The sequence below is a fragment of the Bufo gargarizans genome, chromosome 2, assembly GCF_014858855.1.
Source record: "Bufo gargarizans isolate SCDJY-AF-19 chromosome 2, ASM1485885v1, whole genome shotgun sequence".
Taxonomy (NCBI): Eukaryota; Metazoa; Chordata; class Amphibia; order Anura; family Bufonidae; genus Bufo; species Bufo gargarizans.
In genome coordinates this window covers 468,767,635-468,839,723 of record NC_058081.1, presented here as the reverse complement: position 1 = coordinate 468,839,723, position 72,089 = coordinate 468,767,635, and the positions used below count along the sequence as shown (strand labels likewise).

The 72,089-nt window shown below is 45.5% G+C and overlaps 1 protein-coding gene across 1 annotated transcript; it reads left to right on the top strand.

Annotated features, from left to right (window-relative positions):
* Positions 1-16,752: 16,752 nt before the first annotated feature.
* Positions 16,753-46,389, top strand: CWF19L1 (CWF19 like cell cycle control factor 1). Its single transcript, XM_044281055.1, has 14 exons — positions 16,753-16,857; positions 18,179-18,263; positions 19,569-19,653; positions 20,485-20,586; positions 31,597-31,811; positions 33,421-33,539; positions 34,108-34,192; positions 35,568-35,711; positions 36,106-36,211; positions 36,891-36,970; positions 40,262-40,471; positions 42,212-42,331; positions 42,554-42,651; positions 43,481-46,389. Exons 1-14 carry the CDS (start codon positions 16,835-16,837, stop codon positions 43,623-43,625), a joined length of 1,617 nt encoding a protein of 538 aa, XP_044136990.1. The 5' UTR covers positions 16,753-16,834; the 3' UTR covers positions 43,626-46,389.
* Positions 46,390-72,089: the final 25,700 nt, after the last annotated feature.

The window sequence follows — 72,089 nt, the reverse complement described above, 5'->3', positions numbered from 1 at the left end:
GGACAGAAAACTTGCTTGTGTGAAAAAGGCCCAACACTGACAGGCCGTCTATCGTGCTGCCTGTGGCACAGTCTAAGGGTCCATTCACACGTCTGTTGTTTCTTTCCTGATCTGTTCCGTTTTTTGCGGAACAGATCTGGACCAGTTCTGTACCCATTCATTTTCAATGGGTCCTGAAAAAAATCGGACAGCACAATGTCCAATTTTTTTTTTCAGGACCCATTGAAAATGAATGGGTACAGAACTGGTCCAGATCTGTTCCGCAAAAAACGGAACAGATCAGGAAAGAAACAACGGACATGTGAATGGACCCTAAGTCTACTTTCACACTGGCGTTTTGGTTTCCGTTTTTGAGATCTGTTCAGGGCTCTCACAAGCGGTCCCAAACGGATCAGTTTGCATTCTAATGCATTCTGAATGGAAAAGGATCCGCTCGGAATACATCAGTTTGGATCAGTTCTATCTCCATTCCGCTTTGGAGATGGACACCAAAACACTGCTTGCTGCTTTTTGGTGTCAGTATGATGAAACTGAGCCAAACGGATCTGTCCTGGCACACATAGTAAGTCAATGGGGACGGATCTGTTTTCACTGACACAATAGAAAACGGATCCGTCCTTCATTGACTTTCAATGGTGTTCAACAACAACGAAACATTTGTAAAGCGCTTTTCTCCCATAGGATTCAAAGCGCATAAGCTTGTCTCAGATCGGTACATAGTGACATGTACAGGGGGGAAAAGTTATGTGATCGTAAATGCCAGGCTAAACAGGTGGCTTTTCAGTTTTGATTTAAATTTGTCCAGGGTTGGAGCTGTTTTGATTGCATTTGGCAGGGCATTCCACAAGGTAGGGGCAGCATGACAGAAAGCTCTGGCTCCAAAGGTTTTTAGTTGAATTCTGGGGGTGGTCAGCTTATTGGATTCTTTTGATCTGAGGTTGTGTGAGGTGTGACGCAGATGCAACAGAACCTTCAGGTATCCAGGGCCTAGGTCGTGTAGGGATTTGAATGCTAGCATGCCAATTTTGAAAAGGATTCTCCATTTTATGGGTAACCAGTGTAGTGAGCGGAGGATTGGTGTTATGTGACAGTGGCGGGGTTGGCTTGTTAACAGTCTTGCGGCAGCATTCTGTACTAGCTGCAGGCGGTGTAGGTCTTTATTAGGAAGGCCTACATAGAGGGCATTGCAATAGTCCAGCCGTGATGTGATGAAGGCGTGAACTAGGGTTGGAAGATCTTCTGAAGGAATGAGGTTCTTAATTTTTGCAATATTCCTTAGGCGAAAAAAGGAGTGTTTCCTTTTTTGTTCCTGACTGAGGTTTAACTCCTTATCCATCAGTAAACCCAAGCTGCGCACAGTGTTGGAGCTAGTAAGGTCTGAGTTCACTACCCTCAGTGGTGTTGACTGTGTCTGGAGCAGTTTTGCTGTTGGGCGCTGGCCTCCGATGACAAGAACCTCTGTTTTGTCAGCATTTAGTTTAAGCCAGTTTACATTCATCCACTCCTGAAACTCGGCTAAGCGTGTTTTTTTTGGGGAGGATTGGGTCTGTCATATCGGGTTTGAATGACATACTGTATATAGCTGGGTGTCATCAGCATATCAGTGGTATGTTAGACCGTGTTTTTGGATGATTTTCTCGAGTGGCAGCATGCATATGGTAAACAACAAAGGGGATAGGATTGAGCCCTGGGGCACACCATATTTTAATGGTACAGGGTTGGACTGGAAAGGCCCCAAGGCTACCCTTTGAGTTCTGCCAGCCAGGAAGGAGAACCATTGGAGGACTAAACCATCAATGCCACAGTATTCTTGCAGTCTGTTGAGCAAGATTTCATGATCAATTGTAATAAAAGCCGCTGAGAGATCAAGCAGTACCAGGATGGAACACTCACCTCTGTCTCTGGCCATGAGCAGGTCATTGCAAATCCGGACAAGAGCTGTTTCACAGCTGTGGTGCTTCTTGAAGTCAGATTGTAGGGGGTCAAAGATATTGTTCATTGAGAGCTTGGCTTCAATTTGGAGATATGCAGCCTTCTCAATGACTTTTTCCAAAAAGGGAAGGTTAGAGACCGGTCTGTAGTTGCTCAGAATATCCGGATCTAGGGATGGTTTCTTTAGTGGCCTGATAATTGCTTCTTTCAGACAGGTAGGAAAGTTCCCCGCTTGCAAGGAGCAGTTGACTATCTTATGGAATGCTGGCATGAACAGATCAGGGCATTTGAACATGAACTGTGTGGGGCCAGGGTCCAGGTCGCAGGTAGTTTAGCGAAGGTTCAGAAGGATGTTTGAGATGGCTTCTTCGGTAATTACCTTAAAGTCAGACCATGGCAGTAGGTTGTTGTGGAATCCATTATGAGGCTGTGCATAGGTTTTCCGTGTTGTAGATTTGATAGCAGATCGAATAGATGAGACTTTGTGAAGAAGAGGGCAAATTTCTCATGAGTCCTTAGAGGATGTGATGTTGGAATTCCGGCACGATGGATTGCATAGACTGTCAACTGTGCGGAATAGCTGGGTTGGTTTGTTGGCTGCTTTTGCAATTTCCTGTGATAGAAAAGAGGACTTTTTCTTGTTGATCATTGCCTGATAATTCTTTTGGTGACGAATTAGGTAGTGTTTATACTTTGAGCACTGGTGTTTGCGCCATTGTCGTTCTAGTCTGCGTCCCTCTTTCTTTAGCTCCTTTAAGAAGTTGTCGAACCATTGCACATGATGTAATGGTGTGGCGCGTTTGATGCGTAGGGGAGCAATAGAGTCAAAGGCAGATGATACAAGGCAGTTATATTTATGGACCATGGAGTCGAGGTCTAAGCTGTGTTCTGTTAGTCCATTCAGGTTTAGGTTGTGCTGGAAATGTTGGGGTGATAGACCTTTCAGAGAACGGTATTTTGTGAGATCTTTTGCTTGGCGTTTTAAAGCTGGTCCTGAAAGGGAAAAGTGGATAGTGTGATGGTCTGACCAAACTACAGGATTTATTTCCATCTTGGATATTGATAGTCCTGAATGAAATATGAGGTCCAAGGCGTGGCCTCTCTTTTGTGTAGGGAGTCGGTGAATGGCTTGAGAGAAGCCCAGTTCATTCATGGTGAGAAGTAGATCTCTTCCGAGCTGGGAGGAGTGGGTGTCCACCCATGCATTGAAGTCTCCCAGGATTATCCATTTAGGGTGTTCCAATGCTAGACAGGATAGAAGATCAGCCTTTTCCTTGAGAAAGTCTGAGCCACTGCCAGGAGGGCGGTAGATGAGCAGTATGTTTATGCTTTTCTCGGCTAAAAGTTGCGCTGCCAGGCATTCAAAAAAAATGGGTGGGGCCTACAGCAAAGGGTTTGATTTTTAAACTGGATTTAAAGCATAGTACAACCCCTCCTCCTTTGCGGTCTTCTCTCACAGTGTAGCACCGAGTAGCTGGCTGGCACAGCAGCTTCCAGAGTGGGCCCAGGGTTTTGAGACAGCCATGTCTCAGTTAGAAAGGCCAGATCTGAAGTCTCTATTAAGGCATGTATAACTGCTGTTTTGTTATTTATTGACCTGGCATTTCAGAGTACTGCTTTAGGCTCCATTCACACGTCCGTAATGTGTTTTGTGGATCCACAAAACACGGACAAGGCAATGTGTTTCGCATTTTGCGGACCACACATCGCCGGCACTAATAAAATATGCCTATTCTTGTCCACAATTGCGGACAAGAATAGGACATGTTCTATTTTTTTCGGGAATGGAAATGCGGACCCGGAAGTGCGGGTCCGCATTTCCGGAGCCGGGCAACACATCGTGCGGCCCCAAAGAAATTAATGGGTCCACAATTCCATTCCGCAAAATGCAGAACAAAATTGCGGACGTGTTAATGGACCCTTAGGGCTGTTTCACACAAGCGGATGCCATGCGTGACATCCGCTCCGTGAATGACAGCCAAGACCCGATGCGGACAGCAGAGGCACAGAGCATTAACATGATTGATAATGCTCCGGGCCTCTCTGTGATCTCTTTACTACGAAATCACAGTGACAACTTTATCTCACTGTGATTTCGTAGTAAAGAGATCACAGAGAGATCCGGAGCATTATCAATCATGTTAATGCTCTGTGCCTCTGCTGTCCGCATCGGGTCTTGGCTGTCATTCACGGAGCGGATGTCACGCATGGCATCCACTCGTGTGAAACAGCCCTTAGGGCTGTTTCACACGAGCAAGTCCATTGCGGGAATCGCGCTCCGTGTGTGAGTGTGATCCTCCGCTCCGGACTTGCAGGAGCGCACGGCATTATCATGATTTATAATGCTATGTGTCTCTACATGGCCTTTTTTCCACAGAATCATAGTGACATAAAGCTGTCAGTATGATTCTGTAGAAATAAGGTCAAGGAGAGGCACATAGCATTATAAATCATGATAATGCCGTGCGCTCCTGCAAGTCCGGAGCGGAGGATCACACTCACACACGGAGCGCGATTCCCGCAATGGACTCACTCGTGTGAAACAGCCCTTAATGTGGCCTTCCTGAGATTTGGAGTCTGTGTTAACAGCCCCCAGTTGGGGCCTGCGTTCAGAAGAGTAAAATTGTTTCTGATTTTTTGGGTGGTGATTTGGGATTGCTTTGTATTCAACTTACGAGATCTTCCTCCCTTCCCCCTTTTACCTCTTTTCTTCTTTCTTAGAGCCCCAAGGGATTTTAGTAGCAGGAACACAGAGGGTTCAACTTGTAAAAGTTCCTTGGAGACATAGTTCCTTATGCTGATAAGGCTCCATTCACACATCCGCAATTCCGTTCCGCCTTTTGCAGAATCACGAAAAAAATAGAACCTGTCCTATTCTTGTCCGCAATAGGGGCCAAGAATAGGCATATCCCATTAGTGCCGGCGATGTGCGGATGTGTGAATGGACCCTAAGGGTCTCTTTTATGTACCTGAGTGTTGTTGACATTAAGGCAGCTGACTGCATGCGTCCTGCTGAGACCAAAGGGACCCTTGTAAGCGGAGCTTTCCTAAGTCAGGAGGATTCAGCATATCTTATTAACAGTTCATTGTTTCCAAATGTAAAAATCATTATAGACTACATGTAGAAAGAAATTGATAGATAATCCAATGGCTACTTACAGGATAGAGAAGTGGCTGGGTGTTGAAGGGTTTCCCAGTCTGAAATCAGCATCCAGCAGGCTGGAGATGGTGCAGTAATGGGAGACTTCAGAGAAAAATCAATCCAGTTTAAATCTTAGCCATCCAAGATGATCCGCACATTCTGATCAGTCCCAGTCATTGCCAGAAAGGTGGTGAATAGGATTGCAGCCAGCCAGTCGCAGGGGCAACACGTGAGGTGCACGGTGGACCGATGAGGGGCCAAATAGTAACACACAGTCCATCAGTTTACTCACGGTTAGCAGAAAGCCTCCCTGGGCTGACAGCACAGTGTTGAGGTGGACAGCACGAAATCCTCCGGGGCACGCTCTGTGGTAGGAAGCAGGGCTGGGACAAGGTCCACCACAAACAGAGGCTGAGCTGCCCAAGTGCCGTAAATGCAGTACCGTTAATGGTGGTACAACCATAGGTAGTAATAATGAGGTAGACAGTGGTAAGATGCAACTCACAACTTTTACTTTGGATGTCTTTTGGTTGCAGCAGTACAAATATGCAGTCTCTAGATGGTACAGAGCAGGGGCGTAACTAGAGGTGACTGGGCCCCACAGCAAATTTTTGTATGGGCCCCCCCCCCGTGTAAACCCCGCTCCTTTGGCTAGTCACGATCTAGACCAGACTAGGCTGCCATGCCATCCTTTTCCTATTATATATATTATATACATACACACACACCCTATCTGTCATGTAGTGTCATTCTATCATACTGTTGTGGGGGCCGTGTCAAAGTCTTAGGCCCCTTTCACACGGGCGAGTTTTCCGCACGGGTGCAATGCATGATGTGAACACATTGCATCCGAACTGAATCCGGACCCATTCACTTCAATGGGGCTGTGTACATGATCAGTGATTTCCACGCATGACTTGTGCGTTGCATAAAAATCGCAGCACGCTCTATATTCTGCGTTTTTCACGTAGCGCAGGCACCACAGAAGTGAATGGGGCTGCTTGAAAATTGCATTGCATCCGCAAGCATTGCGGATGCAATGCGATTTTCACGGATGGTTGCTAGGAGATGATAGGGACCCGAACTTTATTATTTTCCCTTATAACATGGTTATAAGGGAAAATAATAGCATTCTTAATACAGAATGCTAAGTAACATGTGGCTTGAGGGGTTAAAAAATAATAAAATAATTAATTATTCACCTCATCCACTTGATCGCGCAGCCCGGCTCGTCTTCTTTCAGGACCTGGCAGGAAAAGTACCTTTGGTGACGTCACCGCGCTCAGAACGTGGTGAGCATGGTGACGTCGGAGCAGGTCCTGCTGAATGAAGATAGAAATCTTTTATCTTCATTCACGCTCACCACCAGGTTGATAGGAGATATTGTTTGTAAACTTTTAGTTTTTTATCATGTGCATGAAAAAGCATCAAAACGCATTGCACCTGCGCAGAAAAAACTGAACGCAATCTTAGACAAAACTGACTGAACTTTCTTGAAAAATGGTGCGCGTTTCACTGAATGCACCCTGAACGCATCTGGAGCCAACCCGTATCGTTTGTGTGAAAGGGGCCAGCCATTCCCGTATTGATGACCGCATATGCGGATCAGCAATAAATGGGCACCCTTCCGTGTGCATTCCGCATCACGGATGCGGACCTATTCACTTTAATGGGTCCGCAAATCCAGAGATGCAGAAGGGTGCGAAACGGAATCACGGAACGGAACACTATATAAGCACTACGCAGGGCTTCCGTGGGGTTCCATTCCGCACTTCCGTTCCACCAAAAGATAGAACATGTCCTTTTTGCAGAATTTTGCTTTCCTGGGTAATATACCCGGAGAGGTGAACATGACATCGCACTACACTGTATGTACAGTATGACCCCTGCTGTAGCATAGGCACCCATTCTATGTATTGCTGCAGGGCTGACATCGACTGTAGTCTGTCCCCATGGTCTGAGCCCCTGGTAACCAGTCGAGTAGCTAGAAATGACTGGGCCCCACAGCAAATTTTTAAACAGGCAGGCAGGCGTCATACAGTGGCATTTGATTCTTTAACATACATGTGTTTTTACTGGACTATGACGTACACAATACAAAAATGCAGTACTGCACGTTCTTGTATCCTGCACAGTCCGGTAAAAAAAAAAATTATATATTTTTTTTTTTTTACAATGAAACTCTATGGTGAACGGATGTCACTGTCATGGCATCAGTATGAGGCATCCGAATATGTTTTTTTTGTATACGTTAAACGGATGGGAAAAACGTGATGTGAACCCAGCCTTAAAGGGGTTGTCTGGGTTCAGAGCTGAACCCGGACATCCCTCCATTTTCACCCCGGCAGCGCCCCTGACATGAGCATCGCAGCAGTTCATGCTCTGATGCTCTCCTTTGCCCTGCGCTAAATTGTGCAGGGCAAAGGCATTTTTTGGAGATCTGGTGACGTACCGGGGCTCTCCATGGGGCTGCCAGGAACCCCGGTGACGTCACTGGCACTGATGGGCTGGACTTAGCTCTGCCCTAGCCAGTAAAACGGCTAGGGCAGAGCGAAAGCCCGCCCCTCAGAGCCGGTGACGTCACCGAACACACTGCCGGGCGGAAACAAAAGAGCCCGTGCCCTGCGCGATTTAGCACAGAGCAAAGGAGTGCATCGGAGCATAAGATGCTCCAATGCTAGCCTCAGGGGGGCTGTCTGGGTGAAAATAAGGATATGTCCGGGTTCAGCTCTGAACCCGGACAACCCCTTTAAATGTTGGACAAAAATGTGATGCGAACTAGTGGTGCATTGTACAGTTGTGGAAAAAAACCATACTCGCCTGTTCCACGCCGCTCCGTGATCTTCCAGTCCCCATTCTGGCCTCATACTGGTGTCCCCAAGCTGCACATGGGCGCCCAGAGGAGTGTGGCATCAGATGGATAGGGGGCCTAGAGGGCAGGGCATCAGATAAGTAGGGGGCCCACAGGACAGAACTGGGGGGGTGTGGGGGGCTTCTGAAAGGACAGCAGATGAATGCAGCTGGGGAGGCTACATGAGATGCAGGACAGCTAGGGTTGGCAGGCATAAGCCTGGAATGTATGGGCTCCTGATAGTGACAGGCACAGCATCTTCTTTCTGCAGCACTTTCTGTCTCCCCTCTGCCTCCTGTTACTGCCGACTACAGAGCAGAAGCTGGGCTGTACTAATAGTTAGGAGAGGGAGGGGAGACAGGATCTCCCTGTAGCACACTGTACTATTAAGCAGCTAGGCTCCTCTATTAATGGTCCGTGCTGATGGGCGGGGCTTAGCTCCCTGCTCTGCTCCGAGGATATTCCAAGCAGCAGTGAAGTGAGTGTAGAGGGGGTGTGGCCAGTCTGTTTACTACTGCTCCGGGCCCCTTGTCAGCCCGGGCCCCGAAGCAGCTGCTTCCCCTGCTTCCCTGGTAGGTACGCCACTGGTACAGAGTTAATTCTGCAAATCCACTGTTTTAGGTTGTTTAGGTTTCGTGGCTTTGGAGCAGTAGGTTAGGTGTACCTAGTTCCTTTAGATGTGTTAGATTCTATTCCTTGACTTTCCCTACAAGCTGAATATTTTGAGACAGGAAAACTCAACTGTCTCTTAGAAGTATGGTGTGGCTGCCTGAAGCGTCAAACCTCCACCATGCAAAGGTGTCTGTGGCCCTCAATAATGGCTCCTATCACCGATGAATTCCTAGGAAAACTTGTTTCTTTTCCAGGGAGGCAAACTCTTCTCCTACTGGTCAGGGATGCAAGTCTATAGTCTAGCTACAGAAGGAAATCTCTCTTCTGCGCCTATAATCTGAGTATCACCTCCTAGCGAAGTTGGCTCCACTCACTAATCTGTGTTGTGAAGTCTTCACTCTACCTTCTCTTCCACTAATCTGATCTGACTACCTCAGATCTGCTCTCTTCTCTGACTACATTTTCCTAGCTAACCTCATCATCATCTAGGCCTGACCTAAATATATATATATATATATATATATATATATAAAACCTGAACTCTACCCCCATCTAGCAGTGGGATGTATAAATTACACCCAATAGGCCTGTTAACAGGGATTTTGCAGATACATAAATGCAAAATTATACATTACAACCTAGTGCTTTTAATAATATAAAAAGTGCTTTTCACACACACGTGGTGGGACGCTGCAGGATCCCTTAGAATTTTGGGTTCTTTCTATGCACAGATGTATTTAAAGATGCCAAACTCTGAGACAAGGTGTGGAGCTTAAGAGAGAAGCAGCCAGCTTGGGCGCTCTCCTTTAACAGAATAAGACGGATCCATCTTGGCTATGTTAAAGATAATACAAACAGATCCGTTCTGAACGGTTGCAGATGGTTGTATTATCTCAACGGACCCGTCTGTGCAGATCCATGATTGATCCGCACCAAACACGAGTGTGAAAGTAGCCTAAAAGACATAGTCTTGTTAGGCCCTTAGCTGCCATGGCTATGCACTAGCTTGGGTTTGGGGAGAGTCAGTTGGTACTGAGGGCACCCCCTCCCTCTTTCTGCCTAGATGCCACAGATGCTATTGACTGCAGCATCAAGGGGGTTAAATTATAGGTCCTAACCATCCCAGATCTGGCCAGACAGTCCTGTTTTTTTACTGCAGTCACTTTCGTCTAAAAAAGCTACTCCAGTTTTCCTACTCCATCCTCCTACTGCAGTGAGATTGCGAAAAAAAATTACGACTTTTAAGTGATAAAATCTGTTAAATCTGGAGTGAAACTCATTAACATAGCTAACCACTCCCACATTTCCATCCATATTTCAAATCTGGAATAAGTGTAAATATGTAAAAAGTCGCTAAATTTTTATGCACGTAAGGCCTATTGCACATGACCATATGGCTTTTTCAGTATTTTGCGGTCTGCAAAATACGGATCCGCAAAGAATAAGATTGACGTTTGTGTGCATTCCTTTTTTTTGCGGAACGGAACAGCTGGCCCCTGATAGAACAGTACTATCCTTGTCCGTTATGCGGACAATAATAAGACATGTTCTATCTTTGAACGGAAAAACTGAAATACGGAAACGGAAGGCATACGGAGTACCTTCCGTTTTTTTTTGTGGCTCCATTGAAATGAATGGTTAAAAAAACGGAACAGAAACAGAAAAAAAAAGTTTGTGTGCAAGAGCCCTAAGTCCAAAAAGTTTAAAAAAAGAGCCGATTTTGTGACTTTTTAAAGCCAGAATTCTGGAGTGAAGGCATGATAAGGAAGGGCTATAGGGTTTCCCAAACTGTTGAAAGCTCATTATTCCGAAATTCTGAAATGAGAGGAAATATTCAGGATGTCCTGTGATGTCACACATTCTCAGTAATCAGTGGTAAGAAGACCCCAGCAATCCCGTCATTGTTTGAGATTACAGTAAATTCCAGGATTCAGGACACTTAGCAAGAAATGTAAAGTTCTGTAATATTTTATTGCACAGGTATTTTTACTCTATCCTCGCCACTTCGGCCCCTGGCAAATGTACTCCTAAAAAAGGTGTAAAAGAGTAAAAACTACTACTCCAGCCAGGTAGTCTTTACTTCAGGTGTTCGGACTGCCGGAGGTGCGCCTAATTTATGTCGCGGTGTACGCCTTCTTATAAATTAGGTGAATTCCCCCAGCTCCAGCAGTGCAGGGGGGAAACAAAGACCGATGTAAAGAGCCAGTCTTTGTATAGGACCCCCCTTGTCTACTATATATTACTGCTTTTCCTAGTCTTCAGTCTTCTTTCAGGTAGTGTGTAGAAATGAGGGCACATACAATGTTAGTGCCCCATCAGAGAGAATAAACCCCATAATCTTCCTAATGTAACCTGGGAGGGAATTGACAATATGAAATTACATAGATATATGTGATCTGATCTCTGGATATAGAGTCCCCTACAGTGCCTGGTCCTGCAGCAGCTGCCGCCATGTGTTTAGGAGATAATATACTTTATTATAATGGATTCCTCTATACTTCCTGGTCCTGCAGCAGCTGCCGCCATGTGTTTAGGAGATAATATACTTTATTATAATGGATTCCTCTATACTTCCTGGTCCTGCGGCAGCTGCCGCCATGTGTTTAGGAGATCATATACTTTATTATAATGGATTCCCCTATACTTCCTGGTCCTGCAGCTGCCGCCATGTGTTTAGGAGATCATATACTTTATTATAATGGATTCCCCTATAGTACCTGGTCCTGCAGCAACTGCCACCATGTGTTTAGGAGATTATATACTTTATTATAATGGATCCCACTATACTTCCAGGTCCTGCAGCAGCTGCCGCCATGTGTTTAAAAGATCATATACTTTATTATAATGTATTCCTCTATACTTCCTGGTCCTGCAGCAGCTGCCGCCATGTGTTTAGGAGATCATATACTTTATTATAATGGAGCCCCCTATAGTTTCTGGTCCTGCAGCAGCTGCCGCCATGTGTTTAGGAGATCACATACTTTATTATAATGGATTCCTCTATACTTCCTGGTCCTGCAGCTGCCGCCGTGTGTTTAGGAGATCATATACTTTATTATAGTGGAGTCCTCTATAGTCCCTGGTCCTGCAGCAGCTGCCGCCATGTGTTTAGGAGATGATGCACTTTATTTTAATGGAGCCCCCTATAGTTCCAGGTCCTGCAGAAGCTGCCACCATGTGTTTAGGAGATCATATACTTTATTATAATGGAGCCCCCTATAATTTCTGGTCCTGCAGTATCTGCCGCCATGTGTTTAGGAGATCATATACTTTATTATAATGGAGCCCCCTATAGCTTCTAGTCCTGCAGCAGCTGCTCCCATGTGTTTAGGAGAAGAGGTACATTATTATATGCTGGATCATCAGCTATGTGTAGTTTTAGAATATTGAGCAGCAATAATCACTCTCTTTATAGTCACTATATGAAGAATCCAGACAAAAACAAACACCACAAAATAGTATTTTTCAATTTTTTATTTATTTATTGGAATAGCAATAAGCAACATTGTAATAAAATATTACTGGCCCTTTAATAAAATAAACAGGGATCACAGTGACTCTCAGGTGCAGGACCGGGGGAGACCACAGAACTTGCTGCAGTCATTCAGACCAGTCCAACACTGTCCTGAGATGAGAGCCACCGGATCCAAAGATCCAGAGGAAGGCGAACAAACCCCCCGGAGATTTCTACCTCAGGGGGGAAAAAAATTCCTTCCTGACCCCAGATGTGGCGATCGGATTTCTCCCTGGATTAGATCTGTCCTGCTGCATATTGCTGTATATATGTATGTAATATAAAGCTCCGGAGAGCTGACCCTGGAAGGAAAGAGACAACCTGCTCCTAAGAGCTTACAATCTAAGATACAATGAATTCCCTGCTGCTAAGAGCTTACAATCTAAGATGCAATGAATGCCTTGCTCCTAAGAGCTTACAATCTAATATACAATGCATGTCCTGCTCCTCGGATCTTACAGTCTAATAGAACAATATAAACCCTGCTCCTCAGAGCTGACAATCTATTATACAATACATGCCCTGATCCTAAGAGCTTACAGTCTATCGTTCAGTACTAAACCTGCCCCATAAAAGCTTACAATTTAACACAAAATGCAGGTCCCGCTCCTCTGGACTTGTCCTCTTCAAGCTGTCAAGCTAAAGTGATTGTGGTTTAGAACTTTGGACATTCTGCACCAATTGTGAAGTCATGTGCTTTGTGATGTCATCATACCTGGCACTGCTGGTATTTGTATTAGGTTTACTAGAGTTGATGACATCATAGGATGGTGGGGGCCTGTGATTACTTTACTTGTATTGCAATTAGCAATGCTTTATGACTGTTTGTGTCTACACTTGCAGCCAGCCAGTAGCGCAGGGGCAACACGTGAGGTACACAGTGGACCGATGAAGGGGTCATGTAATAAAACACAGTTCATCAGTTTACTCACCGGGCTGGCGGCTTCTCTGTATGTGCTGTACTGCCACCAGCCCGCACGACCTTCACTCACCACAGCGCAGCAGGAGGCTCCCCTTCTCTGTGCTGCCGACATCCAACTGATTGGTTTGGGAGCACGTCCTGCTCCCCACCTCCACCAATCAGCTCCCTACATGTCTATATTAAAATGACTATAAACCCCCTCATCCATAGGATTCTACCCATGTACTGCAGTATATGGGTGGATTGCTATGGATGTGGGGGGTTATAGTCATATTTAAAATAAACACTGTTCTCTAATTGGCATGTGTCTATATTAAATATGACTATAATCCCCCTCATCCATAGGAATGCACCCATGTACTTTAGTATATGGGTGGATTCCTATGGATGGGGGGAAGGGGGTTATACGGTCAGTTACCATAAGCTACGGTAATATAGGTACAGTCCCTGGACAGTGTTCATAATTAATGTGACTATAACTCCCATCATCCTTAAGAATACACCAATGTACGGTACCTACAGTACAACAGTGTATTCTTTAGGATGATGGGGGTTATAATCACATAACAGCGTCATCCACAGATTCCCCATAACAGTGTGTCATCCACACATCCCCCCCATAACAGTGTCATCCACACATCCCCTATAACAGTGCATCATCCACAAGTCCTCCATAAGTGTCATCCACAGGTTCCCACATAACAGTGTGTCATCCAAAGATCCCCCATAACAGTGCGTCATCCACAGACCACCATTAATTAAAAAAAAATTAAAAAGCACACCTTTTGGTTCCACATTTTTTTTTCTTATTTTCCTCATCAAAAACCTGGGTGCGTCTTGTCATCAGGTGCGCCTTATAAAGCGAAACATCCTGGAAAGAAATTAGGAAGATTTATAGGCTCCCAATGTATCTATCACCGCAGATGCCATTATGGACCTTGCCTTAATTTCCTCAGGGAAGGGAAAATAAAATGTATAGAGTGGAAAGGGAAAAATATATACAAACTGCGTGATCTTTTAGACAACACACGTCAACACCTTATCGCTTGGGAGGAATTCTGCTCTAGATATCAATTAGCTCCTGCTCACTATCTTCCTTTCCTACAGATCAAATCTTACCGCGCTGCGCAAGCGGCTACGATGGGGGAGAAGGAGAGGTTGACATGGTTTGAAGCTTTATTAGGTACAGAGAACTCCATGGCCTCTCTCTCGGATCTATATTATATAATTCATAGTATATGTACAATAGGTCTGGTTAAAGGAGTCTTTACAAGATGGGAAAGAGAGCTTGACGACAGAGATCTGGCCAAAAAGATGAGGGAGGGATTGGATTTTATAAGGAGGGCTATACCCAACGAACAGTGGAGAGAAACTCAATTGAAGATAATGCATAGGGCGACATATGCATTCGACCTTTCATACAAGGATGCCCCAGCTCATTATTTGAGAAAATGCCCTAAATGTGGTCTGGCTAAAGCGGGACTGTTACACGGATTGTGGAGCTGTCCAAAATTGTCGCTTTTATGGAATCAGGCCATAGATTATTGTCACGGATGGTGTTGCAGAAAATACAAATAAAGATCCGACTGACTTGATCCCAAACTAAGGAACATAAGGGTGAGCCCTATAAAAGCCCTAGAGCTCTCCCTGACTGCTCAGCCAATGCAAAGATCTTTATGATAGACAATTGCATGCCCTCGTACCTAGACTGTGTGACACCCGAAAACCCTATAATAGTGAGGGGACACGACCACCGGGGAGAAGGGGTATCTGTGAAAGGGGTACATTTGTTGTTCATGTCGGTCAAGAAATAAATCTTAAGGCATTGGTTAAATAGTGAGATTCCCAATTTGGAGGAAGTCTTGGAAACCATGAAACAAGTGGTGTATATAGAGAGACTGGAAATAGAAAAGAATAAAGAAAAGACAATAGGCAAATTTGTTAAAAAAAAATTGAGATTTATTGAATCAGCATTGACAAAAGACGAGATACGAGAATTAATGTCTCCGATTTCACAAACCAAGTGGTACCTAGAAGCCCAAATTGGAGGTAAATTAGGTAAACTGGCAGTATAGCAGGTAATAACTCTTCGTATGAGATAAGGCGAGGAGGGAATAGAATCTTTCAGCATGGAACTAAGGGCTCTTTCACACTTGCGTTCTTTTCTTCCGGCATAGAGTTCCGTCGTCGGGGCTCTATGCCGGAAGACTCCTGATCAGTTTTATCCTAATGCATTCTGAATGGAGTGAAATCCGTTCAGGAAGCATCAGGATGTCTTCAGTTCCGGAACGGAACGTTTTTTGGCCGGAGAAAATACTGCAGCATGCTGCGCTTTTTGCTCCGGCCAAAAATCCTGAAGACTTGCCGCAAGGGCGGATCCGGAATTAATGCCCATTGAAAGGCATTGATCCGGATCCGGCCTTAAGCTAAACGTCGTTTCGGCGCATTGCCGGATCCAACGTTTAGCTTTTTCTGAATGGTTACCATGGCTGCCAAGACGCTAAAGTCCTGGCAGCCATGGTAAAGTGTAGCGGGGAGCGGGGGAGCAGCATACTTACCGTCCGTGCGGCTCCCGGGGCGCTCCAGAGTGACGTCAGGACGCCCCAAGCGCATGGATCACGTGATCGCATGGCACGTCATCCATGCGCATGGGGCGCTCTGACGTCACTCTGGAGCACCCCGGGAGCCGCACGGACTGTAAGTATACCGCTCCCCCGCTCCTACTATGGCAACCAGGACTTTAATAGCGTCCTGGGTGCCATAGTAACACTGAAAGCATTTTGAAGACGGATCCGTCTTCAAATGCTTTCAGTACACTTGCGTTTATCCGGATCCGGCGTGTAATTCCGGCAAGTGGAGTACACGCCGGATCCGGAGAACGCAAGTGTGAAAGAGGCCTTAGGGAATAAGTTCTGAGTTGGTTTTAGTCAAAGGGTAGGCGAAAATTGATTTATTATTTTAAAAAAAATATTACATTTTGTACCGTATTCCCTAATTTGAAATAAAAATGTATTAAAAAAAATAAAATAAAGCAAAAAATATGGTATTTTTACAGACTGACCATACATTTCTGGACAGGAGGCAACTAGGGATGAGCGAATTGACTTCGGATGGAACATCCAAAGTCGATTTGCATAAAATTTTGTTCCAATACTGTAAGGAGCAGGAGCAGAAGTTATTGCTTCACAAAGTCTTGCGAGACTTCGGGTAATAACTTCATGAATTTATTTGTACTGTAAAAAAACATTTCCCGAACTCTGGTTCGGCTCCAAGGTACAGTATTGGACAGAAGCTTTATGCGAATCGACTTCGGATCTTGTTTCATCCGAAGTCGATTCGCTCATCCCTATTGGCAACCGATTTTGGCATTGCTGAAGTTGCCTTATTGTGTGGCATTATGGGGGCTACATCATTTTGAACTGGCTAAGGCTGCTTGTCTTTTATGCATTTCAAAAGCAAAACCACGCCTCTACTGTATAAACCTCGCACCTTCCTCACACATGCGCATTACGCGACTTCCGTTTACATCTAAATTTCCCTCCCGTTACTTTTGACAAATATTTGCCAACTCCATTCTAGTCACTACCATACACACATTTACTTTACTGTAGTCACAGAATCCTTTCATTTCATGTACGCGTTATGTATTATGGGAATTGTAGTTTTACTTCCTGGCCCAGCGGTAAGATCGCGATTATAAATGAAACTACAACTCCCAAGAGTGATTGAGCGCCAAGCTTGATCACATGACGGCGTTTGTCCTATCAGGTAATACCCCGGCCGGAAGTTGTCTTGTGTGCGTTCCATGCTGTAGGATTTAGTTGGATTTTTGGACTGGTGTAGCTGTGGTGACCGGGTGACATGTCGGAGAAGGCACTGCGAGTGTGAGTATGTTGTGAGGGGAGGCGGTGGTGAGACACGTGCAGAATGGTATTCGGATTCCCGCCGACGGTCAGTATTTGAATAGAATCTTGTAGACCTGTGGCTCTGAGGGCCGGCCATCATACAGGCACGAGGAACTTTCCCCATGTGGGGGGCCTGCAGAGGAATTATATACAGATTACAGCAGGGGTTTCCCACTAACAACACGTATCCCCCCACAAGGGAAAGGACCTGTCTGATGGGGGGGGTCCCCAAGCCATGAGAACAGAGGTTCCCCTGAGGCCGGATGTATTTTGTGGGCTGCATGTTTGCAAAATAGGGATATGGGCCAGTTGCCGGCTGCATTTCTCACGGACCCAATAGCAGAAGTGCCTGTTCTTGTCCCCAAAAATCGGACAAGGGCAGGACACGTTCTGTTTGTGGGACGGGCACATGGATGCTATCTGTATCTTTTGTGTTTCCGTAGAAATGAATGGGTCAGTGTCCGACCTGCAAAAAACGTAAATCAGATGTGGAGCAAAACTACGGTCGTGTGTGTAAGTCCTAAGGGAGTGTAGCGGTGTTACACATGCGTGACCATTTCTTTATTCACTTATATGGGGTCTCACTGCTAGGACCCCTCAGCGATAATGAGAGCGGAGAACTCTGGGTCCCCTGAATGGATAGGGTGGTGTCACACATAAGTGACCGCTACGCCATTCACTTATATGGGGGTCTCGCTGCTGGGACTCCCAGTGATGAGAGCAGAAATGTCTGGGTCCCCTGAATGGATGGGGCAGTGTTACATGTGTGACCACTGCTTTGTTCACTTATATGGGGTCTGACTGTGGGACCCCCAGTGATAATGAGAGCGGAGATATCTGGGTCCCCTGAATGGATGCGCCGGTGTCACACATAAGTGACCACTACTCTATTCACTTATATGGGTGTCTCGCTGCTGAGACCCCAGTGATAATGAGAGCAGAATTGTCTGGGTCCCCTGATCGGATGGGACGGTGTTACACGTGTGACCACTGCTTCATTCACTTATATGTGGTCTGACTGTGGGACCCCCAGTGGCAATGACAACAGGGGTGTAGCCGTGCAGCTTTGCTGGTTACCATGTAGCCATTACTTGAATAGACAGACAGTTTTTAATGAGTTAATTAAATACCGCCACAACTTGCATAGCCGCATTTTTCGCGGACACACAGCGGCCGCGTGTCACGTTGCGTGGCCATACACTAATGGATTGTGAACATGTGAGTTCTATTATTCCAATGGATCACAGTGGAGGGGGCTTGTAATTGCTGCATCATGTGACATTGTGTCCTCTCTTTACAGATTAGCCTGCGGTGACGTGTATGGAAAGTTTGATGTTCTGTTCAACCGCGTTCGTCAAATTCAGAAAAAGAGCGGACAGTTTGATGTAAGGAAATTGAGCAGCTCTGTTAAGTGTTAGGCCTCACAAAGACATTGGGTCACCCCTGTGTTTTGGTATGCTGAACACAGTCCTGCAACCTCTGTTACCCTGTGTGGACCCGTAGCCTCTTTTGACATGTATGTCTTGGGGTACTTTCACACTAGCGTTTTTTTGTTTTCCGGTATTGAGTTCCGTCACAGGAGCATAATACCTGGAAAAAAAAAACATATCAGTTTTATCCTAATGTATTCTGTATGGAGAGCATTCTGTTCAGGATACATCAGTTCAGTCCCTCTTATGTTTTTGGGCCGGAGAAAATACTGCAGCATGCTGTATTTTTCTCTCCGGCCAAAAATGCTGATCACTTGCTGGAATGCCGGATCCGGCATTAAATTTCATTGAAGTGTATTAGTGCCGGATCTGGCATTAAGTGTTCTGGCAAAATGGATCCGGCTTTGCGGTCTATGCATGCACAGACCTTTTAAAAATGCAAAAAAAAATGAATACCGGACCTGTTTTTCCGAATGACACTGGAGAGACTGATCCGGATCAGTCTGACAAATGTAGTGAAATACCGGCTCAGTCTGACAAATGCCATCAGTTTGTGTCCGGATTGGCGGATCCGGCAGGCAGTTCCGGCAACGGTACTGCCTGCCGGAATCCTCTGCCGCAAGTGTGAAAGTAGCCTTAGTAATTACTTTCATTCCCCACGTAATAACAGTTCTGCAGCATCTATTTCTGTGAATCTGTCTTGTGCCATTCCTTTATTATTCCTGCCAGAAGTAATGATTGAATTATTAGTATTATTTGTAATGAAGGTGCAGATGGGTGTTACCAGTCGGGGGGGGGGGGGGGGGGTGTCCCTGCACAATCTGACATCATCCCCAGTGTCAGATTATGCATAGATGCACACCCCCATCTGATAACACCCACCTGGACCCTCAGTAATTCAGAACTTCTAGCAGGAATAATAAAGGAATGGCTTAACATAGACATAAGTATAGGTGCTCCAGAATCCTTATTATACAAGGAACTCAAGTAGTTACTAAACAGACATGTCAGGAGTGATTACAGGTCCTCTTTAACTGCAACTAAACACTGGTGCAGTGCCCTAGCCCTAATGGATATCACTATACAGGTAATTTGCCTGCTAAGGCATCTCAATGGCGTTAGGCACTTGTACTTTAGTCCCCCTCTCTGGATTCTGCCCTTTCCAGGGTGAACAATTAGTCTTGACACCCCCTCCCCCAATGCCATCTTATTTCTGAATATCGCTATATTTCATGATGGTCCTTTTTTATTCCTTTATAGTTGTTGTTATGCGTTGGAAGTTTTTTTGGGACGGGCCCTGAAAGTGAAGCCCTTTGGCAGGAGTATAAATCTGGAGCAAAGCAAGGTATGTAGTACAGTGCAAATGGAAGCAAAAAAAAACAAAAACATTTCAAGGGGTTTGAAATATTGATGACCTGTCCTCTGGATCAGAGGGATTGCAACTGATGAACACCCCTGCCCATCAGCTGTTTAAAGGGGTCGCAGCATTCGGTCAATACCGAGCATAAAACTTTGTTCTAATACTGTACAGAGCAGGAGCTTCGCTTAACTTCGTAAATTAATTTGTACTGTAAAAAAACATTTCCCGAACTCTGCAGAGTAGGGACTGTGTCTCTCCAGACTCGATTGCAGCTCTTTCATTCTGCTGATCATTGTGGGGTCCAGGGGTTGAAGCCCACCTACTGTATCACTCATTGAGGGCCTATAATCTAGATAGACATGGTATTGTGTCCTATAAAACCCATTTGAGTACCCTTGGGGCTCGTTCACACGACCGTGTGAAGCTCGTGCTGTGGACCGCAAATTGTGGTCTGCAATGCACGGGCCCTGTCCGTGGGGCAGCCGCATGGGGATCACTTGAATTAGTCCGTGATCCATCCATTCTGAAAAAAGAGAGCGCAAGTTCTATCTTTTTGTGGTGCGGAGGCACGGAGCGCAACCCCAGAAAGCACTCCGTAGTGCTCCTGTAGGGTTCTGTTCCGCATCTCCGGATTTGCGGACCCATTGAAGTGAATGGGTCCGCATCCATGATGCACATGGAACGGTGCCTGTGTATTGCGGATCTGCAATACGGCAACGGGCAGCATACATTCGTGTGAATGAGCCCTTATGTTAAATAGTTCTTTCTGCCATGTTATGTTTGTACTAATAAACACCTTTTCCTTCTTCCACTTAGCTCCTATTCAGACCTGTGTCCTTGGGGCAAATAATCAAGAGACAGTAAAATATTTTCCAGATGTTGAGGGCTGTGAATTGGCTCCTAATATAACCTACTTGGGTAAGTGATTCTCTGTACGTGAGGCTATACAGGAAGACATTCCACTGCTCTTCCCCGTTCACTCATAGATGGAGCACTTTCATGAATATCTTTCTAGAAATGCTGGCAGGGCAATAAGGCCCTATGCACATGACTGTAAGCATTTTGTGGTCCAAAAACGGTATCTGCAAAATACGGAAGCAGTCAGTGTGCTGTCTGCATATTTTTTTGTGGTCTCATTGACTTCAATGGGACCGCAGTCCGCATTTTCCTCACCACATTCTAAAACTGCGTAATTTTGTTCTTGTGCCAAGGGGGCTTAGGCCCCTTTCACACAGGCGAGTATTCCGCGCGGGTTCAATGCGTGAGTTGAATGCATTGCACCCGCACTGAATACGGACCTATTCATTTCTATGGGCCTGTGCACACGAGCAGTGACTTTCACGCATCACTTGTGCGTTGCGTGAAAATTGCAGCATGCTCTATATTCTGTATTTTTCGTGCAACGCAAGCCCCATAGAAGTGAATGGGGCCGCGTGAAAATCACAAGCAAGTGTGGATGCGGTGCGATTTTTCACGCATGGTTGCTAGGTGACGATCGGGCTGGGGACCCGATCTGTATTATTTTCCCTTATAACATGGTTATAAGGGAAAATAATAGCATTCTGAATACAGAATGTAAAGTAAAATAGTGGAGGGGTAAAAAATAAAATAAAAATTAACTCGCCGAGTCCACTTGATCACGTAATTGCGGATCTGTCTTTTTCTGTAATGTTGAGCTGCCGGCTAAGGACCTGTGGTGATGTCACATCACATGGTCCCTCACTATGGTGATGGACCATCTGATGAGCACAGTGACCTCATCAAAGGTCCTATTCCTGTGCACAGCAAAGAAGAAGACAGAAGAGATGCCGGGCTGCGTGATCAAGTGGATTAAGGTGAGTTAAATTATTATTTTATTTTTATTTTTTTAACCCCTCCAGCCCTATTGTACTATGCATTCTGTATTAAGAATGCTATTTTCCCTTATAACCATGTTATAATGGAAAATAATACAATCTACAGAACACCTAACCCAAACCCGAACTTCTGTGAAGAAGTTCGGGTACCATACATGCAGTTTTTTCTCGCGCGCGTGCAAAACGCATTACAATGTTTTGCACTCTTTCGGAAAAATCACACATTTTCCCGCGATGCACCATCTTATCCGGGCCAAAAACACGACGCCTGTGTGAAAGAGGCCTTAGTCTGACAGCAGGGCTGCTGTGTCATGCCGCCTTCTGGTGTGGTGACTCCCAGCAGTCGTGTCGTGGAGTCGCGCCAAATTAGAGTAGGTACTCACTCACAGAGAAAACCTTGGCGTGGTCAGTGGGCTTATGCATTTTTATCAAAACGTATAGAAATGGCTCATGTTAATGTATGATTATGGGGCTGTATACTATTAATTGTGCTGAGAAGCAATGGTGGATGGATGAATGCATAGCATGTGGATGTGTGATCCATGCTTTTCTCTTTTTGCTGCATATTGTATTTCTTCTTTTTTTTTATTTTATTTACCATATCTTGTATTGGAAAAGGGGGGAAAAAATCCTTTGTGGGTAACTCATAATTTCGCCAAAGTTTTTTTGGGTTTTGATATTACGGTGTTCACTAGTCACTAAAAATTACATGACAATAGATTGGTTCAGGAGCAGCAACACAAACGGCTTATGAAGAGCAGAAATGGTGAATACGCAGCAGCTGGGCAGGGGAACGCAGATCCAAAGCGGTCCAATGGCATGTAAAAAGAATGGAGGGCCACAGCAGCGTCTCGCCAAAAAACTTCTTTATTCAGGAACACTCCTCACAACAAGGCATATAAAAAGTAGTTTGCAGCAACGTTTCGGCTAGGAGTAGCCTTTGTCAAGCATGTTAACAAGTTAAAATCACAGCCTATAAGTAGCACATGACAGGCCCACCCACACCGCTAAGCAGCCAATAAGATTCAAATTTATGTATAACACACCTGTGTATGAAATCAATGGGGACCGACATGCTGAAATAGATTAGCCAGCTGTAGAAAAACGTACCTATGTGAGGCCATCATATACAGGGCTCCTCCGTCCCTCCAGCGTCCCATGGTCGGCAGTGCGCATGTCTGCATACGTCATCGCATGCGCCACCACGCGGCGGCGCGCGTATGACGTGCCCAAGTGAATTCGAATGCATAGTCCACGCCGGACAACTTACATCATCAGGCGGCGGCCGACTGACGTCACAAGGCCACTCCTACCTGGCGTTACGGATTGGAATATGCATGAGGACTCAAATGGGGCTGTACATGGAGGGCGATCGCACCACTGTAGTACATGAACAGTGTGCAAAAAACGCTCGCCAAGGATAACAACAATAAGGCATAGAAAGCGCACTGCCATTAATACTAGCGCAAGGAAGGCACAGGGAGATATGCAAAAACATATGGGCATCACATAGGTACAGCAGGCATAATAAAGAGAACAGGAATCACTAGATATTGGTGACAAATAGTATTTTCACTGTGCACAGGTTACCATTGATAAATAATATATCATACACAGGTGTGTGTAGAGAAAACTACAATGATAATCATGATGCTATAAAGCGGTGTGATTAAGGCACATAATTAAAAGAACAAAGCAAAAAATACTGTAACAGAGGAGAAATATGAAGTCAGCCATATAAAAAATATTTCTTGATTAAATCCAGATTTTAGCTGATGCCAGCCACATTAAATTCGAGATTTAAACCAAATGGCTGTTGGGATTTCAGTGTGTAGATCCATTTGAGTTCCTTCTTCCTTAATATCGCATCCCTGTCACCCCCTCTCCTCAAGTGATCTTGAGGTTTATAAGAAACTACCCGGTGATCCCAAATGGGATATTATGCGTGACATCGGGGTGATATTGGAAGAGGCACTATCAAGTTCCATTATAGATGATGGTTTGCATCAATACCTCATGGTGCCCCACCCTATCACCCCGATGTTATACATACTCCCCAAGATTCACAAGAGATTGATTGACCCACCGGGCCGACCGATTGTCTCTGGTAGGGGCTCGGTCTTCAATCCATTGTCTGTCTTTCTGGACAAGCTATTGCAGGTCCGTGCGACCTCCGCCCCATCCTATATCAAGGATACCGGGCATTTTCTTTCTAAATTACAGGATTTACAACTGCCCGCCCAATTTTTGTTAGTCAGTTTCGATGTAGTGTCTTTGTACACTTCGATTGACCATACATATGGGTTAGATGTCGTCGATGTGGCCCTGACCGACATGGGGCTCTCCCCGGGTGTGTGCCGATTTGTCCTCCGCCTCTTGGAGGTGGTCCTGAAGAGGAGTTACTTCCTATTCGGGGACACCTTCTATCAGCAGCAGCGGGGTGTGGCCATGGGGTCCAATGTGGCCCCCACCTACGCTAACATCTTTATGGCTGAGGTGGAGGACAAACTCGTGTATCACTCCCCTTTTTCTGGGAGAGTCCTATGTTGGTGGCGCTACATCGACGACATCTTTATGATCTGGATAGGCACTTTGAATGAACTTGATAATTTTCATCTTCATTTGAACGCGGGTGTCCCGGGTCTGCAATTCACTATAACTGTTTCTCCTAGTGAGTTGCAGTTCCTTGATGTGCGAGTCTATGTGATGGAGGGTCTTTTGGCTACGGACCTCTATCGGAAGCCCACTGACCGCAACACTTTACTTATGCATGATAGCTACCACCCACATAGAATGCTTGACTCCCTTCCATGGAGTCAACTCTTAAGGGTGAAGAGAATTGTCTCTGATGAAGAAACGTGTGCACAAAGGATTGACACGATGTGCACACGTTTCTTGGAACGAGGTTACCCGAAACCCCTACTTACTCGAACCAAACAGAGGGTGAGGCTGGTTGACAGGTGCACCGCACTACGGAAATCAACAAAGGCGGTCTCTGAGACTAGGGTTCCGTTTGTGTCCATCTTCGGCCGGGATAGTGGCAATATTGCCAATATCCTCAGAAAGGAATGACATATACTCCAACGGGGTTTGCCAGATATAGAAGAGTTCAAATCCCCGCCGCTGATGGCATACAGACGGAACCCTAGTCTCCGTGATAGACTGGTTAAATCCGATGTAGGTGGCCAGTCACCGACACAAAAACTTCTTGCACCGCGCAAAAACGGGACTTATCCATGTTTATCTTGCTGTAATTGTGGTAACGTTCTCAAAGGTGAATATTTCTCCCACCCTTACAGTGGGAAAAAATATAAAAAAATCAAGGGCTATTATACCTGCAGGTCACGGGATGTGATTTATGCCATCCAGTGCCCCTGCAGCCTTATTTATGTGGGAGAGACCACCATGGAGATTAGAGAACGTATTAACAAACACAAGAGTACCATACGCAAGATGAACATGGATAAGCCCGTTGCGAAACACTTCGTGGAGGCGGGGCACTCTGTTAACCAGCTTCGCTTTAGAGTTATTGACAGTGTGGGTCCCTTACGGAGAGGGGGTGACAGGGATGCGATATTAAGGAAGAAGGAACTCAAATGGATCTACACACTGAAATCCCTACAGCCATTTGGTTTAAATCTCGAATTTAATGTGGCTGGCATCAGCTAAAATCTGGATTTAATCAAGAAATATTTTTTATATGGCTGACTTCATATTTCTCCTCTGTTACAGTATTTTTTGCTTTGTTCTTTTAATTATGTGCCTTAATCACACCGCTTTATAGCATCATGATTATCATTGTAGTTTTTTCTACACACACCTGTGTATGATATATTATTTATCAATGGTAACCTGTGCACAGTGAAAATACTATTTGTCACCAATATCTAGTGATTTCTGTTCTTTTTATTATGCCTGCTGTACCTATGTGATGCCCATATGTTTTTGCATATCTCCCTGTGCCTTCCTTGCGCTAGTATTAATGGCAGTGCGCTTTCTATGCCTTATTGTTGTTATCCTTGGCGAGCGTTTTTGCACACTGTTCATGTACTACAGTGGTGCGATCGCCCTCCATGTACAGCCCCATTTGAGTCCTCATGCATATTCCAATCCGTAACGCCAGGTAGGAGTGGCCTTGTGACGTCAGTCGGCCGCCGCCTGATGATGTAAGTTGTCCGGCGTGGACTATGCATTCGAATTCACTTGGGCACGTCATACGCGCGCCGCGTGGTGGCGCATGCGATGACGTATGCAGACATGCGCACTGCCGACCATGGGACGCTGGAGGGACGGAGGAGCCCTGTATATGATGGCCTCACATAGGTACGTTTTTCTACAGCTGGCTAATCTATTTCAGCATGTCGGTCCCCATTGATTTCATACACAGGTGTGTTATACATAAATTTGAATCTTATTGGCTGCTTAGCGGTGTGGGTGGGCCTGTCATGTGCTACTTATAGGCTGTGATTTTAACTTGTTAACATGCTTGACAAAGGCTACTCCTAGCCGAAACGTTGCTGCAAACTACTTTTTATATGCCTTGTTGTGAGGAGTGTTCCTGAATAAAGAAGTTTTTTGGCGAGACGCTGCTGTGGCCCTCCATTCTTTTTAAAAATTACATGACGTCCTTATTCTGCGAGTCAGTATGATTATGGCAATATCAAATTTGTATAGCTTTTATCTTGTTTTACTACGTTAACTGCTTCCATACTGGGCCATTTACCCCCTTCCTGACCAAGCCTAATTTTGCAAATCTGACGTGCCACTTTTTGTGGTAATAACTTTGGAACACTTTTAGCGATTGGTTTTCTTGTGACACGTTGTACTTCATGTTAATGGTTAATTGGAGTCAATCTGTTTCGCCTTTTTATTTATAAACAAAAAAAAATCTAAAAGTTAACATAAACTTTCTATTTTCTAAATTTGAATCTCTTTGCTTTTAAGACAGTGATACCTCATAATATACTCATTAATTAACATTCCCCATATGTCTACTTTATGTTGGCATCATTTTAGTAATGTAATTTTATTTTTTAGACATTGGGTTTAGAATTTTAGAAGCAATTTTGAAAATTTTTAGAAAATTTCCAAAATCTTCATTATTTTATTTTTTAAGAACCAGTTGAGTTCTGAGGTCATTTTGAGAAGCTCACATAATAGAAACCACCCATAAATACCCCATTTTAGAAACTACACCCCCTCAAAACTATTCAAAACTGATAATAGAAATGTTGTTAATCCTTTAAGTATGCCACGGGAATTAAAGCCAAATAGAGGTGAAATTTTAAAAAACATTTTTATTTTTTTGCAGATTTTCCAGTTTTTAATCACATCAAGGGGTAACAAAACAAACCTAAATATTTATTACCCTGATTCTTTAGTTTACAGAAACACCACACATGTGGTCGTAAACTACTGTATTGGCTGATGGCAGGGCGCAGAAGGCAAGGAGCGCCATATGATGTTTGGAGGGCACATTTTGCTGGAATGGTCTTAGGGCGCTATGTTGTAGGGATCGACTGATTATCGGAAGTACCCATATTATCGGCTGATATTAAGGATTTTGCACATTATCGGTATCGACATCTAACCTTGCTGATATGCCGATAATGCGTATAAAGCGAATACTACTGAGCGCTTATGGAAGTGCTCACTAGTATGCATCGGGAGCAGAGAAGAAGCGCTGCAAGAGCTTCCGATACTCACCCTCCCTGATCTTCTTTGATGGGGCCCACGCTGCACTGTCCTGACCCCGTACAGCGTTGGGATGTAGTGTGCGCACTATGACCTGACGCTGCACGCTGTCAGGTGACAGTGCATCGCGGGCCAGAGAACACAGGGGAGCACAACACCGGACCCTGAGATGAAGAGGAGCCGTGGCGCAGGAGAAGTGAGGAGTTTTTTTATTTTATTCATCTGAGGCCTGATGGGGGTTAAATAAAGTCTGATAGGAGTTAATAAAGTCAGTGAGGAGGGGGGGATGGTGCGGAAATTGGCAACTAGTATTTAATAAATGTAAATTATAAATTGACTACAAACTAAGGGCTTTATTAATTTATAATTTACCGTACATTTATAATATACTAGTGCAAAATGCAAATTTCCACCACCTCAGTGACTGCCAACTAATATAATATATATTATAATATATAAAATATCGGTATAAATTATCGGCCTGAAAGTTCGCCGATTATCGGCTCCAAAAAATCAGTGTCGGTCGATCCCTACTATTTAGCATTTGAAGAGACCCTGAGGTACCCCCTCGGTGAAAACCCCCAAAAAGTGACCATTTTGTGAACTACACCACCCAAGGAATTTTTAAGGGGTGTAGCGAGCACCTTGAGCCAAAAGGCGTTTCATAGAATTTGACCCATGTCTGTGAAAATGAAAAATTAATTTTTTATTTTTTTTTGTACACAATTTGCTATCTATAACATCCCAATTGTGGTCTTAAATAGGGTTGTTTCGATACCAAAATTTTGATTCTGTTTCGATACCATAAAGAAAAAATAAAACGCCCAAAAAAGACGCGTGCATTCCGCATTTTATGGAACGTCCAGCCGATAATAGAACAGTTCGATCATATTTTTGTTGGGGAGTACAAGGTGACAAAAAAAATGGTGCACTGTGCCACCAATGATAATATAATAAACATTTAATACAGGAGGTAGGTACGGCACCTGAGGGGTTAACTGCCGCTGATCGCAGCTCCCTGCCAGCACCCGCCTCCGGGATTTGTATTAAACATTTACTTTCATTGGTGGCGCAGTGCGCCCGCCTCTCTTCTCATTGGTAGCAGCGGCACAGGGGGAGGGAGAGACTGCTTCCTTCTCCCTTGTGCTACTGAGAACACGGAGCGCGCTGAGAGCGGGGACAGAAAAGATGCGGACAGCACACAGTGTGCTGTCCGCATTTCCGTGTGGCGGCCCCGAACTTCCGGGCTGCGGCTCTGCAAAAAATAAAACATGTGCTATTCTTGTCAGCGATTGCAGACAAGAATAGGCAGTTCCATGGGGGGTGCCGGCCGGGTGTATTGCGGATCCGCAATACATTACGGACGTGTGACTGGACCCTTAGTCGAACAGTAATTCGGAAGTGCGTTCCCTCAACAGCTTCCCTCTGAGACAGATAACAGATCATCTTGCATAAACCCAGACATAAGTAGCAGCAGTACCGAATGGCATTTAACTCTTTGTCCATTGAGAAGAAGAGCAACAATATTCCCCAGGGGCAGCAGATCATCAACACACATCCACTCAACATTCAACCGATTATACTTCTCAAGCTCTTATCAAGAGCCAGCCAAGGGCTGCACACTCCGGATCTATCTGTCCATAAGCCCCATATAGCCTCAAATTTCAAGAGACAGTTTCTTTTAAGATAAAACCCCCTTTTCCAACCGAATCACTACATTCAATCTTGCAATAAACTCTGCTTCAACCGGAGGAAGAGGCTGAATCCACTTCGCTGCCAATGTTTTACGTGCCTGGTATAGTATTCTATTTATTCCTCTAATAACAGCAGGCTCATTTTGGGATCAGGAGAAAAATGTGCACTATATACAGTATTTATCAAATGTAATATTTCATGCCAGTAAGCTCTCAAGGCACTACAGCATGTGAAATAGTTCAGCCTCCGCCTCCCCCACACTTCGGACAGCAGGAATCTCTTCTGTAACCTGTTTTAACCCTTAGGATACTGGAGGTTTTTCTTAGTTTTTTTTTTGCATTTTCATTTTTCTTCCCCACTTTCCGTGAGCCATAACTTTTTTTATATTTCCAGTCACATAGCTGTATGAGGGCTTATTTTTTGCGGGACAAGTTATACTTTCCAATGCCACCATTAATTATGGCATAAAGTGTAGTGGGAAGCGGAGAAAAAAATTCCGAGTGGGCTGAAATTGGGGGAGGAGGAACGCAATCCCACCACAGTTTTACGGGTTTTGTTCCCACAGCGTTTTGTTTACGGCGTGAATAGTGTAAAAATAAATTTTAAACTTTGAGAGGAACCTGTCATCAACTTTATGCTGCCCATACTGACAGCAAAATAAAGTAGACACAGGTGAGTTCAGCGGTCTGCCATTTATAGGTTAAAAGTAAATGGTTGCCGAGGACCGACATCACAATTATTGCAGACTGGGCCTGGAAAAGAGTCACGGCAACCGGAGAAGAGTCCTGGTTATTCATGAAGTCCTGCTCTCCTGCCCACCTGCTGATGACTGACAGTCTTCTACCTAGTTTTCTCGCTTTCTCTCTAGGAGAGAACTGCCAATCAGCAGCAGATGGTTGGGGAGAGCAGAAGATTATAATAACCAGGACTCTTCTCAGGTAGATTTGACTCTTTTCAAGGCCTGGGCTGTAATGATTATAATGCTGGTTCTCGGCAACCACTTACTTTTAGCTGAGTGACACACCACCGAAATCAGCATTTCTGTCACTAATTTATGCTGCCCTCAGTGAAGTTGGCATAAAGTTGATGACAGGTTCCCTTTAAAAATATTGAGCCCTTTTTTTTTCTGTACATAGCTGAGATGCTCTAGTAGCAGCCTCTGGATTTTCTTTCTTTTCTGTCATAGCTCAGTTCTTATCTTGCTGATGAGAATGTGGCTTAAATAAGTGTTTATGACCTCTTAGTAATTTATAGATAATTATCTATTAATTATTAGATGACTGCCACAAAGGGAAAGTACCAGTCACACAGTTAGAAAAACAGTTAACCCTTTGTGACAGAACAGCTCAATATTTTTAATAAAGACCAATTGAAAATGATTTTTATCCACAAATGAGTAAAATGCAATCATAAACAAAAATTGCCTCCGAAGCTGTTCATAGCCTTTAATTTAAAATAAGCCCACAACATGTTTTGGGCTGAACATGCATAAAAGTTGTTAAAACATTAAAATGGACCCTTTCACCTCCCAACTGGTTTGATTTATGTACAAGTGTCACCTGTTATAGAAATTGTACAGCTGATTTGTGTGAATATACCCTTCTGGTCTTCTTGTTCCTCCCCTTTTTTGGGTGGAAGAAGGAAAGCCAAAATGGGTATATAATGTGTAAATTAGCTCCAATCCTTTGATAAACCTGAAATGATGAAACCGTGCTGAAGGAGATGACGCGTCCATTGCAATAGGTTATCGACTTTTATGCCTGTTCAGCCCAATACATGTTGTGTGTCACTTACCTGGCGAACAGATGGAGTCAGGGCACATTGTGGGAAGAATGGAGACAAGAAGAGGCAGTGTAATGCCTTATTCACATAGTCAGTGTTTGGTCAGTGATTTCCATCAGTGATTGTGACCCAAATTCAGGATCGGAGCCTCCACAGACATAAAGTATAAGGGAAAGATCTGCATCTGTTCTGTGTTTAGATCGACTCCTGGTTTTGGCTCAAAATCACTGATGGAAATCACTGACCAAACACTGTGTGAATAAGGCATAATGCTGTGAGCAGTTTTCTGCTGGGAAACCTTGGGTCCTCACATTCATGTGGATGTTCCTTTGACACATGCCATCTACGTAACATTTTTGTGGACAAAGTACAAACCTTCATGGCAGTGGTGTTCCCTAATAGCCTTTTTCAACATGATAATGTGCCCAACCACACTGCAAAAGTGTTCAGGAATGCTTTGCGGAACATGACAAAGTAGTGAAGGTGTACAAGGTTTGGCCTCTAAAGTTCACAAATCCCAATGTGAACATCTGTGGGATGTACTGGAAAAACAAATCCAATCCATTGAGGCCCCATCTTGCTGCTAACCTCTTACGCCAGATGCCACAGGACACCTGACACCTGTGGAGCCCATGCCCCAACAGACCAGAGCTGTTTTGGTGGGTCGCAATATTAGGCAGGTGGTGCTAATGTTATGGCTTGTCAGTGTATCTTCCACTCCATTGATTGAATTCAGTGTAAAGTCTAATAGTTCCTGTGTATGTCTTGTCAAACCTTGGTGACCGTGTGACTAAATGACTACTCGATGGCTGCCATATCTTATTGAATTCCTGGTTCCAGCTTCAAAAGAGAGTTCTTAGCATTGATTAGTTTCTTTAACTGGTTGTATGTCCATTTGCAGGTCGTAAAGGAGTATTTACTGGGGCATCTGGCCTCCAGATCGCCTATCTAAGTGGCATAGATTCCTCCAGCGAGCCTGCTCCTGCCTACTGCTTTGTTGCAAAGGAAGTCATGTCATTGAAGATGTCTCTTACCGCAAACTCAAAATTCAGAGGTGTAGATATATTGCTGACGTCTCCCTGGCCCAAAGATGTGTGGAATTATGGCAACGCTCCGGTGTGTAGCTTGACTTATTTTTTTATTTTTTTTTATTCTTCAGTTAATCTAAGCACAGTTTATATCCACATTATTGGAATAGTGGTTTAAGTTGTAAACGCTCCTGCATCTCCATCTTATTGTTGGCGGAAAGGACATCACAATGGGACAGGTATTTAGGTCTGCCGGATATCACTGTGGTTTAGGCTACATGCACACAAAGGTATGTGTTTTGCAGATCTGCTAAAAATGACATCCGTATGCCATTCGTTCAGTTTTATTTTGCGGATGCATTGTAACAAATGGGGATCGACCAATATTGATCTTTTTAGGCCGATTTTCACCCCGGCAGCCACCCTGAGGCTAGCATCGGAGCATCTCATGCTCCGATGCGCTCCCGTGCCCTGCGCTAGATCGCGCAGGGCACAGGCTCTTGTGTTTTCAATAACACACTGCCGGGCGGTAACTTCCGCCCAGCAGTGTGTTCGGTGACGTCACCGGCTCTGAAGGGCGGGCTTTAGCTCTGCCCTAGCCGTTTTACTGGCTAGGGCAGAGCCAAATCCCGCCCATCAGTGCCGGTGACGTCACCGGGCTGCCTGTCAGCCCCATAGAGAGCCCCGGTACGTCACCGGAACTCAGAAAAATGCCTTTGCCCTGCGCGATTTAGCGCAGGGCAAAGGAGAGCATCGGAGCATGACGGTGTGCTGTCTGCATTTTTTGCGGACCTATTGAAATGAATGGGTCCGCATCCTATCCCCCCCCCCCCCCCCCCCCCCCCCAAAAATGGAACGGAAACAAACAACATTGGTGTGTATGTAGCCTTATGCTGAATGAAAACCTGGTGCATTTTAGGCACTTTGGTCTACTACACCACCTAGTGGCTAGCTTACATTGTGTCAACATTTTGTTGCAATTTTAATATCCCATCTCGCCTCCTTGTCAAACTCCTAAAATACCATTTTTGTGGTGCAATTCAAACCAGATTGCTGGTGCATTTAGTTTGGTAAGTATCCCTACAATGTGACTGGTTTTAAGCTTATTCTACTTTTTGCTTTAGAGTGGTTGTCCCATCTAGATACCTACACCCTCGAAAGAATCTGCCCTGGTGATCAGCTGAGATCTCCAGGGGAATCTTTGTGTCCCCATACATTGCCATTGCAGCATTTGATGTAGAGATGATACATTGCACACATTCATATGAACTAACAACTGTGTAAGGCAGAGGGAGGGAGGTCCCCTATGTATTTCCATGTTCCCTAAATAGTGTATGGATGATTTTGTACTTTTCCCACATTAGCTATTGTACTACTGCACCCAGTGGACAAGTCTAAGAATATGACTAAGGCCTCAAGCACAGAAACTTATTTTCTTTCCATGTCCGTCCCGTTTTTTTGCGGACCGTATATGGAACCATTCATTTCAATGGGTCCGCCGAAAAAACAAACAAACGGAAGTTACTCCGTGTGCATTCCGTAAAAAAAAACAGAACATGTTCTATTATTGTTGTGCTATAGGGGCCAGCTGTTCCTTTTTTTTTGCCGACCGCAAAATACATACGGTCGTGTGCATGAGGCCTAAGAGAATTTTTTTTATTTTTATAAGTTACTCATGCATTACTCCTTGTCCTCAGACTGACATAGACGTGAAAACCTGCGGATCTGCGTTGGTAGCTAATCTTGCTGCTAGCTTAAAGCCACGGTATCAGTTCTCTGCACTGCAAGGAGAAAACTACGAGCGGCTTCCATACAGGTAGGTAAGGACTCTTAATATTAAATCTTAGCGTGTGGCTTCCCTCATCTGACAGATACCTCGTTGATTGAGATCATTTTTAGCAGGTGGCAGGTGGCATTTATCATGTAGAGAAAGTTAATACAAGCCACTTACTAATGTATTATTATTATCCATATTGCCTCCTTTGCTGGCTGGATTAATTTTTCAATCACATTATACACTGCTCATTTCCATGGTTACGACCACCCCGCAATCCATCAGCTGTGGCTGTGCTTGCACACTATAAGAAAAAGCGCCAGCCTCTCGGGTGGCTGGGGCCATGGGAGTTCACATATGATGGTGCTTTTTTCCTATATTGTGCAAGCACAGCCACAGCTGATTGATTGCAGGGTGGTCTGTAACCATGGAAACAAGCAGTGTATAATGTGATGGAAAAATGAATCCAGCCAGTAAAGGAGGCAATATAGCGAATGACAATACATTAGTAAGTGACTTGTAGTAACTTTCTCTACATAATGTTATTTGCTATAAACTTTTTGGTATTGGGACACGTGTATTACCTTTTTTTAATTTTTTTTAAATACAGAAACCATGTGGTCTTGCAAGAAAATGCACAGCATGTCAGCCGGTTTATAGCGTTGGCAAGTGTTGGTAATCCTGGTAAGAAAAAGGTAAAATAAGGTGAAGCAATCTTGCAAATATTGATTTAAAAAATGTCTGTTTTTATATCTGCAGCACCAGTTTCTCCATGGTTATAGACCAGGGCTGGCCAACCTGCGGCTCTCCAGCTGTTGTAAAACTACAATTAACTCCATGCCCTGCTGTAGGCTGATAGCTGTTGGCAGACTGGGCATACTGGGAGTTGTAGTTCTGCAACAGCTGGAGAGCCGCAGGTTTGCCAGCCCTGTTATAGACTATAAACCCTAGGTAGTCAGATCCTGAATTCATTCCTCTTATGGTCCCTTATTTCTTTAGGCCATCCTCAGACACCATATCCAGACTTCTTCTGGTTCCTCACAACCGGATTTACAGCACCATGGAAGCCTATAGTGTTCAGTGCTCCAGACAAAAAAAATATATATCTTAGGAGCCAAATTACATTTTTAGTCGGCAAATTTAAAATGCATATAATTATAATAAAAAAAATTAAAAAAAAAAGACTTGGAGGAGGTGAGATGCAGGCCACCGTAGTGAGCCAGCTCTACCTACAGCATACTTCCTGCCAGCACTAGTAAACCTATAGGAGAATTCAGTACCACATACCTCTTACATCCAGTGACTTCTCCTGTCATGTAGACGTTCTCTTTCCTTATCTCCTCAGTTTGACCCAGACTGCCATGACAAATTATTTTAGCCACATCTCGTCTTTGCAGAGTTTGTTAGACTTTCTTATTTATTTATTTTTTTTCCCATAAGCTTCCCCAAATTTTCAACACAAACTCCCCATCCTGCTGTTTCTTCCAGTCTTGTGCCCATTGTGCTCCCCAATGCCCCTAAATACTATACAGCTGAAAAAAAAGTGACCCCAGTAGAAATAATGTCCCTATAGTGCTTCCAGCAATTATCATTCCCACTAACGTGCCCCACAGTAATAATAATGCCTGCTAAAATCCCCCCAGTAATAATAATACAGCCATATATTGTGCTCCAGGTAATAATCCCTGTATAGTGTCCCTAAAGATAATGTCCTAAATATTCCCCTGTAATATAAATGCCTCATACAAGGCCTCCAGCATTAATACCCCCTATTTTACCCCCAGTTTAAAACAGCAGACAACCAGCGCCAATGGTGCCCGCTCGCGAGTACATGTACAGAGCTCTGCGGGAAGGGGTTAAAGAGGTCCCGTCTCCTCTACTGGCATGTTTTTTTTAGCAACTAGGTCATAAAATCTCGAAAAAACCATTCACCTGTCTGTGGTTCCCCTTCAGAGTATATGTTCTATGTCAAATATGGGAGGGAGTCAAACAGGGACTTACTGATAAGTTTTCTTCTGCATTTAGTAACGGTAAAGCTAAGCCCCCCCTTCCCTTTATTTCATTTCACAGTATATCTATGCATTCAGCATTGTGCCAATTAGTCTGATGGATTCAGCGGAGCTTGTGAAGCAGCCACTGGATGTCACCGAAAACCCCTTTAGGAAATCTGGGAGAGATACCAAGAAAACTTCAGGAAGTAAAGCCTTAGAGGAGGTAAAATGAGCTGGTGTTATGTGTAAAAATGGATCTCCCCCTCCAAAGGTTGAAGCTTAAAGGGGGACTCTCGACCTAGACAACAGTCTGTAAGCTTGTGTCATACTTTGTGTCACCACTAGATGGCAGCACTCTGAACATCTCCACTAGGCTCTGAGCCTCTTTATGACTCTGCTTAGTGTTTTCATTAATCTTTACTTAATTGCCAAGCAGTTCTAATTAACTTCGGACTGTGATGTGTAGTGACGCCACATCCAACTATTCAGACGGCTTCCCTTATGACCTTACAGATTTAATGTTTCAGACATTTGCCTAATTTACTGATTAGTGTAATGTGGCTTAGTCTCCTTGTTGCAGATGCCCACTAATGACTTCATTTCTTAAATCTCCACAGGAGGAGGCCTCTCAGCAGTTTTTCTTCGACTTGAGTAGGCAGCAAGGAAAGAAACGTCATCCGGGCGGGAGGGGCGGACAAATGGCAAAACAGCCAAAGAAGCACCGTGAGTGACTGGGTTTCCACTTATGGGAGCATGGAGTGATACACCCCTGAATATAGCTTTACACACTGTATATAGTAACTTTGACAATAAATGTAGTGGTTAACCCTATGATGGCCAGACCTGTTGGCTATTCGAAGGGGAATTCCCACGTGGTCATAATACCTCGCCTGTGGCCAGAGGTGGCTGCGGTTATAGAAGCAGCTAAGCAATCTATGTCCGTAACTCCCACAGCGGATGGCAGCTGTGGCAACTGCGCAGTACAGTCACAGACTTCACTTCTATGGGAGTTATGGAAATTGCATGGCGCAGCCTGTTTCCAAACCAGCTACTTTTTTATTTTGCAATTCAGCATCTATAACTTTTTTTTTCGCTGACTTTTCCCCCCAGCTGTTTGCAGGTGTGTATAAATGGGAAAATTAGCCAGTATTTTACTCCACAGCTGCACACACTATTCTGCAGGCTTCAGAGCTAAAATCTCCCAGAAACACTTCTTGCTCTGGTGAAATTTTCATTCTGGGAGGGCTCATCCTTTCACAAGAACGCAGTACACTCTCCCACTGATTTATGGGACACATGACTAGGTTTCCAGTGACTACCCGCAAAGCTCTAAATATAACTACACTATTTAACTGTATGCTAGCTGAAAAACCTTTTATTAACATAACCTTCTGTCTAATAGCTCAGCCAACTGGACCCTGCTGGTTTTGTCTTGCCAGTCTTGAAGTGGAAAAGCACCTGGTGGTCAGCATTGGGGAACATGTAAGTATGAGAGGTTACAAATTTCTACACTAGATGGCGCCAGCATCAGTGCGTTAACGGCTTAGGGCTCTTTCACACTTGCGTTCTTTTCTTCCGGCATAGAGTTCCGTCGTCGGGGCTCTATGCCGGAAGAATCCTGATCAGTTTTATCCTAATGCATTCTGAATGGAGTGAAATCCGTTCAGGATGTCTTCAGTTCCGGAACGGAACGTTTTTTGGCCGGAGAAAATACCGCAGCATGCTGCGCTTTTTGCTCCGGCCAAAAATCCTGAAGACTTGCCGCAAGGCCGGATCCGGAATTAATGCCCATTGAAAGGCATTGATCCGGATCCGGCTTTAAGCTAAACGTCGTTTCGGCGCATTGCTGGATCCGACGTTTAGCTTTTTTAGAGTGGTTACCATGGCTGCCGGGACGCTAAAGTCCAGGCAGCCATGGTAAAGGGGAGCGGGGGAGCAGCATACTTACAGTCCGTGCGGCTCCCGGGGCGCTCTAGAGTGATGTCAGGGCGCCCCAAGCGCATGGATCACGTGATCGCATGGCACCGCATCCATGCGCATGGGGCGCTCTGACGTCACTCTGGAGCGCCCCGGGAGCCGTGCGGACTGTAAGTATACCGCTCCCCCCGCTCCTACTATGGCAACCAGGACTTTAATAGCGTCCTGGCTGCCATAGTAACACTGAAAGCATTTTGAAGACGGATCCGTCTTCAAATGCTTTCAGTACACTTGCGTTTTTCCGGATCCGGCGTGTAATTCCGGCAAGTGGAGTACACGCCGGATCCGGAGAACGCAAGTGTGAAAGAGGCCTTATCCAGACAGTGTAATTCAACAACTTTAAAAGGGGTTTTCGAGTAATTAAGATTTTTAAGCAAGTGTCCGCAGCCTGCCCCCTGAAACAGAAGATTCATACTTGGGCTACTTTCACACTATTAGTAGCAGGGGAACAGCTTGCCGGATCCGTGCTAACGCTAGCCCACAGCTCCACCAGAAGTCCGCTCCAGCCCTATTTACTATAATGGGGGTGTGCTTTAGATTTTGGCCGGCCGCCTCTCTGCCTGTCAATAACTGGCTGCGGTGGTCAAGTGACCAGAGTCAAACAGGATCTTGATGCAGGTACACCAGGACCAGCGGCGCATGAGTGGGAGAGATGGAGCTGGAACCCAGGTAAGTATGCTCATGACTGCAGGTCCTGGCGCGCTGAAGGTTCTGAAATGAAGCACAGCACTGGTGGACAACCCTTTTTAAGGAAAAAAATAGTTTCGGAGGTGGATCTTTCCTTTAAAGGGTCACTCCAGGAGAATGATGGTGTTATACTTCGTGCAGAGCCTGTATGGGCCAAGCATGACTCGCGGATTCGAAGAAGCCATGCTAGGCCCTGCACCTGGTACTCAATGGCTCGATAAACAATAGCCCTTTAATGTAAAATAGCCCAAACATGGAGGAAAGAATTGTCTAAGAACTTCGGAAACCTGCACTCCTGTTAGGACTCTTCCTGTATGGATCTCATGATAATTGTATCCACAGTAACATGGTCCTGGCTTGTGCCGTGTATTCAGAGGACTGGAAGATTTGCCATGACTACCTGACGTCACACTTGTTTATTGCACAGGTCTGCTTTAAAGTGGTGTTTTTTGTGATGAGGATTTAAAGTATACTTACCATTTGTGCATGTTTTTCGAGGAAATCTATCAGATGTTACCTTTTTAACCCCTTCCTGCCCATTGACATAATAGTACATCAAGGTTCTTAAACGTCATGGTCCTGAGCAGCTGTGCCCACACCATCAGAGGTTGATGACTAAGGGCTGTTTCACACGAGCGGATGCCGTGCGTGGCATCCGCTCCGTGAAAGAGTGCCAAGACCCGATGCAGACTGCAGAGGCACGGAGTATTAACATGACTGATAATGCTCTGTGCCTCTCTGTGATCTCTTTACTACGAAATCACAGTGACAGCATCCGCTCGTGTGAAACGGCCCTAAGGCTACTTTCACACTTGCAGCAGAGTGATCTGGCAAAACGTATGCCAACTGACATTTGTAAGACTGATCAGTCATAAAAATGCATTGAAATGCTGGATCCGTCTTTCCGGTGTCATCCGGCATTTATTATTTTCACCTTTCTTTCGGTCTGCGCAGACCAGGAGGATGGATCCGGTATTTTAAATGCCGGATCTGGCACTAATACATTCCTATGGGAATAAATGCCGGAGGTCTGAAAAAGCCCTTTCATCTTGTGTATTTGCATATAAGGCCCTGTCTATGGCAATATTTTAAAAATAAAAATCACAAGAATGATACTAGATTGATTTATTTATTTATTTTTTCCCACCCTCTGAAAAAATGTCTATTTAGCTAAACTGTACATAGAAACCTAGAATGTGTCGGCAGATAAGAACCATTTGGCCCACCTAGTCTGCCCAATATACTGAATACTATGGATAGCCCCTGGCCCTATCTTATATGAAGGATGGCCTTATGCCTATCCCATGCATGCTTAAACTCCTCCACTGTATTTGTGTAAACATTTAAAAAAAAAAAAAAAAATTATATATATATTTATTTATTTTCAAAAATCAGCCTGCTTTAGCAGCGAGGGGTTGGCCCTGCTGCTCAGGAGACTTCCCCCTCCCCTTTGATTGACAGGGCCAGACATATGGCCTGATCCTGTGAATCTCGCGCCTGCACTTTTGCTCTCATTAGCGGCGCAAGTGCAGAGATGCTGCTGCTACTTGAGCAGCACAGATGCAGACTGCGCATGCCTATTTTTTTATTTACCGCTGTCTTGTTCTGGAGACTTGGAACTTTGTATAAGAAATGCAGAGCATCAACTGCTAAAAAAAGATTGGTGGTGAGGGCACAGATTTCTTCAAAAGTCAGCCTGCTTTAGCAGCGAGGGACTGGCCCAGCTTCCCAGGAGTCTCCATCTCGCCTGACCCTGTGAATCTTACGCCTGTGCTGTTGCTCCGATTACTGGCACAAGTGCAGATTCTCTGCTACTGCTACCTGAGCTGCATAGTTGCCGGCTGGTTACACCTGGAAGTGTACCAGCGCATGCATAGTTGTCATCTGTGTTGCTTAGGTAGTAGCAACAGAGCCACAGAAATGATGAGGTTTCTGAGGCTAGACCCTCGCTGCTCTAAGCAGGCCGATTATTGGATGAATTCGATTTGCACAAATTGATTCACTCATCACTAAATATATTAGAGAACACTTTTACAATAACAGGGTTTGGGGATCTGCAAAGTATTGGTAACTACTGCACCTTTGACATGAAGTTCATTTTCCTTCCAGTGCTATGTCGCTCTTGCTAAGGGGGGCCTGACGTCAGACCACGTTCTCATTCTGCCCATCGGGCACTACCAGGCCATGGTGGACCTCTCTTCTGAGGTGGTTGAAGAATGTGAGAAATACAAAGCTTCACTGAAGAGGTTCTACAAGTCAAAGGGGAAGAGATATGTGATGTTTGAGAGGAACTACAGGAGTCAGCACCTTCAGTTGCAAGTGAGTGCCATAGTTTTCTTTTGGTATTTCTGTACCGATTCACCAGTAGTGTACAGACTGCCTTTACTAGGGCTAAGCTAGATAACATGATGGGCTTCACATGACCATTGTATGACTTGCCTTTTGAAGTTCAGGCAGAGGTGTATAAGAAGATCACACCCATGTGTTGCTCAGCTTTTACTACGTAGGCTTATTAGAACAATTCCAAGCTCACATTAACCCTTTGTGGCTCAGTGAGAGGTGTACCCTGATTGCTTAGAGCTGGAAAGAAAGTTTAGTGGGGGCATTGTGATGGAAAGCCCCATCAGCCAATGAAAATTGCTGGGAACAATGAATGTAGGGGACTGACTACTTATAGACCCTTCCCAAATGTCCTTTTCAGCTGGATAGCAGGCACAATATATAACCTCACCACCTAGTTTAGGTTCTTTTCTTCCTTTGTCAATTCAGTGACCAGTCTGCCTTGAGGGTAGCGACCTGAAACAATGGTTGTGAAAGGCAACGAAGGGTTGTGTGTCCTTAGCAAACTGATAGTGATTCAGCTGAGAGCTGGATGGGCATGGTGTTGACAACAGAAAGGGGGAGTGGAGCCACTTGGCAGTAATTCAGGGATGCACTATTAATCGGATTTATCTAAGCAATACTTATGAGGCCTCATGCACACGACCGTTGTGCGGAAGTTCCGTGCATTGGAACCGCAATTGCAGTCCCCAATGCACAGACAACATCTGTGCAGCGGGCCGAATCCATTCAACGCGAATGGATCTGTGGTCTGTCTGCAAAAAAAAATTACCTTTTATATTTGTGCGGAACAACGGAAAGAAACACCACGGAAGCACTCCATAGTGCTTCCGTGACTCAGTTCCACATCTCCGGAATTGCAGACCCAACGGCCGTGTGCATGAGGCCTAATAGATTCCTGGGAAGAAGAAAACACAAAATACCTAAAATATTCCAAAGTTGTGATGTTATCGCAGAGGCTCATCTGTTTAAATTGTGGATTAGTCTGATAACATCACATAGATAATAAGAGTGGCGGAGTCTGAAGAGGTCATTTCCAGATGTATGCCCTCTCTGGTACTGCTTTTACTGACAGCTCATTATATCTCATTAGTTTAAGTCTGTAAAGTCAGGTTCTCCTGTCTTGCATGATGATATGACTGGTCTGAGGGACGAACGCTCCCAGTGATGACTTTCCTCTTAAAGAAACTGTAACCTCACAGCTTTCTTTTGCAGTCATTTAATTGTTTACTTCTGTTTTGTGCTTGTACAGTTCATGGTTTGAGTTATATGTTGCTATAGACCTTGCCCTAGGTATAATTCCATATCCCTTTAGGAGAGTTCCTTAAAGGGGTTTTCCATGATTTTTATACTGGATAGGACATCCGTATACAGTTCTATTGGAGAGCTCTCTATTCTATAGGGGTTACTTTTATAATGGAGGTGTATTCTTGTTTCTTAAAGGGGTTTCTGTTTCAGAATATGGATGGCCTATCCTTAGGATTTCAGCTGATCAGTGGGATCTGACTTTCTGTACTCGGTGTGCGGCCCAGTCATTGATCTGTCCACTTAGTAGCAGCAGTGCAGAATATTGCACCAGCGCCGCCAAGCAGGACAGGCCATCGCTTTTCTGATCCAAGAAAATCCCTTTAACATAGAATAAGTTGCCACAGTTTGTGGTTTTTACTTCATTCTAAAGCATTGCACTTTTTTCAGTATATTAATGAATTTCTTAACCAGGTGGTTCCTGTACCTTTAAGCAGTTGCACTACAGAAGACATTAAAGAGACCTTTATTTCTCAAGCTCAGGAGCAGAACATAGAGCTGCTGGAAATCCCGGAACACACCGACATCAAGCAGGTAAGTTATGATGTCCTCGCGTTTGTGTGGTTGTCTTCTGGTGACAGGCCAGCCTTACGTTTTACTTACAGCGTCGTCTGCTGGTGAAATGTAGAATTGCATGCCAACCATTTAAATTAATAGCTGAGCCTGTAGATGGGCTCTTGTCTTCAGGAGGCAACTCCTGTAATTTCATTATAAATCTCTGTGGCTCCATCAGTTTTTTTTTGCCTTTTTTTTTAGATTGTACAGCCTGGAACCCCATATTTTTATGTCGAATTGGATAACGGAGAAAAACTTTTTCACAGGATCATAAAGAACTTTCCGTTGCAGTTTGGAAGGTAGGCTCCTACAATAATCTGTAGATTAGGAAGCTCACATTAAAAGAGGGCTAAATATAAAGTCTATGGGGGAGATTCATCAAAGGCTACTTTCACACTAGCGTTCGGGCGGATCCGTTCTGAACGGATCCGCTCATAATAATGCAGACGGAGGCTCCGTTCAGAACGGATCCGTCTGCATTAAAATGGCAAAAAAAAAGCTAAGTGTGAAAATAGCCTCGGACGGATCCGTCCAGACTTTCAATGTAAAGTCAATGGGGGACGGATCCGCTTGAAGATTGAGCCACATTGTGGCATCTTCAAACGGATCCGTCCCCATTGACTTACATTGTAAGTCTGGACGGATCCGCACGGCCAGGCGGACACCCGAATGCTGCAAGCAGCGTTCAGCTGTCCGCCTGTCCGTGCGGAGGCGAGCGGAGGCTGAACGCCGCCAGACTGATGCAGTCTGAGCGGATCCGCTCCATTCAGACTGCATCAGGGCTGGACGGCTGCGTTCGGGTCCGCCCGTGAGCCCCTTCAAACGGAGCTCACGAGCGGACCGACGAACGCTAGTGTGAAAGTAGCCAAAACTGGTGTAAAGGAAAACTGGCCTAACTGCCCATATCAACCAATTAGAATCCACCTTTTATTTTTCATAACTTCTATGGGGGCAACTTAGCCAGTTTTAATTGTTTGGACAAATTTCCCTATTTCTTCTGTTTACTGTCTGTGTTCTCAGTTGTCTGCCTTTTACCAGTATAGGTGGCAGGCCACTTTAAAATATAAGAATCTATGTGCGCCGATTTTGTAAGTGACCCACGATGTGTGTGTTGTCTATTAATTACAGAGAAGTATTGGCCAGTGGAGCCATCTTGAAAATGCCAACCAGAGCGGACTGGAAGGCTTGTACAGTGAGCCATGATGAGGAGGAGAGCCTTGCCAAGTCCTTCAGAAAAGACTTTGAACCCTTTGACTTCTCATTACAAGACTGAACTTTTGTGGTGGTTTTTTATATATTTTTTTGTCATCAGTGGGACGGTTTATAAATGTAAAACTGTATTTATCATAAAACAGAGGTATGTGGGATTTAGTTGAATGATCTTTTGCCACTTCCCACGGACCCCTTAAATTATTATATATGAAATACCCTCCAACCACTCATTTCCTCCCTTTATATTTGGTTCCTTTTACAGAACGATACAATTAGAGCAAAACTAATAAATCGCCAGCATCGGGAACCAGTGGCTTCTGTTTGGGTAATTATGATGTTCTTCCTTGTAGCATGGAGGTACAGTGTAGTTGCCCAATGTTTGCCATCTGTTAATAGGCAACCGCTCATTTATCTATAGGTCTTGCCCAGCAAGCTTGAGGACCTTTTTATGAGCCTCTGTCATATTCACAAGTGGGTAAAGCTGACGCCATACCATTATTACTTTTTGTCCTGATCATAGATCAGAATTGTATTTTTATTTTTTTGTAGGTGTCCCTGTCCCCCTAAAATTGGCTCCGTTAACTGCCATGCCATATATGTTAATTTAATGAATACATTAAAACTGGGCAGTAAAAGCCATCCCGTTGTTAAAGGGGCATAATGCTGAGCCGTTCGAACTCTATTCAGTCAGTGCGGAAAGCGCCAAAGGCCCCATCAGCATGATGTCATGAGATTTAAAGGCTATAAACACTTGTTGGGGGTGCTTTTTTGGCATTCTGTTTATCTTGGGGTAAAATAATTTTCCAGCTGGTCTTTGTAAAAAAAATAATTGGTCTTCTCCAGCCTCGTGTATTGACTGCTCTGTAACCTTTATCCCTTCAATCCTGACAGCTCATAAACACTCATTTAAATTCTTATCAGTTTGAGGAGAAGGAACAACCTGCAGATGCAGTAAAACTGAAGGCTGTAGAAAACAAGCTTGAAAATGTTTAATAATGACCAACTGGGGAAAAGTTATTTTATCAGCCCAAGATAAGTAGCATGAAGCACTTTAATTCCCACCAGTGATGAATATAGGCTTTAAACCAGATCCAGAAGTCATGCTGCCTTCAGTCCGCATTTGGACTCATTAGGGTCCATTCACATGTCCGCAAATGGGTCTGCATCGGTTCTGCAATATCGGGAACGGGTGCGGACCCATTTATTCTCTATGGGGCCGGAAGAGATGCGGAGAGCACACTATGTGCTCTCCACATCTGCATTTCTGGAGCACGGCCCCAAATTTCCGGGCAGCTTAGCAAAAAAATAGAACATGTCCTATTCTTGTTCGCAATTGTGGACAAGAATAGGCAGTTCTAGGGCGGGATGCCGGCCCGGTGTATTTCAGATTCGCAATACACTACGGACGTGTGAATGGACCCTAACAGTGAGCTTTAATATACGTATAGCAATTTTTTGGGGCAGAAGAAGCTGGGATTTGCACTGCAGCTGTGGGTTGCTAATCTAGAGGATTTGCGGTCACTGTCACTACGCTGCATAGAAACTGGGCTTCACGCAGATGATTGTAGAGGAACAGGATACTAGTTAGAGGTATGCATGAGCCTGCCTTTTTTTTATCTAGCCACATATTTTATCTTTCAGCTCTTTTCACTCCCCCTTTACTTCAGGCATCTCCAGATATACACAGCAGAGTAAGCAGAAGAGACCTTGAGTGTAGCTACTGCTTCCCCTGCAGTGTGCCCCTCGCCTCCTGGGTGCCAGCTGCTGTGTGAAGAGTGCTTTTTGGGAGATGGTGTAAGTACCATGAATTGTGACACTGTTCACATGCATTGAAGAGAAATGGAGTGGCTCAGATTCAGAGACCACCCAGTTGTCAATTTATTTATGAATGTACATGTTAGGCTCCAGATATAACTGATTGTAGTGGTTTTTTTTTGTTGGTTCCTCCACAATTGGGGGAAAAAGCTAAAATGAAATCTGCCACATGTAAATGATATGCCATAAATGTCGAATATGTATGGGTACAACCTCTGGGACCCGCTGCGGTCTCTAGAAGGGATGATGAGTTGGCTTTGCGTGAGTTGCGCTCTCCATTTACTTTAATACCACTTCTGAAAATAGCTGAGGGTGCTGACTGAAGGATTCAACAACCCCTATAGTCCAATCACTTAGACCTGATATGGCAGCTGATAATGTGATATAATGGAGACATTTACTTATTAATGCTGAAAAGCGGCCAACTGCACCCCCATTTCCCTTACAGAGATACCGTAGTAGTATTGCTGTATTATGTGACGCGCAAAAGGCCATTCGTGTTATGCCAGGACCAGATGGGCCCTTCATGGGTTAAGTAACTCTTTGGTCTATTGATGGGGGGGGGGGGGGCCACAAACGGCAAACTCCCCTCTTTGACATCTACGTGACCTGATATGGCATAAGGACATTAGGGGCTTTAGGATAACGTAAAAGGGCAGCACTAAAGTGCTGTTCCCTTGCCCTGCATCTAGGATCTATAGGCCGCATCCATACTGCTTGGACGTGAAATCTCCATAACTACCAAAGGGTCCATGATTATGGCAGCACATGGAGTCCCATTACAGGTCTCTGTTATGGACCACTAAGCTCTCCATGTTACCTTCATAGCTCCGTATTCTCCCCAGAAGAGAATACCTTTGTAATACGGTGCGGGATAGAATGTTACCACTGAAACTGAGGGCACAGTAAATGCCAATAACAAGCTGTGGGCACTGTATTGTGGACCTGTACATACAAAGATTACAGCTATACAGTCTTAAAATATCCCATAATATCAGTGTCCAGTGAAAGAGAAAAAACCTTTGGCGCACTAAACGTACTCTTTCTAACCCAGTCTATATAATCACAGAAATCCCCCTCAGATATTTTGTACTGTACAGAATTTTTTTTGGGGGTTTACATAGGGACAAATCGGAATCCAGCTATTCCTCAACTCTGGGGGCGCTTCTGTAGACTGGGATGCAATAATTTGGTGTAATCCCACCAATGCTGTAGTTTTCTATTGTGGAAAATACCAGTATCTCTGTACATAAATGAAACTTACCAAACCTCTTCCTATCGCTGTAAATGCTGCTTTTGTTAATATATGGCCAATGTTACTTTTTTGGTGGAAATCCATTTTAAAACCAGAGGGTCATGTTTTACAAGACTGTTCCCTCTTTCCGTATGTCGGTTTCCTCTAGCTGAACCTCCGTGGACATACGGATTTCTATTTTCAGGCAATAATGCGAGATCCATTTGTACATTTAATTTTGATAACGAGTGAAATAAATTGTTTTCTGCTGTGTATGTAAATAAAAGTGGATTGTTTTAATACGATGCCTTGTGGGTTGTCTTGAAAAGGTGTGTGTCTGTTGTTGTGTGTTTTATTTTTTTTATTTTTTTTATTTTTTTTTTTATTGGGTCTCTTTTCAATGGGTTGTCAGGTATAGCTGCACACATTAATGGGAACTACAGTACCAGACATAGCCAATTACTGTGTCATACCATTACCTAATGTAGGTTCTGAGAGGATGGTGGGTGCATGACACAGGGATATTGGGTGAGGTCCTGTGTATCGGTTTTACCTGTAGTGTACCTGATGGGAGAAGAACAATCCTAATAATGATCGTTCATATATAGTACCCATCAGCTGATTAGAAGTATCGTTAAACTAGCACCTATCAATTGATTGATTTGTTATGGCCATGAAACAGGGATTCTAAAAAGGCCCCTTTCATATGAGCAAGTTCCACTCATTGGACTTGCAGCGTATGTCAGGGAGCACCTGTCCTGACCTCCAGCACTGACTGGGTCATAGCATTGTATTGATTTATGATGCTATGTAACCGTTAGAGGAATGGAATATATTGTATAACACTGACATAAAGCTGTCATACATTCCAGAAATGTAAGGGTTACATAGCATCATAAATCAATATAATGCTATGACCCCTTCAGTGCTGGGTCAGAACGGGCAAGTGTAGCCCAGGCCCAAGTCTATAGGTAATTTTTAAGCATGTTACCTATTTTCCATACTAATTTGATGATTTTCAACCCTCTGGTTGGCTCTTAATATGTTCCTGGATGTAGTGTACAGTACATGTCATTCATTAGACATTATCAACTTTTTTTTTTTTTCTTTTCCTGCTTAAAGGGCATTTCCTCTCCACGCTGACTAGCTGCATTGTTCTTTTATTCTCCAACATGACTGTATTTCTGCCCTTTAGAATGGAATTTGTGGAATGAAGCTTATTCCCAACTTTCTACATTTTGGGTTTATTCCGATCATTCTTTCTTATCTTGTACCAAGAATAAAAGCCTCTCCTATTTTATTTTTTATAATTGGCATGAAATTCTTAGACCTCTGTGACCCAGATTTACAATTCCTATAGATGGTGTTAAGACAGGCTGTCTACACCTGCACCAGATTTATCATAGGTGTTCAGGCTGGGTGATAAATGTGGTTCCGGGATGGACATTTTTCTCTGACCCTGTACCAACTATTGTTTGGCTTACTAAGAGACTGAATTTTAAACTAGAATTGTGGCACAAAATGGTGCATCTTAGGCCACTCTCATTTCCACTAAACCCCACCCTTTTATCAAAGAAGTCATAAAAGTGTTGAAACCATAGTTGGGCTACTTTTCACACTTGCGTTCGGGGCTCCGCTTGTCAGTTCCGCTTGAAGGCTCTCGCAAGCGGCCCCGAACGGATCCGTACAGCCCCAATGCATTCTGAGTGGAGACGGATCCGCTCAGAATGCATCAGTCTGGCACCGTTTGGCCTCCGCTCAGCAGGCGGACACCCGAACGCTGCTTGCAGCATTCAGATGTCCGCCTGGCCGTGCGGAGGCAAATGGATCCGTCCAGACTTCCAATGTAAGTCAATGGGGACGGATCCATTTGAAGTTGACACAGTATGGCTCAATTTTCAAACTGATCCGTCCCCCATTGACTTTCAATATAAAGTCAAAACAGATCTGTTTGCACTATCATGAACAAAAAAATGCAACGGATGCATTATAGGTGCAGATCCGTCTGTGCAGATACCAGACGGATCCGCTCCGAACGCAAGTGTGAAAGTAGCCTTTCAACAACGTTTTGCCACTTTAGACAAATTCTAGGTGCAGACACATTAATAAATATGGGCCTGTGTACTGCCGCTGTTATTGCCTCTGGAAATGTGTGAATATATTGACAACTAGTGTTATACCTAGTCGGTGAGGTTGGTCACTACACACCCTGGAACTTTCCAATCAGTCCTGATTATGTCAAACTCTATAAACCATAATGATGGCAATGGTCCTAAAGAAATGCAGTGGCTTAAAATAGACAAATCGTCAGGACCAGATGGCATACACCCCCGTATCCTAAGATAATTAAGTAATGTCATAGGCAGACCCCTATTTCTATATAAATAGTTCAAAAACCTGCGCTGACCAATACTATGTTATAAGGCACAAAAAAAAAATCCCATCTTTGAAATAAAGAACAAAAAAAGCTACAAAATTAAGAGTCCACTTATTTGACAGTTAAGGTGAGTCATCTACTATATCAGACTTCTGTGAAAAGCTATATGTCGGGAGTACAAAGCGACCGGTGAAAATAAGAATTAATGAACATATAAGAAGTAAAAATAAAAAGTTTGGCCACTCACTCACACCATTATAGTGAAAAACATGGGAGGGACCTTTAAGGGATCTAGTTTTGGGGCAATCAAACAAATAAAACCAGATTGGAGGGGGGGAAGATTATATTGAATTTATATCCAGATTTGAAAGCAGGTGGATCTACAACCTAGATAGCCTCGCACCTTCGGGACTTAACCAGGAAATAGAGCTGTTTGCTTTCCAGTAAATACGTGCATGGGCAGAACTAAGCAAATGAGGAAGAACATCTTTTTCTTTTTTGCTAGGAATTAGTTTATTCTGGATTGTTATAGCTGTTTTTTAGAAAGAAAATGCATGCTTTTATAGAGGGAGGGACCAGATATATCCCTATATAGAGAAATAAGGATAAAAGGTCCATGTGAAGCAAAAAATGATATTTATCTCCTCAATTGAGCTGATTGCTAAGGAGACGGACGTCTACAAAATCCTAAACGCCATCAACTGCACGTATCCCTGATGAAGGAATCTGAGTATTCCGAAACACGTTGGAGGAAGTGTGGACTCAGGAGGCACCCATAGAGCGTGTGACATCACACTAAATACCCGTGTTTTTTTTTGTTACAGAGTAGCTTCTTCCTGAACGTGCGTGCTACTGGTTGGAGTCGCACGTTGAGGTTAGAAGAAGCCAACATTTTTGGATCAGTTCCTATATATCTCTTTGGAGGAGATCAAAGAAAAAAAGACTCTCCCTACAGCTTGAAAGGCAAGTTTATTTTAGTGTGCCTTATAATAATACAGTATTGTTTGATTGTTCAATTAGTCAGTGCTGGTTCACGTTTTGAACTATTTATATATGTATATTATACAGGATACTGGCAGTCTACCCAGTAGCGACAAAATTCAATCTTGTGGTTCCCGAGGACGGCAGCGCTGGGATCCTCTAACTCTTTTGTAGGTTAAAGACCCTTATTTCTGATATTAAAGGACTCTATACTGACAGGGAGTGTTCCACAGGATTGGCGCATAGTAAATGTGTTGCCCATTTTCAAAAATGGGTCAAAAAAAGAGCCCGGAAGCTATAGGCCGGTAAGTTTAACATCTGTTGTGGGTAAAATGTTTGAAGGTTTTCTAAGAGATGCTATCTTGGAGCACCTCAATGAAAATGAGCAAAAAAAACCATATCAACATGGCTTCATGAGGGATTGGTCATATCAAACTAATTTAACCATCTCCCGACCGCCTAACGCAGGGATGCGTCCTGCGGCCGGCCGGCCGGGTTATTCCTCTTGGACGCATTGGTGCGAGATTTCGCTTGAAAGTGTGTGTGTTCACAGTAACGCTAAGCTGAGAAGTTGATCTACAGCCTGCCAGCAGTGATCATTCTCTGGCAGGCTGTAGATGCAATTTTTTTATATTTTTTTTTATTTATTTTTTTAACCCCAAAAAGGTATTAGACACTGTTTTGTTAACAGTGTCTAATATACCTGGTCCTCTGGTGGTCCCTTTTGCTTGGATCGACCACCAGAGGACACAGGCAGCTCTGTAAGTAGCACCAATCACCACACTACACTACACCCCACCCCCCCTGTCACTTATTAACCCCTGATCACCCCATATAGACTCCCTGATCACCCCCCTGTAAGGCTCCATTCAGACGTCCGTATGTGTTTTGCGGATCCGCAAAACACGGACACCGGCAATATGCTTTCTGCATTTTGCGGATCCGCACATTGCCAGAACTATATAGAAAATGCCTTTTCTTGTCCACAATTGCGGACAAGAATAGGACATGTTCTATAGGCTCTACAAAAAACGCAGTGTTCGCCCGATCAGGCCTGATCTTGTGCGCACACTTGCGTTCAGTCCGCCCCACTGCAGTGACAGAATTTTTTTATGATCACTGCAAAAACACTGCAGCGCTATAAAGATCACTTTTGAGGGGCATGGCGAGTTCATAGAAGATTTATTTATTTATTTTTGCACAAGTTAGCAGAAATTGATTATTTTTGTATTTTTATTTTTTTTGGTATTTTCTTACAAAGTCTCATATTCCACTAACTTGTGACAAAAAATAAAATCTTACATGAACTCACTATACCCCTCACGGAATCCAAATTCGTGCGTAAAAATGCCCTCTGAAATCATAAAGGTACTCATTGGAATTTGGGTCCCTTTGCGCATCTTGGCTGCAAAAAAGTGTCACACATGTGGTATCGCCGCACTCAGGAGAAGTAGGACAATGTGGTTTGGAGTGTATTTTTACATATACCCATGCTGGGTGAGAGAAATATCTCTAAAATGACAACTTTGTATAAAACAAATGGGAAAAGTTGTCTTTTACAGAGATATTTTTCTCACCCAGCATGAGTATATGTAAAAATGCACCCCAAAACACATTGCCCTACTTCTTCTGAGTACGGCGATACCACATGTGTGACACTTTTGCAGCCTAGGTGCGCAAAGGGGCCCAAATTCCAATGAGTACCTTTTAGGAGGGCATTTTTAGACATTTGGATTCCATATTCTTCTCACGCTTTAGGGCCCCTAAAATGCAAGGGCAGTATAAATACCCCACATGTGACCCCATTTTGGAAAGAAGACACCCCAAGGTATTCCTTGAGGGGTATGGCGAGTTCATGTAAAATTTTATTTTTTGTCACAAGTTAGTGGAATATGAGACTTTGTAAGAAAAAAAATAAAAATAAAATAATTTTCCGCTGACTTGTGACAAAAAATAAAAACTTCCATGAACTCACTATGCCCATCAGCAAATACCTTAGGGTGTCTACTTTCCGAAATGGGGTCATTTGTGGGGTGTTTCTACTGTCTGGGCATTATAGAACCTCAGGAAACATGACGGGTACTCAGAAAGTCTAAGTGCGTAAATTAATTTTTTTGCACCAATGTTTGTAAACGCTATAACTTTTACCCAAACCAATAAATATACACTTATTGCAATTTTTTTTAAATCAAAGACATGTAGAACAACAAATTTAGATAATTTTTTTTTATATAGAAATGTAGTTTTATTTAAAAAAAATTACAACAGAAAGTGAAAAATGTTATTTTTTTGCAAAAATTTCGGTCAAATTTGATATAAAAAAAGTAAAAATGTCAGCAGCAATGAAATACCACCAAATGAAAGCTCTATTAGTGAGAAGAAAAGGAGGTAAAATTCATTTGGGTGGTAAGTATGACCAAGCAATAAACGGTGAAAGTAGTGTAGTGCAGAATTGTAAAAAGTGGTCTGGTCATTAAGGGGGTTTAAGCTAGGGGGGCTGATGTGGTTAATCAGTTTCTATGAGGAGGTAAGTTCTAGACTTGACAGCGGCGAATCAATGGATGTCGTTTATCTGGACTTCTCCATAGCATTTGACACTGTACCACATAAAAGGTTAGTATATAAAATGAGAATGCTTGGAGAAAATGTCTGTAGGTGGGTGAGTAACTGGCTCAGTGATAGAAAACAGAGGGTGGCTATTATCGGTACACATTCAGATTGGGTCACTAATACATCAGGGGTGAGTATTGGGCCCTATTCTATAATATGTTAAAGTAAAATAAGAATTTTTGCAGATTACACTAAACTGTGTGTAAAGTAATTGACACAGAAGAGGGCAGTACACTGCTACAGATCGATCTGGATAGATTGGAGGCTTGGGCAGAGAAATGTATAGAAGAAATAAACTTGCGGCATTTACCAGATTCCTTTTTGAGCTTGTTTATTCAAGTTTAAAACATGGTTTCTCGCTCATATCATTGGGGGACACAGGACCATGGGTATAGCTTGCTGCTGCCACTAGGAGGCGACACTAGGCTGAAAGCTGTTTGCTCCTCCCCTGCAGGCTATACCCCCTCCAGCCTGGAGAGAGCATATCAGTTTTTAGCTTAGTGTCGTAGGAGGCAGACCTCCCTGCTTTGCAGGGTGGCACTTTGATTATTTTATTTTTTATTTTTCCAGAATCCGGATGGGGGGTCCAGGGTCGCTTGCGTCCCTGCATCCCCGGGAGGCGGGCCGGTGTACCTCGTTCACCGCCTTGCCGCCCCAAGAAGAAAAAGCGGACCAGGGCAGCCTCGCTCCCCTGCTTCCCCCCAGCTACAGGACTACCCTTTCTTCAGCCCTCTTCTGCCCGGACCCCTGTTGCCTGGTGCCAGCGGTCGTAGGGTGGTCCTGCTGGTGTTACAACTGAGGGTGAAGTCTACAGATGAAGATAGGTAAGTGACTCATCCCAGGCCCCCACTCGCGGTATAACAGCATGCCGTACTGCACGGCACCAGTGCCCCTGAGCGGCCCCCCCCCCCCCCCCCCGCCCGCCTGGCCGCCCGCCCGCGCCCCCGCACCCTGTGCGTTCCGCCGGCACCTTCGCGGACCTATCCGCTCCGTCTCCCTCCGTTCTTCGCCGCTGCATAGCGCACGGCAGCGTCTTTCCGTGCGGTCGCAGACGGCACTGCGCAGGGCAGATGCGCTATTCGCGGCGCGCCGGGACCTTCGCGGCCGCACGGCGGTGTCGGGTTCTTCCCCTCTGCTGCAGCGAAGCGGCCCCTTCTGGGCAGCCATGTTATCGGGGACTTTAGGCACGCTGGCCGCGGCTGCGGTCACGTGCACAGGGGTGGGCGGCGCTTGCGGCCTTCTTCGTTATCCTGCCGCTCCCGGGCTGTCAGGGGGCGTGGCTTATTCTCCCGCCCTGCTGAAACTTCCTCTTCCTCCCAGCGCAGCGTGGTGGACACAGGACCTTGGCTCCCGCTCCACTCTGGTAGGAGATAGATACCCCGTTCAGCAGGATATCAAACCATGTCTGACCCGGCCACTGACCCCCCTCAGGCAACCTGTGTGACCACTCACTATGCCTGCTCAGTGTGTTCAGCCAAATTCCCTCGGGGCCAGTCACTCTCACTGTGCTCGGCTTGTCAGAAGCCTGCGCAGAGCAATCCCCCTAGAACACTGCAGCCCACAGAAGCCTTAGATCGCCCTGTTCAGGGGGAACCAGACTGGGCAAGGTCCCTGTCTCGGGCAGTGGAGGACCTCTCTAAGGTTTCCCATTCCACCCTTTCTCTGTTGGGTCGTTTGGTAGATAAATCGCCACCGGTGCAATCCGCGCAACCGCATTGCACGCAAACCAGAGGCAGACCTCCTAGTAAGCGCCCCAGAGCAGGTAACCGTTCCTCCTCTGACGCCTCTGCATCCCCCCCTGCTCCTGGATCCCAGTCACAGGCGTCCTCCCTGCTAGGCGACGCACTGTCAGAGGGTGAGCTCGGGGATTCCGATGCGGATATGGATCTGGAGCACTCTTCTCAGATTGCTTCCATGGTGGATAGCCTGATTTCGGCAATAAGGGACACCTTCCGGGTTCAGGAGGATCTTCCCTCCACTAGCCAACAAGGGGTGTCGTTTCTGCGTGCGAAACAGACTCCTAAGGCTTTCCCGTTGCACGAGGATTTTTCTATTGTGGTTAACAAGGCTTGGGACCAGCCAGGTTTGCGTTTTGCTATCCCAAAGCGCCTGGACCTTCTCTACCCCTTTCCACGCGAGACAGTGGAACTGTGGTCCTCCCCGCCGAAGGTGGATCCGCCGGTGGCTCGACTGGCAAAATCTACGACCATTCCGGTAGCGGATGGTTCGTCACTCCAGGACCCGGTGGATCGTCGCGTAGAGTCGCTCTCCAAGTCAATCTTTACGGCGAGCGGTTCGGCGCTGCATCCGATTTTCGCGTCCGCCTGGGTAGCCAAGGCGGTTTCGGAGTGGTCCATCCGGTTAAGCCAGGACATTTTGTCCAACCTCCCGCCTGCTGAGCTCGAGTTGTCTGCGCTCCAAATTTCACATGCGGGAAAATATATCTGTGAAGCGGCACTGGATGCTGGATCGATGGTCGCTCGTGCCTCAGCTCTCACCACCTCGGTACGCAGGGAGTTATGGCTCAAGGCCTGGAAGGCTGATTCTTCCTCTAAACGCTCTCTCCTAAAGCTTCCGTTTTCTGGGGCTCGGCTTTTCGGGCCGAAACTGGATGTCATAATCTCAGAAGCTACGGGTGGCAAAAGCACCCATCTGCCCCAACCCAAAGCGAAGCGGCCTTTTCAGTCCAGACCTGCGTCCTCACGCTTCCAGTCCTTTCGCCGTTTCTCGGGCACCCGTTCAGTCCCCACCTCCGCGGCGGGACCACCCAACCAGGATCGGCGGAAGGGCCCATCCTTTAAGCCCCAGCAGGCTTGGCGTCCACGTGCCCAGCAACCTCGCACAGCGCCAGGTAAGCAGCCTTCCGCATGAAGGTTTGTCCCCACCTTCTCAGGTGGGGGGGCGTCTTCTCCTGTTCCAGGACATTTGGCACGCCCACATTCCGGACGCATGGGCGCTCGAGGTAGTTTCCTCGGGCTACAAAATAGAATTCAGGTCCCTTCCCCCCAACCGTTTCTTCCCTTCCCAGCCTCCCAGGGATCCCGTCCGGGCCGCGGCTTTCTTGAACGCCGTCCAGTCCTTACTTCTGCGGGGGGTTATTTCTCCGGTACCTCCAGAAGAGCGGTTCACAGGTTTTTATTCCAACCTGTTTGTGGTCCCCAAGAAGGAGGGCGATGTGAGACCGGTGCTGGACCTCAAACTTCTGAATCGCTATCTACGGGTTCAGAGGTTCAGAATGGAATCCCTTCGTTCCGTTGTAGCCTCGTTGGTGCAGGGGGAGCACATGGCGTCTTTGGACGTACAAGATGCCTATCTCCACATACCTATTGCTACCATGCACCAACGTTTCCTCCGATTTGCCATCCAGTCGGATCACTTCCAATTCGTCGCGCTGCCATTCGGTCTGGCGACGGCCCCGCGGGTGTTCACGAAGGTTCTGGCACCCCTTCTGGGGATTCTGCGGTCCAGGGGCATTACCCTTCTCCCATACCTGGACGACATCTTAGTCAAAGCCCCGTCAGCGCCGCAATGCGCAGACAGCCTTCGGATTACGATGAGCACGCTCACTCGCTTCGGCTGGATTCTCAACCGAAGGAAGTCATGCCTGTTTCCGACCACTCGGATCAGGTTCCTGGGTATGACGTTGGATTCCGAGGCCGCCGTGGTCCGTCTCCCTCTGGACAAGAGGTTGAGCATTCGGAATGCAGTGGTTCTGCTCAACCGGCATCGCAAGGTATCGATTCGCAACTGCATGCGAGTTCTGGGGCTGATGGTGGCCTCATTCGAGGCGGTACCGTTCGCCCAGTTCCACACCAGGGATTTTCAGCGGCTCATTCTGTCCTCCTGGGACAAGTCCCGGGATTCTCTGGACCTCAGGATCTCGCTGCCTCAGCCCGTTCGCGAGGCTCTCGTCTGGTGGATGATTCCGGACAACCTGTCGTCAGGGAAGTCTTTCCTGCCGGTGTCATGGACGGTGATTACGACCGACGCCAGCCTCCGCGGTTGGGGAGGGGTCTTCGGTACTCGGACAGCCCAAGGTGTCTGGTCTCTGTCGGAGTCCAGACTACCCATCAATATCCTGGAGCTCCGGGCCATCTACCTCTCCCTTTGCCATTGGACCACCGATTTGCGGGGCCGTCCGGTCAGGATACAGTCGGACAACGCCACAGCGGTCGCCTACATCAATCACCAGGGGGGGACGCGCAGCGGACCGGTGATGGACGAGGCCGCGAGGATTCTGCAGTGGGCGGAAGCCCATGTCCCGATGGTCTCGGCGGTCTTCATCCCGGGCGTGGACAATTGGACGGCGGATTTCCTCAGCCGAACGACGGTGGACTCGGGGGAGTGGGCTCTCCACCCGGAGGTGTTCGAGGACCTTTGCCTCCGGTGGGGTCGCCCGGAAGTGGACCTAATGGCATCTCGGTTGAATCAAACTCCCGTGCTTCCTGTCTCGCGCAAGGGATCCGATGGCCTACGACGTGGACGCACTCGTGGCGCCGTGGGGCGTCTTCAGTTTTCTGTATGTATTCCCGCCGCTGCCGCTCCTACCGCGGATTCTTCGCAGAATCAGGATGGAGGGTGTTCAAACGCTCCTGATTGCCCCAGACTGGCCGCGCCGAGCTTGGTACTCGGAGCTCGTTCTGCTCCTGGGGGACGCGCCGTGGCCTCTTCCACTCAGGCCCAACCTGCTCTCACAGGGCCCAGTCTTCCACCAGGGTTTACATACGCTGCGTTTGACGGCGTGGCTATTGAAACCTTCCTGCTGAAGAACAGGGGTTTCTCGGATGCGGTCGTTCGAACGATGATTAGGGCTCGGAAGCCCTCCTCTGCGAGAATCTACTATCGTACGTGGAGGTCGTTCTTGAAATTCTGTGAGGACAGGGACATCCCCTCCAGGAGGTTTTCCCTCCCTACGGTGTTGGCCTTTCTTCAAGCGGGTTTGGAGCTGGGTCTGTCCCTAAGTTCGCTGAAAGGGCAGGTTTCGGCCCTTTCCATATTTTTCCAGCGTACGCTGGCGGTGCTGGGGCCCGTCAAGACCTTCATGCAGGGTGTTGCGCACACCGCGGTTCCATATCGGCCACCGTTACATTCCTGGGTTCTGAATTTGGTGCTGGTGGCACTTCAGTCCGAGCCGTTTGAACCCCTGCGGGAAGTCTCCCTCCGCATGTTGTCGTGGAAGGTCGCATTCCTGGTTGCCATTACGTCCATCCGTCGGGTGTCGGAACTGGCGGCACTGTCGTGCAAGGAGCCTTTCTTGGTGTTCCATCAGGATAAGGTGGTGCTCCGGACGGTGCCGTCGTTTCTGCCGAAGGTGGTGTCGGCGTTCCATGTCAATGAGGACATTGTCCTCCCCTCGCTTTGCCCTAAACCTTCTCATCCTAGGGAAGTGGCGCTTCATCGTCTGGATGTAGTGCGGGCCTTACGGATCTACCTGGCCGCGGTCGCCTCCTTTCGGCGAGCGGACTCTCTGTTCCTAGTTCCGGAGGGTCCTCGGAAGGGTTTGGCGGCATCCAAGGTGGCGATTGCTCGGTGGATTAGATCGGCCATTCACGAGGCCTACCGCTCCAAAGGCAGGGTTCCTCCGCCTGGCGTCACGGCTCACTCGACCAGGGCGGTCGGGGCTTCTTGGGCACACTTTCACCACGCTTCGGCGTCTCAATTGTGTAAGGCAGCGACTTGGTCTTCGTTGCACACCTTCACCAAGTTCTACAAGGTGCATTCGTTCGCATCGGCGGATGCTGCTCTTGGCCGTAGGATCTTACAGGCCGCAGTGTAGTGGCTCGACTGTGGAGGTGGAGTCAGCGGTTTTCCCACCCTGGGGACTGCTTTAGGACGTCCCATGGTCCTGTGTCCCCCAATGATATGAGCGAGAAAACGAGATTTTTGTGAACTCACCTTGTAAAATCTCTTTCTCGCTTTATTCATTGGGGGACACAGCACCCACCCATTGTTGTTGGTTTCTACTGAGACCAGTGGTCCAAGTTACCGGTTGGGACTGAGGTCAGGTTCGGTTGTTTGGTTGGACTGTGGTCTTCCTGTTTTTTGTTTCGGTATGTTTCTCCTACTGCTGAAGCACAAACTGATATGCTCTCTCCAGGCTGGAGGGGGTATAGCCTGCAGGGGAGGAGCAAACAGCTTTCAGCCTAGTGTCGCCTCCTAGTGGCAGCAGCAAGCTATACCCATGGTCCTGTGTCCCCCAATGAATAAAGCGAGAAAGAGATTTTACAAGGTGAGTTCACAAAAATCTCGTTTTCTGGTGCGGGCTACAGCAATCCGCGCTTCGTCTGGCCTCCCACGTGATGGTGTCAGCACGCACATCTCTTTAACCTTTTGGATACCCGTGCGCCATAACTTTTTTCTTTTTCCCATCACATAGCTGTATGGGGGGCTTATTTTTTGCGGGACAAGTTGTACTTTCTAATGCCACCATTTAATTATAGCATAAAATGTGGGAAGCGGTAAAATTCCAAATGGGGTGCAATTGGATAAAAAAAAAAAAAAAACACTCTCTCCACCGTGTTATGAATGTTGTTCCCACAGCGTTTTGTTTATGGCAAAACTGACCCATGCCCTTCATTCTCTGGGTCTGTACGATTACGACGATACCCCATATGTATAGGTTCTTTATGTCTAAATAGCGTAAAAATAAATTCAAACTTTGAGAAGATTTTTTTTTTTTTTTATATCTCCATAGTCTGACCCCCGTTACTTTTTTATACTTATGTCTACTGAGCTGTGTGGGAACTCATTTTTTGCGGAACAATCTGTACTTTTAACTGATACCATTTTGGTGTATGCGTGACTTTTTGATCACTTTTTATTACATTCTTTTCGGTAAGAGAAGCAATGAAAAAGTGGCAAATCGGCCATTTTGACCCTTTTTTCCGTTACCCCATTCGCCATAATGGATTTTTTTTTCTATTTTAATAGTATGGGCATTTTTGGTCACGGTGATGCCCATGATTATATTTATTTATTTTTTAATTATACAGAAAGGTGGGTGATTTAAACTATATATATATATATATATATATATATATATATATATATATATATATATATAAATTATTTTGTGGTAATTATGTGCCTCATATGAGCTTATTACTTCATTCTTCTTTTTTTTTTTTTGGTCTATCAGGAACTTTATTAGCTTATTTTGCTCATTTTTTTCTTGTACTTTTTTCCATTGGGGGACACAGACCATGGGTATAGCTTAGAGGTATTAGTAGGAGGGACACTATGCAAATACAAAAGAGCTCCTCCTCCTCAGGCTATACCCCCTGACTCCACCAGGAGAAGCTCAGTCTTTGCTTAGTGTCTGGTGAAGGAGGTTGACACTCTGATTCTACTCCTTTTTGTTATTTTTATTCTAGATGGGGACTCAGGTCGGCATGGCACCTTCCTGGTCCCTCGTGGAGTGCCCGCCGCCGTCTTTGGGACGTTGCCTGGCTGCCTCCATTTCCCCCCAAGAAGATAAGTGGATCCGGGCTCGACCTGTTAGCTCCGGCATCCCACCAGCTCCTTGGTCACCTGCTGCTGCCCTCCATCCAGAGCACTGCACTCCTGGAGTCAGACGTCTGAAGAGGTGAACCCTGCTGGTCCTGAACAGAGGGAGAAGACTGCAGGAGCAGATAAGTATACTGCAATCGCTCTCTGCAGGAACCCCCCCCTTCAAGCCCCAGCCGTTATGGTGTCTAAGGGCGCAGTCGGCCTCCCTGCTACTTCCACAGGTTTGGAGGGCTCATGTTCAGGACGCCTGGGCTCTAAGAATTGTAACGTCGGGTTACAAGATAGAGTTTACATCCAGCGTTCCGGGGGATCCGTTCTGTGCCTCGGATCTCTGGATGGCAGTTTCTTCCCTTCTGGACCAGGGGGATTATTACCCCGGTTTCTCCAGAGGAACAGGGCATGGGTTTCTTTTCAGACCTGTTCATCGTTCCAAGGAAGGAGGGGTCGGTGCGTCTGACCCTGGATCCGAAGCTGCTCAAAATTTTTTCCTCCGGATAAGGAGGTTTAGATTGGTATCCCTCCGCTCCGTTATTGTTTCTCTTCTTCAGGGTAATTCCTCGCGTCTCACAACGATTCCTGCGCTTGCCATGGGTGGCTGACTCTATGTATTTTTGTCGCCCTCTCTTTCGGGTTAGCGTCTGCCCCTAGGGTCTTTACCATGATCCTAGCGCCTTTCATGGCTCTTCTTCGCACCAAGGACATTTGTTGGCGGCCTTACCTGGAACAGCGTCCAGATCACTGTTCAAATGAAACGGCTCGGATGGTTGATCGACTTCCACGATCCTTCTCCTCCCGTCCCTGAAGCTCTCCTTCTGGGGATATTTTTGGATGCCTTGACCGAGAGATTTTTTTCTTTCAGACTACTAGGTCTTCTGGATCCAAATGGCGGTGTCGCACCTTCTGCGCTCCCCGTGTTTCTCCTTTTGAGAGTACCTGTGGGTCCTGGGTCTTGTGGTGGCCTCTTCCGAGGCCGTGCCATATGCCCAGTTTTTTCTCACACTCCGTCGCCGCGACAGGAGATCTTTCCCTCTGGGACGAGACCTCTCGTGGTCTGTACGCTTACATCTGCAGGTGACGCGTTCTGTTTTTTTCTACAGGTTCAGGAAGCTCTTTTTTTGTGGGCTCCCTATGAACCTGACGGCGGGAAGATCGTTACTCCCGTTCTTTTCCTGGACCACTGATGCCTGCCTCTGGCTGGGGCGGCGTTCTCCGGTCCCATTCAATCCTGGGGGTTTGGTCGGCAACGGAATTGTTTCCCTATCAACATCCTTGAGCTGAGAGTGACTTACATCAGCCATCAAGGTGGGACCGCAGCCGGACAGTGAAGTAAAAAAAAAAAAAAATATATTATATATATACAGGTCCTTCTCAAAAAATTAGCATATTGTGATAAAGTTCATTATTTTCTGTAATGTACTGATAAACATTAGACTTTCATATATTTTAGATTCATTACACACCAACTGAAGTAGTTCAAGCCTTTTATTGTTTTAATATTGATGATTTTGGCATACAGCTCATGAAAACCCAAATTTCCTATCTAAAAAAATTAGCATATTTCATCCGACCAATAAAAGAAAAGTGTTTTTAATACAAAAAAAGTCAACCTTCAAATAATTATGTTCAGTTATGCACTCAATACTTGGTCGGGAATCCTTTTGCTGAAATCACTGCTTCAATGCGGCGTGGCATGGAGGCAATCAGCCTGTGGCACTGCTGAGATGTTATGGAGGCCCAGGATGCTTCCATAGCGGCCTTAAGCTCATCCAGAGTGTTGGGTCTTGCGTCTCTCAACTTTCTCTTCCCAATATCCCACAGATTGTCTATGGGGTTCAGGTCAGGAGAGTTGGCAGGCCAATTGAGCACAGTAATACCATGGTCAGTAAACAATTTACCAGTGGTTTTGGCACTGTGAGCAGGTGCCAGGTCGTGCTGAAAAATGAAATCTTTATCTCCATAAAGCTTTTCATCAGATGGAAGCATGAAGTGCTCCAAAATCTCCTGATAGCTAGCTGCATTGCCCCTGCCCTTGATAAAACACAGTGGACCAACACCAGCAGCTGACATGGCACCCCAGACCATCACTGACTGTGGGTACTTGACACTGGACTTCAGGCATTTTGGCATTTCCCTCTCCCTAGTCTTCCTCCAGACTCTGGCACCTTGATTTCCGAATGACATGCAACAGTCCAGTGCTGCTTCTCTGTAGCCCAGGTCAGGCGCTTCTGCCGCTGTTTCTGGTTCAAAAGTGGCTTGACCTGGGGAATGCGGCACCTGTAGCCCATTTCCTGCACACGCCTGTACACGGTGGCTCTGGATGTTTCTACTCCAGACTCAGTCCACTGCTTCCGCAGGTCCCCCAAGGTCTGGAATCGGTCCTTCTCCACAATCTTCCTCAGGGTCCGGTCACCTCTTCTCGTTGTGCAGCGCTTTCTGCCACACTTTTTCCTTCCCACAGACTTCCCACTGAGGTGCCTTGATACAGCACTCTGGGAACAGCCTATTCGTTCAGAAATTTCTTTGTGTCTTACCCTCTTGCTTGAGGGTGTCAATGATGGCCTTCTGGACAGCAGTCAGGTCGGCAGTCTTACCCATGATTGCCGTTTTGAGTAATGAACCAGGCTGGGAGTTTTTAAAAGCCTCAGGAATCTTTTGCAGGTGTTTAGAGTTAATTAGTTGATTCAGATGATTAGGTTAATAGCTCGTTTAGAGAACCTTTTCATGATATGCTAATTTTTTGAGATAGGAATTTTGGGTTTTCATGAGCTGTATGCCAAAATCATCAATATTAAAACAGTAAAAGGCTTGAACTACTTCAGTTGGTGTGTAATGAATCTAAAATATATGAAAGTCTAATGTTTATCAGTACATTGCAGAAAATAATGAACTTTATCACAATATGCTAATTTTTTGAGAAGGACCTGTGTGTATATGTATGTGTGTGTGTATATATATATATATATATATATATATATATATATAATATTTATTATAAATTCTGCTGTGGGCGGAGTCGAAACAAGGTGGATCCAGGCGAGGGTCTCTGCATCCGGGTGTCTGCGCTGACGTGCGTGGCAGGTGGGGCTGTCCGGATGTGGATCTGATGTTGTCATAGGTTCAACAACAAGCTCCCAGGTCTCCGGCTCGCGCCCGAGGTCCGAAGGCATATGGGGTGGACGCGCTGGTGTCTCCGCGGCAAGTCTTCAGTCTCCTCTATGTCTTCCTTCCGCTTCTCTTCTGTCGAGGGGTGTACGCATGATTGCGGTGGAGGGGATTCCGACCGTCCTCATCACCCCAGATTGGCCTAACCGTGCATGGTTCTTGGACGTGGCTCGGATGCTGGCGGATGCCCCATGGCTTCTTCCCGACAGGGAGGTTCTACTGTCTTGGGGGTCCTCTCTTCCTCCGGAATCTACGGTCTCTTCGTTTAACAGCGTGGCTGTTGAAACTGCCATCCTGAAGAAGAGGGGATTCTCGGATTCGGTGGTTAGAATCATGATCAGGGGAAGCCGGCTTCCTCCCAGATTACTATTGTACCTAGTAGGCCTTCATGACTTTTTGTGAGAATTCGGGGTTCCTTCCCCTTCGCTTTTCCATCCCGATGGTGCTGTCTTTTCTTCAGTCTGGACTTCAGATGGGACTGTCGCTGAGTTCCCTGAAAGGTCAGGTTTTGGCGCTGCCTTCCTTTTTCAAGGGTCCCTTGCTCTTATGGGTCCTGTGAAGGTTTTTCTTCAGAGGGTGGCACATTTGGTTCCAGTATGTTCCCCTTTTGCCTCCTTGAGATCTCAATTTGGTTCTGCGCGCTCTGCAGATGGCCCCCTTCGAACCTCTGAGAGAGGTCTCCCTGACCTTTCTCACCTGGAGAGTGGTCTTCCTTGTGGCCACATCTCCCATCAGACAGGTGTCGGAGCTGGCTGCTCTTTCCCGCCAGGAGCCCCTTTCTGGTTTTTCTCCAGGATACGGTTGTGTTCCGTCCGGTTCTCTCTTTTTTGCACAAGGTGGTTTCTTCTTTCCACCTTTAGCAAGGATCTTTTCCTGCGCTCCTTTTGCGTTTCTCTGGCAAACTCCAAGGAACACGCTCTACACTCCCTGGCTGTCGTCCGGGCCTTGGAAGTGTATCTAACGGCTACCGCTTATGTCCGCAGTTCTGATTCCTCCTTGTGGTTCCCGAGGGACCTCGTAGGGGTCTGGCGGCTTCCAAGGTCACTGTGGTACGATGGATCCGCTCAGCTGTTATCGCACTCGTGGTAGGGTTCCCCCGGCTCAGATTGCCGCTCACGCCACTAGGGTGGTGGAGGCTTCCTGGGCAAGGCGCAGTCGTGCCTCTGCGTCTCAGCTGTGTAAGGCGGCCACCTGGTCATCCTTACGGTCCTTTACAAAGTTTTATCAGCTGCATCCCTGGCTTCGGCTGATGCTGTCTTTGGCCGCGGGGTTTTATAGGCTGTGGTTCCGGTTTGACCGTTGGACGTTCCTCCCGGCGGTGCTGATGTTTTTTCCCACCCCATGGACTGCTTTAGGACGTCCCATGGTCTGCGTCTCGACTTTTCCATTAGGGGACACAGCTCCCGCCCATTCTGCCTGTTGCATTTTTTCTCCTCTCTCCTTGATCACTCTCCTTCTCTGCTCTCAAAAAAGGAATTATCAGTTATTTTCTCTGGGTAACCCCTCTCCAGTAGTCTTCTCTTTAAATCTTTGGACTGATCTATAACATTTATGTCCTCACTAGCTATCCTTCTCATTCTTGTAAATTGTCCATAAGGTACTGCTTTTTTCACATGTGGGGGGTGGGAGCTCTTGAAGTGCAAGAGGGAATTTGTGGCAGTCAATTTTCTGTACACTTTAGTACTTAGTCTTAATTCTTTGGCATTTATTTTGCTGGTAAACTTCATATTCATATTGTTTTGCGTGTTTAAATACTCCACAAATTCCTCAAATTGCACTTCAGTTCCTCCATATAATAAACACATAATCAATGAACCTTAAAAAAAAAAAGTCTATATTACCCACAGAGAGATTTTTAGTGGTGAATATGTATTCGTCCTCAAGTGGCCAAGTACAAATTGGTACTGGTGTCCTCATGGATGTTCCTGTTTTTTGGTAATACCAGTTATTATCAAACATGAAGGCGTTGTGTGTCAATACAAATCTTAGGGCTTCTCTCATGAATCCCACATATCCCTCACGCTTATACTGACATTCCAATATATTACTTACTGCTTGGACCCCCAATTCCTCTGGTATTCTTGTATACAAACTCTCCATCTATAGATGCTAAAACGACCCCTTCTTGCCACTGTATGTCTCTAATGGCTTTCAAAAAATCATTAGTATCTTTCAAATACGGTGCCGGTCTTCCATATCATGCAATTTAGCTGGCAGTGTCTTCCTCGATGGCCTCATGGATGTCTATGAGAGAATTAAGAGAAGTGGCGAATTCCGCCATCTTGGTTTCTAAATGCGCTGTGCGGTCTCCAATACTTTGAATATCCCTTTTAAGGTCCCTCAGCAATCTCATCATGTCTTTCATAGAGGAGCACAGTGTCTCTAACATTGCACTCATGATATACTCAGTGAGGTGAGCAGCAGGATGCCCTTCATGCTCCGACTTTATGGCGCCCATGGAGACATTCGTCGAGGCTGCCGGTGTGGTAGTAGAGCATGTAGGAGAGCGCGCTGGTGGTGAGGCCCTGCCTAGGCCCGAATCGGTGGAGCCTGATTTGCCAAACAATGTGGTCCATTTCACCAGGCCTGGCACCTTTTAAACTTTACCCATGTCAGTTGAGCTTTGGAGATGCACTGAGCTAAGTCTGGGTAGCGAGGAGAGCCGCTTTGCATTGTATGGTTCTAGAGCAAGGGTACTCAGGTACTTTTTGTAAAGGTCCACATACCCAAGTCTGCCGTAGGATGAAGGTCCGAGCTGCAAAACAAAAAAAAAAAATCTATAAGGAGGGACAACACCATTGGTGTGTAGCGCTGCATTATTTTAATTTTTTTTATTTTTTTTTACAATAATCCACACCTCCAAGCCCACCTAATCTTTTTAATGCCGACCAAACAGTAAGAATGTCCTTTTAGTGCCCCCTAACAATAATGATGCCCCTTGGACAGTATATCTCTTTAGTGCTTCACAGAGTGTGATACCCCTAAGTGTACCCTCATAGCAGGGTGATCCCTTGGTGCCCTCACACATTATGATGCATCTTAGTGCCCCTAACACAGGGATGGCCAACCTGAGGCTCTCCAGATGTTGCAAAACTACAACTCCCAGCATGCCTGGACTGCCAACAGCTATCAGCCTACAACAGGGCATGGTGGGAATTGTACTTTTACAACAGCTGGAGAGCTACAGGTTGGCCATGCCTGCCCTAACACATTGCGATGCCTCCTTAGTTCCACCCTACAGAGTATGAATACCCTAAGTACCCCCTCATAGTAGTAATGCCCTCTTTGCCCCTGTACAGTTGTAATGCCCTCTTTGTGCCCCCTTCATAATAATCCCCATTGTGCCCCTTCACAGTAATAATGCCCATTGTGCACCCTTCACAGCAATAATGCCCTGACCTCTCCATAGTAGAAATTCCCATTGTGCCCCCTTAATAGTAGTAATGCCCTTGGTGCTAGTAATGCCCATTTTACCCCCTTCAGAGTAGTAATGCCCACTGTGCCCCCTCCATAGTATAAAAGCCCATTGTGCCCCCTTCACATTAGAAATGCCCATTGTGCCCTCTCCAGAGTAGAAAATGTCCATTGTGCCCCCTCCACATTCGCAATGCCCATTGTGCCCCCTCCACATTCGCAATGCCCATTGTGCCCCCCTCCACATTCGCAATGCCCATTGTGCCCCCCTCCACATTCGCAATGCCCATTGTGCCCCCCTCCACATTCGCAATGCCCATTGTGCCCCCTCCACATTCGCAATGCCCATTGTGCCCCCCTCCACATTCGCAATGCCCATTGTGCCCCCCTCCACATTCGCAATGCCCATTGTGCCCCCCTCCACATTCGCAATGCCCATTGTGCCCCCCTCCACATTCGCAATGCCCATTGTGCCCCCCTCCACATTCGCAATGCCCATTGTGCCCCCCTCCACATTCGCAATGCCCATTGTGCCCCCCTCCACATTCGCAATGCCCATTGTGCCCCCCTCCACATTCGCAATGCCCATTGTGCCCCCCTCCACATTCGCAATGCCCATTGTGCCCCCCTCCACATTCGCAATGCCCATTGTGCCCCCCTCCACATTCGCAATGCCCATTGTGCCCCCCTCCACATTTGCAATGCCCATTGTGCCCCTCCTTGTCCCGTTCTTGAAGATCACAGTCCTCTCTCCCCTGCAGACACAGATTGCTTTGAAGCAATGAGTGGGTGGAGCTTATGCAGATTTACAGACTGCAGGCTCCGCGCACACAAGCTGGCCGCGCAATATGTGCCTGCAGGCTGAATGGGGGAGCAGAAAGAAGTCTTCCTGCTTCACCATTCAGAGAGCCGCCGGCCTGAAGGAAGGGAGGAGCGCGGATAGCAGTGCGGTGAGTGACAGGACCCAGCTACTTGCGCTCCAGCAATGAGCGCTTCCATCTGTATTGATGGAAGCGCTCATTGCTTCTGGACTGTGGCACCCCCTGAGAGCTGGCACCCGAGTGCATGCAGGGGTCCGGACAGCTGGCAACCATGGTCCAGATTCGGACTGCAGTCCGCCAGTTGAGTACCCCTGGTCTAGAGCAAGTTGATCAAGCGCCTGCCGCCATCAGCGTGCAGGCCATGCCCCATCAACCTACCCTGATAATTAATGAAGCGACACAACTGATATTTTTAACATAGTTTATCGAATGGTCAGATAGGGATTTTAAACCAATTGATAATAAAAGCTATGTTTTAGAAGTATCATTAAGACGTATGTTAAAACAAGGCAAACAGCAATCTATATGACTAATTGTAAATACTTAACTCCAGTAAGGAAGCACACTGGTTTGCTGCAATACCTGAGTAAACTTATTTCCCATTGGGGTGCACCACACCTCACCATCCTTTCCAGAGAGCAGCAACAAGTGGTGACACTTCCACTGTGGCCAGGGGAGCCAGCATGGCCACTGCATTTACACCCTGTTTTCAAGTAAAAATAAAAATCTTTCCCTAAAATTTCAACATTCTTGTCTGAACACAATATTAAAACCAAGAAATAAAAAAACAGAATGAAAGTATGATAGTTACACATCAGATCTATGGTCCGTTTTTAAAAAGTCAGCAAAATTGTTACAATTTTAGTCCAGTAAAAGATTGGTGTGACAGAAGTGTTATGCCTCTTTCACACGGGCGTCATATTTTTGGCCCAGATAAGATGCGGGTGTGTTGCGGGAACACGCACGATTTTTCTGCGCGAGTGCAAAACGTAATGCAGTGGGATTGATGTTCTGAAGATTGTATTATTTTCCCTTATAACATGGTTATAAGGGAAAATAATAGCATTCTGAATACAGAATGCATAGTATAATAGTGCTGGAGGGGTTAAAAAAATTAACTCGCCTTCTCCTCTTGATTGCGTAGTTCCCGGTCTCTTCTTTACTTAATGATGAGCTGTGGGCTAAATGACCTGTGGTGACGTCAGATCACATGCTCCAATCACATGGTCCATCACCGTGGTGATGGAGCATGTGATCTGACATGACCACAGGTCCTTTAGCCCACAGCTCATCATTAAGTAAAGAAGAGACCGGGAACTACGCGATCAAAAGGAGAAGGTGAGTTAATTATATATATATTTTTAACCCCTCCAGCACTAATATACTATGCATTCTGTATTCAGAAATACTCGCTCGTGTGAAAGGGGCCTTAAACTTAAAGGGAACCTGTCACCGGGATTTTGTGTATAGAGCTGAGGACATGGGTTGCTAGATGGCCGCTAGCACATCCGCAATACCCAGTCCCCATAGCTCTGTGCTTTTATTATGTAAAAAAAACGATTTGATACATATGCAAATTAACCGGAGATGTGTCCTGTCCTTGAGATTAGTCAGGGACAGGACTTCTCAGGTTAATTTGCATATGTTTTAAATCGTTTTTTTTAAACAATAAAAGCACACAGAGCTATGGGGACTGGATATTGCGGATGTGCTAGCGGCCATCAAGCAACCCATATCCTCAGCTCTATACACAAAATCCCTGTGACAGGTTCCCTTTAAAGACGTACCAAATTTATCAAACATTGATTTAATGAATTTAGTGCAAATAAGGCAACTCCATGATCGGAGTTAACGTTGATTAGACATTTGACACCCCATATACTGTGGAAATTGCAATCATGGCATCTCATAGGTCCGTTACTAGGAGCCTACTCATTCTGATGACCAAACACTAGGAACATAGCAGTTTTGCCACAGACTGTAATAGTAAACTGTTATAGAAACATAGAAACATAGAATGTGTCGGCAGATAAGAACCATTTGGCCCATCTAGTCTGCCCAATATACTAAATACTATGGATAGCCCCTGCCCGATCTTATATGAAGGATGGCCTTATGCCTATCCCATGCATGCTTAAACTCCTCCACTGTATTTGCAGCTACCACTTCTGCAGGAAGGCTATTCCATGCATCCACTACTCTCTCAGTAAAGTAATACTTCCTGCTATTACTTTTAAACCTTTGCCCCTCTAATTCAAAACTATGTCCTCTTGTAGCAGTCTTTCTTCTTTTAAATATTCTCTCCTCTTTTACCTTGTTGATTCCCTTTATGTATTTAAAAGTTTCTATCAGATCCCCTCTCTCGTCTTTCTTCCAAGCTATACATGTTAAGGTCCTTTAATCTTTCCTGGTAAGTTTTATCCTGCAATCCATGTACCAGTTTAGTAGCTCTTCTCTGAACTGTCTCCAAAGTATCAATATCCTTCTGGAGATACGGTCTTCAGTACTGAGCACAATACTCCAAATGAGGTCTCACTAGTGCTCTGTAGAGCGGCCTGAGCACCTCCCTCTTTCTACTGGTAATGCCTCTCCCTATACACCCAAGCATTCTGCTAGCATTTCCTGCTGCTCTGTGACATTGTCTGCCTACCTTTTAAGTCTTCTGAAATAATGATCCCTAAATCCCTTTCCTCAGATACTGACGTTTAGGGCTGTATCACTGATTTTATATTCTGCTCTTGGGTTTTTACGTCCCAGGTGCATTATCTTGCACTTATCAACATTACATTTTAGTTGCCAGATTTTTGACCATTCCTCTAGTTTTCCTAAGTCCTTTTCCATTTGGTGTATCCCTCCAGGAGCATCAACCCTGTTACAAATCTTTGTGTCATCAGCAAAAAGACACATCTTACCATTGAGGCCTTCTGCAATTTCGCTGATAAAGATATTAAACAATATGGGTCCCAGAACAGATCCCTGAGGTACCCCACTGGTAACAAGACCTTGGTCTGAATATACTCCATTGACTACAACCCTCTGTTGCCTGTCCCTCAGCCACTGCCTAATCCAATATGGGAGTCCAAGCCCAAAGACTGCACTTTATTGATAAGCCTTCTATGTGGGACAGTATCAAAAGCCTTACTAAAGTCTAGATGAGCGATGTCTACTGCACCTCCTCCATCTATTATTTTAGTCACCCAATCAAAAAAATCAATACGATTAGTTTGACATGATCTCCCTGAGGTAAACCCATGCTGTTTTTCATCTTTCAATCCATGGGATTTTAGATGTTCCACAATCCTCTCCTTAAGTATGGTTTCCATTAATTTCCCCACTATTGATGTCAGGCTTACTGGCCGAGTTGCCCGATTCCTCCCTACTACCTTTCTTGTGAATGGGCACAACATTTGCTAATTTCCAATCTTCTGGGACGACTCCTGTTGCCAGTGATTGGTTAAATAAATCTGTTAATGGTTTTGCTAGTTCACCACTGAGCTCTTTTAATAGCTTTGGGTGTATCCCATCAGGCCCCTGTGACTTATTTGTATTAATTTTAGACAGTTGACTTAGAACCTCTTCCTCTGTAAAGACACATGCATCAAAAGGTTCATTAGTCTTCTTTCCTAACTGAGGTCCTTCTCCATTTTCCTTTGTAAAAACTGAACAGAAGTATTAATTGAGGCCGTCAGCTAGTTCTTTATCTTCTTCCATATACCTTCCTCCTTTTGTTTTTAATTTGGTAATTCCTTGTTTTAGTTTCCTTTTTTCATTTATGTATCTGAAGAATGCCTTATTGCCTTTTTTCCCTGACTGAGCTAATTTCTCTTCTGCCTGTGCTTTAGAAGCTCTTATAACTTGTTTGGCCATTCTCTGCCTAATCTTATAAATTTGTCTGTCATCCTCGTGTTTTTTTTTTTTTTTTTGTTTTTTTTTATATAATGCCTAAATGCTTTATTTTTGTTTTTAATGATTTTGGCCACCTCTGCTGAGTACCACAGTGGTCTCTTCCTTTTTTTTGCTTTTACTGACGAGCCTAATGTAATTAACTGTTGCCTTTAATAGTGCCACTTTTAAGTAGTCCCATTTCTCCTGGACTCCAATGAAACTGTTCCAGTCTGATAGGGACTCGTATACCACTAATCTAATTTTAGAAAAGTCAATTTTACTGAAATCTAAAACTTTAGTTTTTGTGTGGTGTGACTCAGTCACTGTACTTATAGTAAACCACACTGACTGGTGATCACTAGATCCCAAGCTTTCCCCTACAGTAATATCAGATACCAAATTCCCATTTGTGAATACTAAATCTAAATTGGCCTCCTTCCGGGTTGGCTCCTCCACTACTTGCTGTAGAGATAATCCCAGTAGGGAATTTAGAATATCTGTACTCCTGGCAGAACTAGCTATTTTGGTTTTCCAGTTTACATCTGGAAGATTGAAGTCTCCCATAATGATAACTTCCCCCTTCAATGTCATTTTAGCTATTTCCTCAGCTAGTAGATCATCTAATTCTTTGACTTGGCTAGGTGGTCTATATTTCACACCTACACAAGTTACCTTTATGATTATCAAGCTGCAAGGTAACCCAAACTGACTCTAAAT

What these genes read in the sequence shown, in the direction of transcription:
- CWF19L1 (XM_044281055.1), top strand. Translation starts at nt 16,835, where the DNA reads ATGTCGGAGAAGGCACTGCGAGT. An exon ending in TCCTAATATAACCTACTTGG is followed by an intron (nt 20,587 to 31,596) that starts GTAAGTGATTCT and finishes GTCCATTTGCAG; the next exon opens with GTCGTAAAGGAGTATTTACT. An exon ending in AAAACAGCCAAAGAAGCACC is followed by an intron (nt 36,212 to 36,890) that starts GTGAGTGACTGG and finishes TCTGTCTAATAG; the next exon opens with CTCAGCCAACTGGACCCTGC.